The 60,948-nt window shown below is 40.1% G+C and overlaps 1 protein-coding gene across 5 annotated transcripts; it reads left to right on the top strand.

The window, feature by feature from the left end:
* Positions 1–9,090: 9,090 nt before the first annotated feature.
* Positions 9,091–59,697, top strand: prkx (protein kinase X-linked). 5 transcript variants are annotated; one of them, XM_081614376.1, is made up of 9 exons: positions 9,092–9,379; positions 9,642–9,918; positions 22,186–22,354; positions 23,329–23,592; positions 31,596–31,715; positions 44,898–44,993; positions 51,228–51,285; positions 52,899–52,976; positions 57,280–59,697. In XM_081614376.1, the coding sequence occupies exons 2-9, from the start codon at positions 9,726–9,728 to the stop codon at positions 57,403–57,405; spliced, it is 1,104 nt and encodes a 367-aa protein (XP_081470502.1). In that variant the 5' UTR covers positions 9,092–9,379; positions 9,642–9,725; the 3' UTR covers positions 57,406–59,697. The 5 variants fall into 5 exon arrangements, with proteins under 5 accessions (XP_081470503.1, XP_081470505.1, XP_081470502.1 ...); XM_081614371.1 differs by having other exon boundaries at positions 9,092–9,374; XM_081614377.1 differs by lacking the exon at positions 57,280–59,697 and adding an exon at positions 54,149–57,273 and having other exon boundaries at positions 9,091–9,918.
* The last annotated feature ends 1,251 nt before the right edge of the window (positions 59,698–60,948 follow it).

The following is a 60,948-nucleotide window of genomic DNA, read 5'->3' on the forward strand; positions in this document are numbered from 1 at the left end:
AGACGTTAGTTAAATGACCTTTTGTTAATCTATTTTGGAGTTTGGATAATTTCTTTTTGCTCATTTAATTACGTTAATTTGTGGCGCTGTTGGTCAGCCTATAAATAAATAGGCTGGCTTTCGGCATGTGGAGGAATCCCGCCATCTTCCCGCCTGAGCTCCGCCTTTCAACAACAATACAGAAATAAATACAGCAAACGGAAAAGGAGAAGTAATAACATCAAAACAAAGAATATATTTATTCTTTTATTTATATATTTCTACTTTTATTTTTATATTGATTCTTTTATTTATTATTATGTTGGATATATATTTATTCTTTTATTTATATATTTAGCGGGCTGCACAGTGGAGCAGTTGGTGGAGCTGTTGCCTTGCAGCAAGAAGGTTCTGGGTTCGATTCCCGGCCCCAGTCTTTCTGCATGGAGTCTCCATGTTCTTCCTGTGCATGGTGGGTTTTCTCCAGGTACTCCGGTTTCCTCCCACTGTCCAAAAACATGACTGTCAGGTTAATTGGCCTTTCCAAATTGTCCCTAGGTGTGAGTGTGTGTGTGCGTGGTTGTGTGTCCTGTGAGTCTCTGTGTTGCCCTGCGACAGACTGGCGACCTGTCCAGGGTGACCCCGCCTCTCGCCCGGAACGTTAGCTGCAGATGGGCACCAGCAACCCTCCCGACCCCACTGAGGGACAAGGGTGCAAGAAAATGGATGGATGGATTTATATATTTATTCTTTTATTTATTATTATGTCAGTTTTGGTCCTCCACACGCAACACCCTCAGTCAAGTTTGAAAACGGCAAAAAGATGAAATCTTCCCAAGTATGTTGGTCTTGTTTCTTGTGCAAATATATTTGTACATTTGAAATAAGACAATACCTTAAATTACTTTTCAGCAAGATACAGTAGCTTGTTTCAGGTCAGTAATTCATTAATATTGATGAAAAAGTTCTAGTTCCACTGGTAAATTATTTCACTTACAAGACATTTTTCCAATGTTATTAGAAAAATAATCTGCCAGTGGAACTAGCTCTTTATCACCAATATTATTACTGAATTAAAACAAGCTCCTACATGTTTCTGAAAAGCAAGTTAGTTTCAAATGTATTAATACATTTGCACTAGAAACTAAGCCAAAATACTTTGGAAGGTTTTTTGGTGTTAAAGTGATGTTGGTTTCAACTTAAAAATGCACCTGCAGAAGCAGTCATTTAGAAAGATAATCAGGATAACTTACGTAGCTGTCCCCATTAGAGTCACATCTCCCTCCAATAAAAGGAAAGAAGAATGAAATCACTTATAAAAGGTTAATGTAAATTTGTAATTAGTGTTCTCAAATACTTAACATTTCTGTTTCCAAGTTGATTCACACAATAAGTAAAATGTACTTAGGGAAATGTGCTACAAACAAAAATTTAGCACACCATATATTGCTTTTAAAATCTTGACATTTTTTATCCAACTTGGTTGGTTTACCTAACCCACTTGTAAATTCTCCTGGTATCTCATTGTACTGTGACGATCTTTTTATTGTATATAAAAAGACATATATGTCTTTTTGTAATTAGTGTTCTCAAATACTTAACATTTCTGTTAAATATAAAAAGACATATAAAAAGACATATATGTCAGTGAATCCATATATGTCTTTATATGGGTGCTGGTGCCTCTCCAGCTAACGTTCTGGGAGAGAGGTGGGGGTCACCCTGGACAGGTCACCAGTCTGCTGCAGGGCAACACAGAGACACACAACCATGCACACACACACCTAGGGAGAATTTAGAGAGACCAATTAACTGTCTGTCTGTCTGTCTGTCTGTCTGTCTGTCTGTCTGTCTGTCTGTCTGTCTGTCTGTCTGTCTGTCTGTCTGTCTGTCTGTCTGTCTGTCTGTCTGTCTGAACATCATGGCATGGAGTGCATCCCAGTTTTCCATGTCTGGAATATAACCATAAATTTTAGCTTTTAAACTGGTTCTACTGATTCTGTGTCCACACAGAGGGATAATCAGTAGCCCAGCATCATGACCTGTTTGTTCTGAAGATTCTGCAGCTTCCACTTCTCTACCTAACATGGCGCCTCCTCACCCTGACTCTCATACTGATAGGAGGAACCACAGAGCTCTGATAGGTTAAAGCTCATCTTCTGAAGTTGGGATGTTTTTTCTCCAACAGGTTCCAGAGAATCACCTCAAACCAGATGTTGGACTGGATTTTATTTCACTGTCATTTGTGAATGTTTCTCATTTTCAACAGTGGAGCTATAAAGGTTGAAAAAGGTTATTATTTTGGAGAAAATCTAATCAACATCAATATTTCCACTAAATAAGAAGCAAAAAAAAAAATAGTTTGATAAAGGAAAAACCTCTCAGACTCTGAGCTCAAAGCAAGATGCCAGAGAGCACCAAACAATTTTTTCTAAATATTAATTTAATTTCACATAATTATCGCGGTAGTAGTCATTTGTTTGTTAAATATTTAATGAAATATATTTACCGTGTGGTTATGCGTGGGTTCTCTCCGGGTACTCCGGTTTCCTCCCACATTCCAAAAACATGACTGTCAGGTTAATTGGCCTCTCCAAATTGTCCCTAGGTGTGAGTGTGTGTGTGCATGGTTGTGTGTCCTGTGAGTCTCTGTGTTGCCCTGCGACAGACTGGCGACCTGTCCAGGGTGACCCCGCCTCTCGCCTGGAACGTCAGCTGGAGAGGCACCAGCAACCCTCCTGACCCCACTGAGGGACAAGGGTGTTAGAAAATGGATGGATGGATGGATGGATGGATGGATGGATGGATGGATGGATGGATGGATGGATGGATGGATGGATGGATGGATGGATATTTACCGTGTTTGATGTTTGTTGTGAATGACGTATACTCGCAGACAAACGAGATAATTAGTCCATGTTTTGTCGTTCAAAAACTACAGCTGTTGTGATGAGCCACAGCAAATTGCAAATTTACACAAAGGTAAAATTTGTCCGTCTCTCTGTCGTTTAAGCACACACGTTGCCATGGCAACCGCCTGCGCTCCGCAAGCCGAGCAGAGATTAGTTAACAACATAACATTCAGTCTGCTACGATATTAGGTTTTCAGGCTTGATATTTATTTTGCGATTATTAATAAGCGCTCCCTGAACACAGTGGTTGATTAGTTAATTTTAAAATCCTGCTCTGCAAGTTATTTTGGTAATGGAACAGAATTGCGCAACACCTTGTTGAAACAATAATTATTGAGATTATTATTTTTGTTGGGTTATTAATTTGAACACTTATTTTGATTTGTTGTTGTTCTTTAATAAAGTTATGAACGTTTGATAAGGAGTCAGAGGAGGACGTGCTGGTCTCAGCGTCCTGATGGCGTTTAGTTTGTCACCTGATGCCGAGATCGACTCAAAACCTTCCGCGATCCACGTGTTGCACACCTGATCTAGCAAAGCAGAACAGTTCAGAAACAATATGAAATGGGAAAAAAGCTATTTATTAACTTATTAAGTCGTGTTTTAGATTGTTCTTGAAAACTAACAGTCAGTTAGAGGGTGCACTCACGGCTGCATAGTGAATCCATTGATTCTTTACAGCAGACAGCCGCTCCCTCTGTTGCAGGTGTTACGTCGATCTGCGTTAACCAATCAGATACTGTTTCCCCTGCGTCTTCTTGCCGCTCCGCACCGCCTGGGCGATGGGTAATATTGAGCATTAAAATGCTCAGATACTGTTCCCCCTGTGGTAAAGTGAGGGAACAGTATCTGATGACTGAAAATCACCCATCAGATACTGTTCCCCCTGTTTTAAAGGGTGGGGAACTGTATCTGATGGCCATAAATCAAACCATCAGATACCGTCAGATACCTATATATATATATATATATATATATATATATATATATATATATATATATATATATATTTTTTTTTTTTATTTATTTATTTATTTATTTTTTATTTATTTTTATTTTTTATTTTTATTTATTTTATTATTATTGGGGCCTCACAACGAAATTTCGCTTAATATGTAAATCAGTGATTCTTGAGAATAGGGACAAAACGGGTTTTAATTTTCCCATATTTTTTTGTTATTTCTCAACCTTACATATGACAAATAATGTTTTGGAAATGTAAAGATGCTAAGGTGCAGGCTCCCAGTTGCAACATTTTTTTTTTAAATTACATTTTTAACCCACCTGACCCAGAACTTTGTCATCACAATCTGAGAAAAATAAATATAAAATGATTTTTAATTACTCTATTAGTGATATTTTTACTCATTTTATAGACAAATGCTTCTCAAGAAACAAAATAAATATTATTTAAAACATAAAACAACAAAAAGTCCATCTGAAGGAGTTGACACAGAACTGAAGGAGGTGACAAACTAGTGAGTAAAATGAAAAACTTGATACATGTGAAGTAATGCAATTTATGTAAAATACATTTAACTGCCCGCTCAACCATTTGGTTGAGCACATTTTGGGTCTCTATATCTCAATATGAGGAGTGTCTAACTTAGCTTAACCTGATTGAGCCATCTCTGCCACTTGCTTGAAGGACGATATGCTAAAGAAATCCACTAGAGGGCACTGTTTCTTTAAATAGTAATAGTTCTTCTTCTCCTCTCCAACCACGAAGTCAGAACCCTGAAACTCTGTCACATATATCGACTGGTTGTGGTAAAACGTTGAAAGGTAGGAATCGTTTTCTGGCATATGATAGTATTATAGACATTAATAAACAGAATTATGTTACTTGATATCACCGAAAAAGCTAAATTAAAAGTCAAATAATTTTTTGAAAATATGCTCGACCAAACGGTTGAGATGTCACTTAATGGTAAATGTAGCTAATTAAGCTAACGTAGTTAACTTTTTTTTTTTTTTTGCTATAAAATCAAGTTATTTTCATCTATTGGTATAAATATGAAACAATAAGTGTTATTAAAGTCTTATACACAAAGAATAATTATAACATTATCTGACAAAATAATTTTTGCGACTTTCTGAGTTGATATTAGCAAATATGGTAACATCCATCCATCCATCTATTTTCTTCCTCTTATCCGGGGTCGGGTCGCGGGGGCAGCAGCTTCAGAAGGGAGGCCCAGACTTCCCTCTCCCCAGCCACTTCTTCCAGCTCCTCCGGGGGAATCCCAAGGCGTTCCCAGGCCAGCCGAGAGACGTAATCCCTCCAGCGTGTCCTGGGTCTTCCCCGAGGCCTCCTCCCGGTGGGACGTGCCCGGAACACCTCACCAGGGAGGCGTCCAGGAGGCATCCTTACCAGATGCCCGAGCCACCTCAACTGGCTCCTCTCGACGTGGAGGAGCAGCGGCTCTACTCTGAGTCCCTCCCGGATGACCGAGCTTCTCACCCTATCTCTAAGGGAGAGCCCAGCCACCCTGCGGAGGAAACCCATTTCGGCCGCTTGTACCCGTGATCTCGTTCTTTCGGTCATGACCCAAAGCTCATGACCATAGATGAGGGTGGGAACGTAGATCGACCGGTAAATCGAGAGCTTCGCTTTTTGGCTCAGCTCTCTCTTCACCACGACGGACCGGTACAGCGCCCGCTTCACAGTAGACGCTGCCCCAATCCGCCTGTCGATCTCCCGCTCCCTTCTTCCCTCATTCGTGAACAAGATCCCCAGATACTTAAACTCCTCCACTTGAGGCAGGACGACCCCCCTGACCCGGAGAAGGCACTCTACCCTTTTCCGGCTCAAGACCATGGCCTCGGATTTGGAGGCACTGAGCCTCATCCCGGCCGCTTCACACTCGGCTGCGAACCGCTCCAGTGAGAGCTGCAGATCACGTTCCGATGAAGCCAACAGGACCACATCATCCGCAAAAAGCAGAGATGCGATCCTAAGGCCACCAAACGGATCCCCTCAACACCTCGGCTGCGCCTAGAAATTCTGTCCATAAAAGTAATGAACAGAACCGGTGACAAAGGGCAGCCTTGGCGGAGTCCAACTCTCACCGGAAACGAGCCCGACTTACTGCCGGCAATGCGGACCAGACTCTGACACCGGTCATACAGGGACCTGACAGCCCGTATCAAAGGGCCCGGTACCCCATACTCCCGGAGTACCCCCCACAGGGCCCCCAGAGGGACACGGTCGAACGCCTTCTCCAAGTCCACAAAACACATGTAGACTGGTTGGGCGAACTCCCATGCACCCTCCAGGACCCCGCTGAGGGTGTAGAGCTGGTCCAGTGTTCCACGACCAGGACGAAAACCACACTGCTCTTCCTGAATCCGAGGTTCGACTATCCGACGAACCCTCCTCTCCAGGACCCCTGAATAGACCTTACCAGGGAGGCTTAAGAGTGTGATCCCCCTGTAATTGGAGCACACCCTCCGGTCCCCTTTTTAAACAGGGGACCACCACCCCAGTCTGCCAGTCCAGGGGAACTGCCCCCGATGTCCATGCGATATTGCAGAGTCGCGTTAGCCAACACAACCCCGCAACATCCAGAGCCTTAAGGAACTCCGGGCGGATCTCATCCACCCCCGGGGCCCTGCCACCGAGGAGCTTTTTGACCACCTCGGCGACCTCGTCCCCAGAGATTGGAGAGCCCAGCCCAGAGTCCCCATGCTCAGCTTCCTCAACAGAAGGCATGTTGGTGGGATTGAGGAGGTCTTCGAAGTATTCCGCCCACCGGCCCACAACGTCCCGAGTTGAGGTCAGCAGCGCACCATCCCCACTATAAACAGTGTTGGTGCTGCACTGCTTCCCCCTCCTGAGACGCCGGATGGTGGACCAGAATCGCCTCGAAGCCGTACGGAAGTCTGTCTCCATGGCCTCTCCAAACTCCTCCCACGCCCGAGTTTTTGCCTCGGCGACAACCCGAGCCGCATGCCGTTTCGCCTGCCGGTACCTATCAGCTGCTTCTGGAGTCCCACAGGCCAAAAAGGCCCGGTAGGACTCCTTCTTCAGCTTGACAGCATCCCTCACCGAAGGTGTCCACCAACGGGACAGGCACCGCCGCGACAGGCACCAACAACCTTGCGGCCGCAGCTCTGATAGGCCGCCTCGGCAATGGAGGTACGGAACATGGTCCACTCAGACTCAATGTCCCCCACCTCCCCCGGAACGTGTTCGAAGTTCTGCCGGAGATGAGAGTTGAAGCTCCGTCTCACAGGGGACTCCGCCAGACGTTCCCAGCAGACCCTCACTACACGTTTGGGCCTGCCAGGTCTGACCGGCTTCCTCCCCCACCACCGGAGCCAACTCGTCACCAGGTAGTGGTCAGTGGACAGCTCCGCACCTCTCTTCACCCGAGTGTCCAAGACATACGGCCGCAAATCCGATGAGACGATGACAAAGTCAATCATCGAACTGCGGCCTAGGGCGTCCTGGTGCCAAGTGCACATATGGACGCCCTTATGCCTGAATATGGTGTTCGTGATGGACAATCCGTGACGAGCACAGAAGTCCAACAACAGAACACCGCTTGGGTGAGTTGATATTAGCCTCTGGGAGCAAAAGTGGTGACAACGCTCTGCAAAACCATAAAAGAGCCCCAGATGTCTGTTGTCTTTTGTGACAACTTCTTCACAAGTTTCAACTTGGTTCAGAACCTCCACACTGCCCTTGGTGTCAAGTGCATCGGCACCGTACGACCAAACCGCACTGGTGGAGCTCCATTGATGACAGACAAAGACCTGATGAAAAAGGGGCGTGGGGGACATTTTTCAGACATTTTTTATTGCTTATTTCTTTATAAATTAACATTTTATTTTAATTTATCTATTGTACTTGGTATTTCTATTATGTCATGTACTTAAACCATTAGGTGACATCTCAACCGTTTGGTAGAGATGAACTTTAACCATAAAGGACATCTCAACCGTTTGGTAGAGATCAATATTTCCAAAACCACAGGGTCTGTTGAAAAAAAAAAATTGATTGTGTTTATAGATCACCCTGGGGTAAAAGAAATGCTAAGAAAAAAATTTTCACAGGTTTTTTTCTAGGTGCGGTAGTTAAAGGGTTAAAATAAATTAATGCCACATTTAAGTGAGATTTGACAACAATTTCACTGAAATAGTCACAAAAACTCTGACAGAGTTGACAAAAAGCCAAACTACCTCAATTTATATGATGTTATTCTGAAGGAGGCCATGTTGTAGCTCATCAGGTCCATGAAATCTTTACAGTATACCAAAATTAAGCTTTTATTTCACAAAAAACTAAAGAATATCTTAAGCTAACCAGAGCTAACTAGCCCTCTTAGCAAAGGAAGAGAAAGGAAGTGGTCATGGGGTCCTCAGAAGTTCTGGTGCCCCCCAATAATGCCTGATTTTTTTACATTCTTTTCATGTCTGATGGTGTTGACAAAAACTAGGGACAAATTTCAGTGGAGTTGGAAAATATATAAAAATGATTTTTAATTCAATTTATTGATACTTTTATAATTATTTATATGACTACTTATACTTAATTGTCATAATATATAATTTTAGTATTTCTTTAATTGTTTTAAACTATTATAATGTATTGAGTTCTGCTCCTGGACAAGGGCTTTTACAGGCATCATCCACCGACTACAATGTTTAAAATAAATAAATATTCAGCAAATACATGGAAAATATACATTGTTGTGCTCACATGACCCAGGTTAGTTTAGTCAGATATTTGAAAAAATTATATTTTGTGTATATTTTATTCAAATTTTCAAATTCAAATTTTGTGCTTTATCCATAGGACCTGTTTTGTCCCTACTCTCAAGTATCACTGAAATATTAAATGTACAACTGAGAAACTATAAAAAAGACAGACAGATATACAGACTTAATAAGTCTGTATATCTGTCTGTCTTTTTTATAGTTTCTCATTCAGTATGATCTACAAATGCAAAAAGGTCCTCGCTAAACACACAGGTCAGGTACAACTGAGTAGTTGAGCTAATAAAGGTTGGCTTAAGAGGAAGTATTGGAATACACAGAAATAAATACAGAAATCTGATATTTCTAGCATGACACTAAACCTGCTTGTTGTTGCTAAGCCACTCCTAACATCTGATTGGCCAATAGTCAGAGACATCTTGCTCGTTATTGGCTACTTTTTTGTCAACATTTGGAGTTTTTTGTGCTGTGTGTAAAGCTATTTAAACAATGACAGAAAACAGCGGACGTTTACCAGTTTAATGTCGGCCGTTTTTGTATTTTGTTTTTAGGCAATTGATCCAAGACTTTCAGTCGTAATGATTTGAGTTCAGATTTTCGTAAAAATTACTGATTTTATAAGAAAGTACCGTAAATACGTTGCTGACTGTGATTTATCAAATCAAAATACGAATGTTGACATTATTTTGGAAGTGCTAACCGGAAGTTAAGCAGCGGCTGTTCACCAAAGTTGACGTGGACACAGGGGAGAAGCGCAGGGTGAGGTCTGTTGTAGTCGAGAAAATAATGGAGAAAATGAGGGAAGTTAAATGAGTGAAGCTTGTGATTTCATACCGGTTAAAAGCTTTATCATACTGCTTTGACAGCTTCCTGTTGAGCTGCGGACCTTCAAGTCTTCCTGATGTGTTAGCTGTTAGCTTCATGCCGCTACACCTGTGTCCGGCCAGCCGGCTTCTTTGTCTCACTTCATTATCATGCTCTGTTTGTCTGCCTGAACTGCACTATTTTGACTTGCTGCTTCCACAGGGACAAATCTATCATAATAGAGCCGAACAAATCAGCACGGAGTGAGACCTCTTTCCTTCTAGAGATGCATTATATCCACGTTGGATGCGTCCCGTTCACTATTCCTTCATACAAATAGACGAGCTAGTCTTACAAATGGCAGCCCTGAGAGCTAAAGCTACATCCAGCGGGGACAGCTCCCTGTGGGATGGGAAGAGCAGCGCGGGCTGTCCCTCAGAAGCAGCAGCGAACAGTCGGATATACAGCCTGGATGACCTGGAGACCATGGCCACTGTGGGTAAGTTTACACGTAGACTCAACAGGGGAGGGAGGGCACGGAAATCCCACTCTGGACAAGTTATTTTATTTAAAAAGGCAGTAAAATTCCATTTAGACGATCAACATCATGTCATGATGTCAGGAAATCAGAAAGTTACAATTGGCATTGGAGGAAAAATGTATTCAAACGAGACATTTTGATTCAGAATTCTAGTATAAATAAATTGAAAAATGTGCAATTTTTTAAAAGATATTGCCATGAAACTTTCACTAAATGTTTTGCTAGTGTTACACCTGCCCGCTATTTGCATCCAAAGACACATAACCTTTCTCCCAATGCATGAAATTAAATTAGACTAAAATTGTACTGTTTTAGGTCAGTGAGGATTACCAAAATGATACCGAAGTTTACATTCATCTCCTCAGTATTTGGTAGAATAAATCTTTAAATTTTATTTTGGAATTTCTTCCATGAGCTTCTCGCAATAGTTTTCTAGAATTTTGGCCCATTCCTCTTGATGGAACTGGTGGAACTGGGTCATGTATTCCTCCTTGCTCAAACACTTTTTCATCTCTTTTTCCCATTTTCCTCTTAATATTAACATTATCTTTATGTCCAAACAGTTTGATTTTAGTTGACCACAGGATGTATCTTCAAAACTATTACTATCCATTTGTAAATGGCTGTTTATGTTGCTTTTGGAGAAATGGCCTCTTGTTCTCTGAGCAGCCTTTAGCCTATATGTTGGTTAAGGACTTGTTTCACTGCAAATAACACCGTTATCTTACAAGTTTCCACAGCATCTTAACAAAATGTTGAGCTTTTGTTCAAGGGTTAAATCGCTCATGTCCCACCAGAACCTGTCCATCATTTTTATAGAGAATCAAAATTCTTGGTCCTGGGAATTCAAAATGCTCAAAAATCTATTTTAGTCTGCTTATATTTTGGTAAAATTAGAATTGGAATAATTATTTGATGTTTGTTTTGTTTAAGAAAGGGCCAGTCATCTAAGCACAGCTAATACTGGTAATTTAAGTTACAGAACTTAAACCTATTTTTGCTTAAATATAAACCGATGGAATTTGACACAGTAAGGAACTTTATAAAATAATTTTATTTTCTTACATAGATGCAAATTGAAAGATTTGCATCTGTAGTGAGTGGGCATCCCCATGCTGTTAATAGCTGCAGATAACTGGACAGATGAATGTGGAATGATCGCATGCCAGGACATTTCAGGTGGTCTTTCCATAAATTTTAGCTGACTTAAACTTGAAAAGTTTAGTCTGATTGAATTTTTTTTTTAAATTGCATTTTTTAAAAGTTTATGTAACTGTCAGGGATTGTGTTTCTGTAATCTGGATTCATGTTCATGTTTTACCTCTCAGGAATAGGAAGTACAAGATGCACACTGAAAAAAACTGCAGAAACTGGTGACCTTTGTACAATGAAACTTTGGCTGTTTCAGTCAGAAGTTCTATATTTCAGACCTACATGGTGGGATTTAACCTTTGAAGTTGGAGCGGGTCTGTAAATTGGACTAATCTGACCTTTAAATGCTGCGTTTGAGACATAATTAACAGAATGGAACAGGAAGAGGTTTAAATGCATTTACATTTAAAATGAAGGCTGCATATCATGTTTACAGTGCATATTTTTTCACAATTTGGTTCTTATGAAATAGATTAAGTTAAAACGGCTTTCTGAATGCAGAAACAGCTTTCAGTATTTACTGAACATGAAACATAATAATCAAAATAATCTGGCAAATCCTCATCCTGCAACCCATATCTAAGTAGATTCGTTGATAACACCTCATCCTTGATATATTATCCATGTCTATTATATCAGAAGTGAGAAGCGTGCTTGTCTTATATCTGCTCCTTTATCAATGTCGCCTGGTTCCATCTGACCTACTTTGTTTTTTCCTTATTTTCCTTTTAGTACATTTGTCTGGATAAACCTTGAAGCTGGCCGAGGTTGTTTAGGAGTAATCTGTGCAATACGTCCTCAGATCTGTTGTCTAAAATGCTGCTGGAGACCATGCTTTCTGCCTGCTTTCTGCTGCTTTCTGCCTGCTTTCTGCTGCTTTCTGCTGCTTTCTGCCTGCTTTCTGCTGCTTTCTGCTGCTTTCTGCCTGCTTTCTGCTGCTTTCTGCTGCTTTCTGCTGCTTTTTGCTGCTTTCTGCTGCTTTCTGCTGCTTTCTGCTGCTTTCTGCCTGCTTTCTGCTGCTTTCTGCTGCTTTCTGCCTGCTTTCTGCTGCTTTCTGCTGCTTTCTGCCTGCTTTCTGCTGCTTTCTGCTGCTTTCTGCTGCTGCTGCTTTCTGCTGCTTTTTGCTGCTTTCTGCCTGCTTTCTGCTGCTTTCTGCCTGCTTTCTGCTGCTTTCTGCCTGCTTTCTGCTGCTTTCTGCCTGCTTTCTGCTGCTTTTTGCTGCTTTCTGCCTGCTTTCTGCTGCTTTCTGCCTGCTTTCTGCCTGCTTTCTGCTGCTTTCTGCTGCTTTCTGCCTGCTTTCTGCTGCTTTCTGCTGCTTTCTGCCTGCTTTCTGCCTGCTTTCTGCTGCTTTCTGCCTGCTTTCTGCTGCTTTCTGCCTGCTTTCTGCTGCTTTCTGCCTGCTTTCTGCTGCTTTCTGCCGGCTTTCTGCTGCTTTCTGCCTGCTTTCTGCCTGCTTTCTGCTGATTTCTGCCTGCTTTCTGCTGCTTTCTGCCTGCTTTCTGCTGCTTTCTGCCGGCTTTCTGCTGCTTTCTGCCTGCTTTCTGCTGCTTTCTGCCTGCTTTCTGCTGCTTTCTGCCTGCTTTCTGCTGCTTTTTGCTGCTTTCTGCCTGCTTTCTGCTGCTTTCTGCCTGCTTTCTGCTGCTTTCTGCCTGCTTTCTGCTGCTTTTTGCTGCTTTCTGCCTGCTTTCTGCTGCTTTCTGCCTGCTTTCTGCTGCTTTCTGCTGCTTTCTGCCGGCTTTCTGCTGCTTTCTGCCGGCTTTCTGCCGGCTTTCTGCTGCTTTCTGCCTGCTTTCTGCCTGCTTTCTGCTGCTTTCTGCCGGCTTTCTGCTGCTTTCTGCCTGCTTTCTGCTGCTTTCTGCCGGCTTTCTGCCGGCTTTCTGCCGGCTTTCTGCCTGCTTTCTGCCTGCTTTCTGCTGCTTTCTGCCTGCTTTCTGCTGCTTTCTGCTGCTTTCTGCCTGCTTTCTGCTGCTTTCTGCCTGCTTTCTGCTGCTTTCTGCCTGCTTTCTGCTGCTTTCTGCCTGCTTTCTGCTGCTTTCTGCTGCTTTCTGCTGCTTTCTGCTGTCACAGCAGAGGGACAGATGGTAGAGTTCTGTTGTGGAAAGGTTTATATCAAAACTTGCTTCTTTCTACAGCGTAAGCTGGAATATGTCTGCCGTAGTAATTTCTCTCTGAAGGACTGATAAACTTTCATTTTCTATGGAATACTCAACATTGAACTAGAAAACATTTAAAACACAACCAAAAATAAGAAATAAAAACTACAAACAACTGAAACCATAAATAAGTTTCTGAAAACATAATTGCCCTTCAAAAAAATGCTAATTTCACATTAAAAATTCTGACTTAAAGGCTAAAAAAAACCAAACCAAAACATACACCGAATAAAGACACAAATGACTTTCTCACTATCTGAAGGGTTCAGTTAGAATTACCAATTTTTTTCCTATTTTCTAAACACGACAATAATGGAAGAAAGAATATGTCAGATTTATTTTTTATGTCTTCAGCATCAGAAGTTTACATACAGAATGATTGTCTCTTTAAACAATAAGGGAAACCTATTGTTTAACAGCTGCTACAGCTATTAAACAAGTACTTGTGACACATCAGAGACACACCTGTGGATGTATTTTAAGGTTACACCTGGAAGACACTGCCTTCTTGTTTCACACAATGGAGAAAGTCAGAAGACATCAGGAAGAGAAATGTGAAAATGAACGGGGCAGAATTTCAGCAAAAACATTGTGAGAAGCCTGCAGAAGGAAATCCAAATGGTCAGACCCAAGTCAAAGGAAATGCTTTGTAATATTAAGGAAATGTAGGTAAACCTCTGATTTTGAAGATATTATAAAGATATTTCTGACATACTATTTCTTTCTTTGTTGTGTCATTTTGCAATTAGAAATAATTGTGGTAAATCTACCTGACCTAATACATGATTTAACTTCAGACAATGTGAGAAAAAAATGAATTTTTATTTGGTGTCTGTAAACTGGTTTCAACAGTATTTACCTGCAAACAGCTGATGTAGGAAGTCTAACACACACATAGTCATACACACACATATAAATCCCATGTTACAGTTCCAGCATTTATATATTCCTGCATTATGCAACCCTATTAAAGGATTTTTAGGACTTCAGGATCAGTAAAATATGAGACAGAGGAAACAGATTTAAAGAAAAAAAGCAATAATTTAATCTATTAGGGGAAAAAGTTATCCAAAACAACCAATGAAAAAGTAATCCCTCCCTAAACTAGACATCATTTTGTACTATGGATCATTTTCTTGCTATAGAACTCAGATGTGTTTGATCTTAACGCAACAAACTGATTTCTGGACATTTGCCTTTCAGGATTATTTTGATTCAAACTAGTTGAAACAGGGGAACATTTAAATCATACGACTGCAGACGTTGAGGACTCACTGTGGACATTACTGATTCAGACAAATGATAGAATTATTCAGTCTCCACTATCTTCAGATATGAAGATGATCCATTTTGACCACAAAGATCGTAGTATCAAAGGAATACCTCCAAGCATGTTTTAGGTCACACTTTAGGGATAGTTTTAGTTTTTCAAACACCACTGCTAGCTCACAGAGGTGTTTACGTAATTTACTGAACAAGCCATCCAAGTAATCCTGGGAACTTTAAGTCTCAGGAATGCATGAATTGAATATCAATAAGCCTTTTTCAGAAGTGAAAACATATGGTTGGGTCTCTGAATTCGATGGGTTTAAAATGAAAGTAGTTTTTGAAGGCCTAGCATACTGTGTGTTCATTAGTTGATAGCATGTTCGGACTTGCCTTTGGTGAGTGCTTATTGCTCGACTCAGTTCAGTAATTACAGCTTTGGTTTCCAGAGAATCCAGAAAAACTTGCCATGTGAAAACTTTTTCTGACTCATTATCATAACTGTAAGAGTGATCCGGTAATTATTGAGCTGTGACTCATTCTATGTTTGCTGTTGCACAATTTAAACATGGAACATCACACTTGATAAGATTTCATGAAATGTACAAGGTCAGATTTCTTCAACAAAGAAAAACAATACACAGTTCTACCAATTTTGGAACGAAGAGATTAGAAATTGATTTCCAGAGGTAGGCCTGTCGCGATAAACGATAAATCAATTAATCGGACGATAAATTAAACCTATCGACCTCATTTTAATTATCGTCTTTATCGTCTCTTCCGGCCTTTTTTCTTTCTGTTGATGACACTGAATGAAAAAAGGCTCAGCTCCTGCTCTCCACTGACCCTCCCTTCCTCATTTCCTTAGTCTAATGTTCAGCGCACATTACACTAGTTGTCGGCCCATTTTCAAAACCTGAGACACATTAGCCGACAGAAATTCTAGGTATAACGGTTCAATCGGGTTCGTCGTGCCGTGTGGTGTCCAGCCATATGGGCACAAAATAATGGCTACAAGTCCAGTTAACTAAATTTAAAATCAGGCATTAATCAATGCTTTACTAGAATCTACCTGTGATGCATGTGGCTAGAGTCAGCGTAAAGTCCTGACTGAATAAAAAACTATGTCAAAAAATAATGTCATTTCTATATTCTTTGCACGAAATGTTGAATAAACATTAATGATACCACACATCATCTCCAATGTCCTCTGGACTTCATGTTGCGCCGTGTCAGCTGTTTGGGATTCCCCTTCACAATTTCCCCTCAGAAAGCATGGAGGAGAATCCGCGCTTTCTGATTGGCTATCTGTCACATTCAGCGTTAAACTCCCAGTCGGGGAAAACCCCTGATTTAGATCGGAGCGGCCACGACGATCTGCCGTAACACACCACACACTGCAGGATGATCGGTTAGATCAGCCATCGATCTAAGATTGTCATAAGGGGAAAATAGGGGCAAAAAATGGTGTAGAGTGATGAACTATTGCATCAGGTGGTCAGATGTGCCCGTTTTCTCTATTGATTACTGAAGGGCAATATAGTATACAGACTTCATAATCTGCACTCTCTTGGTTGAATGTGGTATTTATTTCCACTTTGGTTTTATGTTGTTTAGTTTTTATTCAAGTACATTTTATGTTAATGGAGACTGAGAATCCATTTTATTTTTGTTTTTGGTTGTTTTGTTTTAGTTTATCAGTTCCAGTGTTATGTGTTCTTTTGAAAATAAGGTGTATCTATCAGGAAATTGCATGTATTATTACATCATTTCCATTAAATCAGTGTCAAAAGGTCTTGAAACAATATTATCGTTTATCGCAATATTTGTTTAGACAATTAATCGTCCAGCAAAATTTGTTATTGTGACAGTCCTACCAGAGTGTATTTGCAATCTGGCTTTTTACTGTTGTAGTATTGGCTTCTTCCTCTCTGACTGGCCTTTCAGCCTCTGTTGCTACCTGACATCTCTTTGGATATGGACACTCTGAACTCTCAAGCTGTTATTAGATCAGCTTCTATCTGAATCCATATTACAAAACCAAAACCTCATCATCTGGGCTTCCCAAATTGTTTAAAAGAAAAGTAATCTTAGTTAATGAAAACTTTCTTCAACTTGAAGAAAGTTTTTCTGGAGTGATATAAGAGTTTGGAATGTATATAATTTAAAGTGTATTAAGGCAAAAATAGTCTGATGAATTACAAGATTTATTTTTTTTTATTGTCACATTAAAAGTCCAAAAATGTATATATATAATTTTTTTATATATATAAAAAAAATATGTATTTTTTAAGGTTTTGTTGGCTCTAGTGGCCTTTATTTGAAAGTAGTTTGACAGGAAAGAGGGTTATGAGAGAAGGGGAAGACATGCGGCAAATGTCACCAGGCCGGGAATCGAACCAGCGACCACCGGCATGAAGACCAAGGCCTAAATACATTGCCTCAATACATGACCCCTGCGCCACCACAGCACCCCAAAAGTCCAAAAATAATTTTGATAAAACTTTAAATCCATATCTGTCACATTTCTCCAAGGACTTATATAGACAATCTATTAAGAACCTGAAAATTCGTGTGTCTTTGGTTATACAGTGACCTTTATTCTCAAAGGAAAATAGCTGAAGCTGCACTGTGACTCTTATGCAGACAGATCATAAAAAGGCTATGGAGTTATGATACCACTGAGTAATAACACAGCATCCCCCCCAAGCCTTTAGTGTCGCTACAAATGGTAATACTCTGCAGGTACATTTAACATTGTAATTTATGATCTCAGCCTGGAAAAATCTCCATATATGCATCAAACTACTTGGGTCACAAAACCTGAGCCTAGTACGTAATAGGAAGATGTATATATATATAAGCAACATCCACACTGTGCTTATGATCCTCTAAAAATTAATTATCCAAAGTATTTTGTGTGATGAGGAGGATTTGCTGCCTAAAACTGAATAGAGCTCTTTATTTGAACACTGTTGGTAAATTCTCATGGAAATCAGGACATTGCTTTATTTATTCAGGATGGGATGACTGGATTTCTATAACATCACTTACACACTGATGGTATTTATGGATACCATCAGTACCATTCCTACTGGCACCTTGGAGGAGCTACAGAAATGCACAACTTAGGTGGCAGACAAATTTGATTTTTATGAGGAAACACAAGAAAACCAAAGTGGACAACAAAACACGAAACATGTGAAACACTATGCTCTGCTTAGAGGAGACTGAAACTCAACTGTTTCATGCAAAATGAGCACATCATGGTGGTGGCAGCATCACGGAAAAGTCTGAGTTCATGGGAAATGGATGAAGCCCAATTACCTGCCTCGAAGCTTCGTTAAATTATATTTTATTATTTAGCGCACCGTGTTCCGGCCGTATTATTACTTGCGTTGCTCAGCGCTCTCGCTTCCGCCTGAGTTGTTGACGAAAGCCAAGTATTAGCAGCTTTCAAGTTCGGCCTGGGAGGATTTTATTGATTCATGATTATGTCCGGGGTTTTCTCGTTTTTCGGGGGACCAATAAGCTCCTTAAAATGACTGGAGCGGGGACGAGCGCTGAAAGTGTATTTATACAGGTGAGCGGGTATTAACACTGCGCATTAGATGATTAACGCAAGTGTAGCTTTATTTCATTTCACATCATCCCGGTAGCAACAAATGGGTGGCGGAGCTCATCGTGGCGTCACGTAGCTGGTAGATGAGTGTCTGTGTGCAATTAACTAAAAAGTCAAATCCCTTCGCTAACATCAACACATGAGCTATAAATGTCTGGGCAAGGTGAGGGTTCATCTTCTGACTGGAGATGAATACATAAACGCAAAGCTGGAATGTTGACATTTTTTAATACGTGTATTTGTGAGCCTGCCTCTTTATTATTGAATTGAATATAATTTCAGATTTTTGTATAACTTTTCTTCAGGTAGGCTTAGAAAGTGAGCTATTATTGTTACAAGTTAATTTTCTAAACTACAAAAAAGTAATTGTTAAAGAAGCTCAAATGTGAAAAATTGGATTGATGTTGATATGCGATATTAACTCTGCTGTTATGTTAGATTTACCAATGTTTTATTTTAGCTTTTTATTTTACTCGATTAATCGTAAGAATAAGCGATTACTCGACTACTAAAATATTCGTTTACAACAGTCCTACAGCCTAGCATACCGAAAACTAGTTTGGGCTGAACAACGAGAAGTGATCTCAAAGTCCAGTCCTCAAGGGCCAGTGTCCTGCAACTTTTAGATTTCTCTCTGCTTCAGCACACCTGGCTCCAATATTACTAGCTCATTAGAAGAGCTGTGTAGAGCGTGACTGCATGTTATTGAGGCAGTTTCACTCATTTAACTAAAGCGGGCTGGTTAAGGGAGTCATCTAAAGTTGGAGGAATCTGGCCCTTGAGGAAAGCATTTTCAGGCCACTGCTATCCAGGTTCATATCTCTTAGGCACCTTCTCTGTGAAGAGGCTTTTAGATGAGGAAGTGGCTGTGTGATTTCTAACCTCACAAAGAGGATGGCGGTACTTCATGTTTTCCTTTCTGTCATCAAACACATTGTTGACCTTGTTAAACACACTCTCCGATGTGAACTGGTTTGTTGCTATGCATTACATGGGTATGTAGGGTTAGCTAGTACACTTCACTGCTCTCCATTAGAGAGAAGAGTTCCTCTCCAGTGTACCTCTTTTGGTGAATCTAGTATTGGGTTCCTTTGGTATCGTTCCACCCGCAGAGTTTCTTTCACCTACCTACATGTCCACAGAAACTGTGCATCATGCCTACTACAAATGTCAGCCAAAGAAGAACGGTGTCCTTTCATTCCTAAAAGCTGTCATATTAAGGATTCACCTAACTGTAGCTTTAGACTGCTGATGTTGTTGCTGTGGCAACAGTAGACCTGAGACAAAGGTTGATTGTTAGTATATAAGAAGACAGGCAGCATATTTGGGATTGAGTGTAGCTGTTATGTCACACGTTGTCGTCGGCCGTTAATGCTTCTCTCGGTGCTTATCAGCTCCACAGGATCGAAATGCCAGATGCCTCTCTCCATCTTTGGAAGGAAAACAACAAGAAGCAGAGGCCGAGGCGAGGCAGCAAAAATTGTAGTGATTGTACTTTGGGAGGACACTTGTTTCTGTGCCTGCTGAATGTGCAGCCATTACTGCCCACTCTCCCTGCTTCACCATTTCACGGTGACCCGACACCACTCAGTCTGCTCACTCACGCTGTCTGAAAACGCTATCTTCCATTGTCTTCCCCGTCCCTACTGACACATGAATGTTATTTCTTATTACAAGAACAACAGCAACCCTGCAGAGCACATTTAGCATCAGTGAAATCTGAGCTCGGAGTTACATCCTCATATTTAGTGTTACTTCTTCTTTTTCTCCTATGATAGGTGTTCAAAACTTGATGTCAGCATCATCTGTGATACTATTATTGTCCCCACTTCGTACGAAACAATGAAAGGCTATATTACTGAGATGTACACCAAGAGAAGGGTGCCATCAGTCTGTAAGTAATATAGACAGAGATTACAGTGAAATTGTGCCCTGCAGGCAGATTGTGTCTGCATTCATAAAGAAGCTGCTTATCATTTCAGCAGAGAATGGATGATTCCTTAGTCTTCACAGTGACATCACAAAGAGGAACAACGCTCATCAAGTACTTTCTGTGTTAAACATTAACACAGTCACTGGCGAATGCTTAAGATGCATTCACCTTGTACTAGATCTGAGTACTGGCACTGACATGTAGGGACAGATCATACAGGCTTAATATTTTAATACCATATAGGGCATAATTTATTTCAAAAATGATAAAAGTGAAAATAAAAAGGCTTATATCGGTCCATCCATTTTCTATTACTGCTTGTAAAGTGAAAAAACATTTGATTATATTATTTTTAGGTGCTACTTTTTCTTTTTGATGAATAATTTATGAAATTATAGCTAAATATACCAAGATTCAGTGAAATGAGGTCTTTCATCTGGAATTCTGACTTCACCAAGAACTTTTTGGCATTTAGGACCAAAATGTTCAGCTTCGGTCTCATGTTTGCGGTTTTCCCTCTTTGCTCTATTTATTTTGTAGCAGTATTTATACTGAACTGAAATCACTCATGTAAGTGCATTCTTATTTGCTGAGCCATTTGGTTTCGTTGGGAGAATCAGGAACTGAAAATGATTTTTTTGTCTTTCACACTTTTCAGATTTTTCTTTTTACTGTACTGTTTTACCAGATCCAATATTGGATCTGGAGAGAACCGTTTTAAATATTTTTTTTGTTTCCACCCACTTCAAAATTTTAAATCTAATTTTTAAGTAGATGGTACACTGAGACATGGAAGGTGTAAAATAACTTGGTGTTTTGTTGTTTTAAACTGCTGTGTATGTAGTCTAGGTTGTTTACTTTTTTCCTTTAGCTGTTTATATGTATTTTGTGTGTATTTATTGTCTATTTCGGCAGCTGCTCCTATGCACTCATATCTCGAAGTATGGAGCCCTCCAGGGGACATTGGGATTTTTTTTTCTTTTGCGTTCCCTCGCAGACGAACACAATAGACACAATCAGTCGATGTATTACCCCGCGATAATAACTCAATAGTTCATGGAAAAACCTTACATAAGCTTGTATTAAAGCAGAAATTATGGCGGCCACCGTAAGAAAGGCTTACGGTATTCAGTTATGCCGCATGAACTGATCAATAGATTATTGCGAGGGAACGCAAAAGTTTCCCTCCCCTCAGGTTAAGAGTCTGGGTGTCATCCTCGATAGCACCCTCTCTTTTGCCTCCCAGGTCAATATTATCACTCGCTCAGCTTATTTTCATCTCAGAAATATTCGCCGTCTCCGTCCTTCTCTCACTCCGCACTCCACTGCTGTTCTGGTCCAGTTTGGTCACATCTCGTTTAGACTATTGTAATTCTATACTTTTTGGTCTGCCACAGAAAACTCTGCATAAATTACAATTGGTTCAGAATTCAGCTGCTCGTATCATTACACAGACCCCTTAAATTCATCACATCCCACCTATTTTACAACAGCTCCATTGGCTTCCAATCACATATCGCATCAACTATAAAATACTTGTTCTAACTTTTAAAGTAGTTCACAACCTCACACCTTCATATCTCTCGGACCTCCTTCACATTGCCACACCCACCCGTCCCCTCAGATCCTCTTCTTCTGTCCGTCTCACCGTCCCCCCTGCTCGTCTTGTCACTATGGAGAGCAGAGCATTCAGCCGCTCTGCTCCCAAACTCTGGAACTCACTCCCACCTGATCTCTGGAACATCGAGTCTTTGCAATATTTTAAGTCCAAACTCAAAACCCATTTGTTTGAACTAGCATACAACCTTTAATTATCTTTGTACTGTCTTATAAATCTTGTTTGTGTTTTTATGTTTTTTTTTATTACCGGTATGTATTTTATAATTTGCTTGTTTTTATGTCAAGGTGAGCTTGGGTGTCCAGAAAGGCGCCTACAAATAAAATGTATTATTATTATTATTATTATTATTATTATTATTATTATTATGTCCCCTGGAGGGCTCCGTACCGAAGACCCCTAGGGGGCAATAAAGTAATTTTTTTCCTATTCTATTCTGTAAAGCTCCAATGTAATAATCTTCTCTCCCTCTCCACCTCAGGAACTGGGACTTTTGGTCGAGTCTTCCTTGTCAAGGACAAGAAAAGCAAGGCCTTCTTTGCACTAAAACAGATGAAGATTTCTGACGTGATCCGGCTGAAGCAGGAGCAGCACGTCCACAACGAGAAGGAGGTGCTGACAGAAATCAGCCACCCTTTTCTCATCAGGCTGTGAGTCCACTCCCAGCACATCACATCGCAGGCAAACTGCTTCATGAACAAAGCAGCAGCTGGAGTACAGTCCGATGGGACCCATAATGAAGAATTCTAAAACATTTTTGCACCAATACAAAATCAGCTGCGATCATAACTATTGATACACTAATCCACTTTTTAAATGTATGATACAGATACAGATATCTGAGGTTCAGTGTCGGCCGACAGCACTTCAATATTTTTATTTGATATGATGTATTTTTTTAAAGTCAGATATAAATGTACAGGACTACACATTTATTTAACTCTGCACCAGTACAACACACTTAAATACATCAATAGCTTCAGAAGCTAACAAAGTAGAAACAACACAACTTTAATTAGTTCAGTCAGTGCAATTAGGAGTATAACAGCCAATATCAATTAAATAATAAAGAAACTGACTGAAACTGCCTACCTCAGTCAAACATGTAAACATAAACCAACACACTGTCTTTCAAATGGCTCAAAAAGTGCAGTTAGGAATTCTAAATGTAATGTAAAATAAATAACAAAATCATGATGTCAGACAGAATACGAAGCATAGAATTAGACTGAATAGATTTGCCCTTATGTTGGATGGGGCACATTGTCACGATACCCCATCTAGACTGTTTTCAGTTATCGGGACCAATACAGTTATTAATATCAGGTCGCTGCATCTCTACTTTAGTCAGACCATGGGCAATTTTTACTGCAGATGACAGGTTGTGTCCTTATGAACAAATTTATTTGGTGTGTTCTGTGTTACCTGGTGCTAAGATGACTTATCTGCATCAGACATTTCAGTTTGTCAGAAGTTTTTTTTTTTTTTAGGATTTGAGTTAGCATTTGGTTAGGTCATTTTATGCTGCATAGAGTAGAGCTGTTGGGATCTAATCTGATTTCATCTCTCATCAGACAGCACTTTACCCCCTAACTGCATAATCAGCCATGACATTTTCCGACAGCTTCTGGACTCACCATGACGATCGCTTCCTCTACATGCTGATGGATTACGTCCCAGGTGGAGAGCTCTTCAGCTACCTACGCAGTCGCGGGCGATTCAGCAATGCCACAGGCCTCTTCTACACCTCTGAGATCGTATGCGCCATTGAGTACCTTCACTCCAAAGAAATAGTCTACAGAGACCTGAAGCCTGAGAACATCCTGCTGGACAGTGAGGGACATATCCGCCTTACTGACTTTGGCTTTGCTAAGAAGCTGTCTGATAGGTAAGAGACATAAAGAATCCATATATGCATAAAATAATAAAGAATGTCATCAGCAGGTGGTGATTTTTGGTTTGGAAGACGGTCTCACGTGGGTTAACTGGGTAAATTATCTAATTTTTCACTCCTTCTGATGATATTCTTATATAAAAAAACTTTACAGAACGGTAAGCTAAGGTCAACCTGCCTCCTCTGTGTTTTAACAGGACTTATTAAAAGTTCTATTAAAACACAGAGCACAACTGAAAGTTTTGATACGTTTGAAACTTGGTTTCAATATTTCATAAGTCTGGATGAGAAAACTAAAAATTAAGTTATGAAAACTCATAACATCTAAATATCTGACTTTGTTTCAGTTGTTGACTATTTTGGTTTTTTAATTAGATTCTAAACCAGACAGGGGCATTTCATTGCTTTTATGATCTCTCGATTCCTTATATTTCAGTTTTTTAAATACACAGCTTTTTGACTTGGGTTTGGTCCCCCATACATGTTCTTTCAATCCGTGTTGTTTTATGTTTATTAAAGGCATTTATGATCATAAACTGGTTTACACTGGGTGAGTTAGAGGCTGGGAAACATAACTATCTTATTAGTGAAACCCCTGATTTGTTTGATCAGCAAAATGTTGTGCTTGACAAACAACCCAGTCTTTGCAGGCTATCTGGTGCATTTACAAATGCACCAGATAGGACAAACTTTTGTGGCATTATTATGATAACAATAAGTGACTAAGAAGCAGCTACTTCTTTTTCAGGCATGGCTGTGACTGCAATCATAGCCCCACAAACACTAATAATGCTCTTGAACAGCACAAGCCACAGAAGTGACAAGTTATGTGCTTCTTTCCTAAAGAAGTGTCATTTGTATCACTAAACTGCACACAGGCAAATCAGTGTTTATTGATGCTCTCATTGAACAAACAGTGGAGAAAATAGTAAAACTAACAATCCCAACAGAATCCCAAAACATCATTAATTGGAACTTATAAGGAAAAATTTAAATTTTTACCATAAGAAATTTATCAAGAGAAGTGATAAAAAGATATGATAGGATAATCAATATTTTTCTGTTTGCTAAATGGTAGAGATTTATTTTTACGTTTTCAAAAATGTTGCCAGTATTTGGTACAATTGTTGGATTTTGTCGCCCTAATCTGGTTGTATGCTGAAGGACATTATCCACTTGAAAGTCACATTTATGTTCAGAGTTTTGCTTCCTGGCTGATGAAGTGTACCAGTCCCTCGTGCAGTATGAGGATACCACCTCCATTCTTCATCGTTAGGTTGGCGTTTTGAGGCGACAGAAGCTTATTAAGTCATGAAATCATCACCTGGGTTGTCCTGGAAAGTGAGAAAAAAATTGTGTGTTATTTCATCTTGCATGTAAAAAGACTGGGCTTTGGAGGCTGAAGTCTTCTGTCAGACTGGACGGCATCACTGCAGTTGTCAGAGTAGTTGAGTCAAGGTTGTTACCAGCAACAAGACGGCATGTGAAAGCTTCCTTTGTTGCTGCTTTTCATACATCACTTCTGAATATAGTGTCCTCACAGAATGGCTCTATTCACTCTGAATGCTTGGTCGACATCGTCACTCTGTCTTTAACACCGAACATAGTTCTGTATGTAACCCTTCATCCACTGTCAGTTTACATCACCACTCAGACACGGCAGGGCTTGCAAAGGGTAACTGGGAGGATCTGTAGGTGGAACAAAAGGTATAAGGAGGAGTGTGTGGTGTTTACTGGCTGTGTGTAGGGTGATGACAGATGCCTGACTGCTTTAGTACACAGAGATGTTACTGGATTGTGACACAGCCTTTCTCAGCTCTCCATCAGCAGTGTGTGGGGCAGCTGATGAATGCCAACTGAGGTTACTCAGTTCTCGGCTCAAGCTGTTGGAAGTCTGATTGATTGTTAGTAGAAAGCAGCAGCAGCAGCAGCTGTCATCGTTACCCATTTTGTTCTCATTCTTTACATTTTTCTCAAGTTGTGCTAGCCAGAATGTCTTCAGTCATGAATGCTGTGGAGACACTAAAAAGGAAGGCAGTGAACTTAAAAGAAGTGCATATGGAAGGCTGTGTGTTTTAGGCTCTAGGTTGCCAAGTACAATCAGCAGTTTCCTGCTATTATTTAAAGGGCAAGTACCATTATAGGACCAGAAAAGGTAAAAATCTTGAAAATATAAAATATTCACTGACCTGACATTTAATCAAACTAAACCTTCCTGTTTTAGATCATTTAGGAAAATCAATTATGTCCGATGAATAACATAATTCATCAGACTGATGAATTAGTCCGATAATATTATATATTATATAATATTCTTTCTCACAATGAGAAAGAATATTATATAACTTTCTAGAAATATGTAAGTTTACATATGCTATAATAAATATTCCTTTAAGCATGTTGGGGAAGCTCATGTCTTTGTGACCTGTTTAATTCACAACATTTGAGTTAAATGGAGGTCAACCTGTGACTGTATTTTGTGGCAGAAACTCAAATAAAGTTAAAACTGTGTTATGTTGTGTTCAGGCATATTGACGATTGTTACATTTGGAGCAAAAACGTTGAAGCTTGCAAGCCTCAAGACACCATTCCAACTGTTAAACACGGTGGTGGCAGCAGCATGTTTTGAGACGTTATTCTGCCAGTGACTGTTTCCCTTTATAAAGAAAATGGCATCATGAGAAAAGATAATTGAATGGAAATATAAAAACAACTTCTCAAGACATCAGCCACAATTTAAAAGCTTAGACAATGATTCTTCTTCCAAACGGACAATAAGCATCAGCATCAGTTTCTTGCAAATATTGTATTTGTTTGGACTGTTTCTTTTAATATCTTTTACTTTTAAATGTGAGCAGCATTTCATACCGTGTTTCCCCGAAAGTAATCTTACTTTCGGGGTACTGCTTATATTAGCCGACCCCCCTGAGACCCCTGATACGTCTTACAATCGGGGAAACACGGTAGCTTTTTAAGATTCACTGTCTGCTGACTTAATTAGGATTTTACCAACATGCAAAAAGAATATTTATTTTAATTATATTTTGTACAATTTGACTCTATTGTTGGTGTTTAAGTATTATCAATAATGTGTTCCAATAACATAAATGTTATCAAGCTAAGAAGAGAAACAACAGAGCCCTTTGAAAATGTGGATTTATTTAATCATGGATTAATTTCAGATTCTCATCAGCTGCGTTCTTGAAACACTGAATGTGTTGAGTTGTCATTATAAAATAGATGCCATCAGACTTGCTGTCTCAGCCAACTTCCACTCCATCAATATCAGTTATAAGTTCCCTTGAAATACAGCCAAAGTTTCAGCTCAAAGTGATTTATGGGGCTTTTCTACTATTTGTCACGTTTAACAGAACAGTGAATATCTGTCTCTGCTTCTGCTTCAGTTCCAAGCATCTTGTGTCTTCTCTTCAAACAAGTTCCCTCAGAATGTGGAGCAGATGTTATTGGGAGTGATGGTAGCTTAGGAGGGAGGAGTTCATCCTGTAACCAGTGGATTGGGCCTTGGACACGACATTTAAAAAAGGCAGCCTCTAGTTTTTAAGTATTTACTGCAGAAAATTGTTGTCCTTTCAATGAACCAACATCTTGTCTTTGTTGTTAGATTTTATATTAAAACAACACAAAACTTTTGCCAGAAAGATGGATACATTTTCTTTCATGGGATGTTATAGTACATAGTTCCTAATCTGATGTTTTTGAACAACTCTACAAGTTTGTATGGAATAAACCAAAATACCTGCTGAGAGCTGCAGAAGTCTCATTGACAGTTACCAGAATTGCTTGATTGCAGTGATTCCCTCAAAAGGCCGTGCAACAAAATATTAAGTTAAGGGTACCATCATTTTTGTTCAGGCCTGTTTCATGAGTTTATTTTTTTAAATAATTTTGTTGAAGCCTGCTAGAAAAGCGATGCAAGTGTCTTGTGTTCACTATCATAAAATTTGTATTATTTTTATTATTATCTTTGTCAGATTCAAGTTATTTCTGTGACCGTTGTAGGTTTTTCTTTCATTAACTGAGGGGTACCAACAATATTGTCCACGTCTGTAATACTGGTAAAGTAAGTGACAGGATTTTATGCACAAATTATTCTTGCTTTAATATAAATTGATGGACTTTGAAACGGTTTGGAACCTAATAGAATTGTATTAAGTAGATGTGCTATTTGTTTACACTGTTTTTCTCTTGTCAGTCAAATAATCTAAACGGAATCTCTAAACTGTTTGAATAGAAAAATTGATTCTGAATTGAATCGTGACTAAACTCATAATCTAATTGCTAGACACTTAAAGATTCAGATCTGTGAGAGGAGATATTGGTACACAGCTCCACCAGTTGCAGAAAAAAGGCGTCTTCAGGATTCCATCTGCTGCAGGTCGACTTGATCTACAAGATTCTGTAGCTGTGGATCAACTGGTGACAGGATGAAAGCTCCTCCAGCACTATGACTATTTTAATTAATCTTCTCAAGACATGATTCAGGTTGGAATCATAATATGTTTTTAAATTGGAGTGCTGTGATGGTCGGTAGTTTGTGTTCAGTATCCTTGAAAACGATCCTCTCCAGCAAACACTCAGCCATGCCACTTCAGGACAAACTCATGTCATTAGGTAAATTAGAGGAAGAATGAGTGTGGCCTCATCACAGGAGAAAAGATTCACAGGGGAGCAGATGAGACGGTGCACTGACCCCAGCTGACATGTAAACATAATGGAGTAAGATTACATTTTCCACCAGACCGGGGGAGCAAACAGATGGGGAGTAGATAACTTTCTGATGTTCAAGTGACCCACTTATATAAATGGAGGGCAGCAGAAGAGCCATAGAGAGGAGGACAACCTAGAGGAGGTGATTCGATGCTGCCACAGTGACCCCTGCTGGCAGACAGACTCCGTGACACAACAGGGCACCATGCTAAACAGCCTCAGCTCATTCGTGTCTCATTTCTGCCCAGCCCACACCCACGCTTTATTCCCCATGACATCAGCAGCCCCCCTCATCCTTCACCAGGACCAGCATTATTTCCATGCAAATTACCGTCACCATGGCAACTAGCCAAAAGAGGTCATTACCCAGGTGATATTGGTGGCAGACGATGAAGGGCTGGCACAAGGCCAAGTGCTCTTCATCAGAGGAACAGCCGCTTTCACAGAGAGCCCTGCATGTTTTTTCTGCATGCACAGCTCCTGTGAGCAGCACATCATCCGCTTCAGATTTCCCTGTTTTCCTCCCTCCTCACGCCTGCCAGACATGCTTCAGTTGTTGTTCACTACTTGTTTTGCCTCCTGCATTCATTTGTGTTTCATTGTGAGCAGCCCCAGACCTGTTTACTCCCACCATGGTTGAGGTCATACTGGTCTCATGGTGTTGGATCATGTGGTGGAGCCAGGTCACACGGAACAGTGTTCGCAAAGGGCCGAGTCTTTAAATAAATCTGCTATGCAGTGTGTTGTCACACTGCATAGCAGATTTGTTTAAAAAAATCAAGCATCAACCAGCCTTTGCACTTTATTGCCCTTTTTTTAGTTTAATGAAACTTTGATAACAATTAGGGAACATTGTTCTAAAATTGCGCTGCTCATAGTGGCAGCATGTTGGAGTATCGCTTACATTTAATCTGATTTCTATCTTTTAGTTATAAGTTCATGTTTGGTTTTGGATACTCTCCGTGCAGCTAAAAATAATGTTTGCTCTGTTTTGTTTTATTTTATTATTTTTTGTTTCAGGCAGTTTTTATATGAAAACTCGGGGCAACAAAAACAGTGTTGCTGTATCCAATACCTACTGTTATATCCATCCATTTTCTTGACACCCTTGTCCCTCAGTGGGGTCGGGAGCCGTGCTGGTGCCTCTCCAGCTAGCGTTTCGGGCGAGAGGCGGGGTCACCCTGGACAGGTCGCCAGTCTGTCGCAGGGCAACACAGAGACACACAGGACAAACAACCATGCACTGGGAGAACCATGCAAACTCCATGCAGAAAGACCGGGGCCGGGAATCGAACCCAGAACCTTCTTGCTGCAAGGCAACAGCTCTACCAACTGTGCCACTGTGCAGCCACTGTTATATCTATTTTCTTAAAATTTCTACACCTTGTAAAAGCAGTCATAGTTGTTATGATGCGTTCTCATGGCAACAAATAATTGCTTTTACTACTGGGAGCAGCTGATTTGTCTTATTTAAGTCAAAAACTTAAATAATACCTGAACTGTGATGCCGAATCCCACAAGAGTTAGAAAGTTTCAAGGTTACAGAGCAGGACCATAGAGAGAGCTTCCATTGACAAGGATCTCTTATATTCTTGACAATATGGTCAGACAGAGAGTTAAAGTGGAGCAGCAAGAGCAAATGAGATTGATTAGCAGTGCTTGCCAACAACTGTTTCTGTCATCCAGGACAAAATATTTTAATATTGTTTCTGGATATTGAGGTGTTGAGATGTTACAACAGGGTCATGGAGCAACAGTGTTTAGTCAAAGGTCTCTTCAGATTTGTTGCAAGTCTAGCTGCATTTCCATTGTGCCCAAAACTTTGTTGATATTCTGCTATTGTCAAAAAAAACGTAATTTCGCAATTGCGATGTTTCCATTAAATAAAACCAATTAAAATTACATGTGAATAAGTTTGTTCACGTGATCTGTTATTAAAAAGCATGCCGAGCCATCGTCCAAAACAACTCTGTTTATGAATTGATTTGTTTTTTGTACATATTACTACCTCTATCAAGCAGCACTGTTTGCTTTTGTTTGTGTTGTGGCTCTGAATAAATCATAGCTGTCAGCATCTGAATCAACTAGTCAGACTTCAAAGAAAACTGAAAATCTTTGTCTATACAGAAAACCTTTTGAAATGTGCAGGCATTAATTTCCAGTGTAAGAGTAAAATTTCTATATTTTCTACCTAAAATGTGATACAGCTCGCCCACTCACATTCTGAATCCTGCTTGTCTACAGATACACTCAGTTCTGTGATCATATGGAATCACTCTCTCACAGAAACATCATTTTGAAGGATAGCAGAGAATATCTGCAAACTAGCTGGGGTTTTCTGAGCGACAGCACAGCTTTCAAAACAAGCAGTAAAAAAGTATGCTTCTAAATTTTAAAGGAATATTTCCCCCATCTCTTATTGTTTTTACACAGACGAGGGTGGAGACCCCAAGATGATAGATCATTATGAGTAGAGAGAAACTTAGAAGAATTTTTATTTATTATTTTCACAATGAATTCCAAAACTCCCCAAAATCATCATCATCATCATCATCATCATCATCATCATCGGAAAATTTCTTCTAAGCATTTCAGTTCAGGGTTGTCACAATAAATTTCTTTTATTGGTGGTAAATAAAAAAAACTAAACTTACAGTATGATTACAAATGTTATTTTTACTTTTTTCTATACTTTGTTCTGTGAGACTTTCAATACTCCAGTATATTCAAAAATATAATGAAATGCAGCAGTTCAATGATATAAATCACACTCTTTTTAAGTAAATAGTATCTTGAAGGAGCTAACTTTATGGGAATGTTTTTTAAGAATATTTGTTTGTGGTGCTATGAATTCTTTGCCATATAGTCACAGCCTACCTAAAAAAATAAGTAATAAATTTAAATATTTAATCTTAATCTTTATTGTTATCACAATAGTCCCTCAAGATATTGCAATAAATTTCTGAGTCCATATTGCCCACCACTAGAGAGCAACTTTGAACAGCAATATTTGAGTCCTGTATCACATCCTCAGTTGGATTCCAGTCTGGACTTTTACTGGGCCGTTTTATACCACATCAATATTCTACATTCCAGGATGGTGTACCTTGGTCATTTTGTTTCACATGTAGCAGATAACATGACACCCCAAATTGTCAGTGACTGTAGATACTTCACATTGGACTTTACAAAGTAGAAACCACTATAGTGTCAGTTTGTTTACCTTGTAACATACTTTGTTGTGTTATTTTGTCTCCCCTGGCCCCCAGGACCTGGACTCTGTGTGGAACCCCTGAGTACTTGGCTCCTGAAGTGATCCAAAGCAAAGGCCACGGCCGGGCTGTGGACTGGTGGGCTCTGGGCATCCTCGTCTTTGAGATGCTGGCTGGGTAAGTGCTGGAATGTCCAGGGAAAGGGTCTGAAGTGGGACAGAAGGGGGCGCTCTTGTTCCCCAGTGTACTGACGTTACAACAGTGCTGAATTAAAGTGATGCTAGCTGCTTTTCCATTGACCTTAAAATGTGTTTAATGGCAACACGCCAAAGTCACAGAAAAAAACAATTTTTTTTATAAAAAGTTTTTGCTCACGATGAGCCTTTTAAGCTCTATCAAAACTGCAGTGGAAACAGTTTTTTAGCATCACACGAGTAATGTGATCAAGAACTGGATGTTACTGCTAGCAAAAAAGAAGACTACAGGAAGTAGAATGCAGATAATGGTTCATCATATTTTTATCGACATTGTGTAAACAAATTTATTAACATGATTTTAACTGAATTTCTTATTTAATCTAAATAACACATTTGCAAAATTTGTCTTTTCGACATTAGTGGAATATGAAATGAGCTCTGGTCACTGGTGCTCACAATTGGACACCAATGATTCAATGCAACACAAAAGTTCTGCTCTGCACTATTAGAGCTGTGCTGAAGGAGCAGAGGGATTATTCAATTAATCCTGAGGTTGTAATTGTCTCAGTGTGTTCCTGCATTCTGCAACAAATGAATGTGTGAATGGTAATCATTGTAGCAGATGAAGAACAACGATGCTGATCCCCATTAGAAGGCACCGGGGTTCTTTCTGACGTTCCCAGTGAATAACACCTGAGCTCGTTGGCATTCTCAGTGAACAGACTTGAAGGTTCAGATTGTCTGAAACATTGATTAGAGTTTTGTTTCAGAACACACCAGGTGACTCATTAGTCTGGCTCCTAATTGATTTGATTTCAGCAGTGCAGGAGCAGAGGCCTGCCCTTCTCCACTCTGCTCTTTAATGGCCTTTATGACTCATCTCAAACTCTTTTCATTTCTAACATCCATCCATCCATCCATCCATCCATTTTCTTTACACCCTTGTCCCTTAGTGGGCTTGGGAGGGTTCTGGTTGGGCTCCGTGTTTGCCTCCCCGGATTTTAACTTTAAAGCCTATTTACCCAGTATAATCCTAATTAAGGATTCAATTGATGGACCAACGCAGCAACAATGCAGAGATGCACGTCAACAATGGATTTCCGGTCATTTTTACACCGCACTGACACACAGACAAGGAAGGCAGCCTCACTTTCTGAAAATCTTTCTGGCTCGACTGTTTCTACTGTTTGTTGTCGGATCCCTGCTATGCCGCCTTCCTCAAACCGAGCAAAGACGGGACTCACAAGGTGAAATCACCGTTCATCTGAACTATTTTGGACATGGTCATTTTGCAGTATATTATGCTATCCACAGACTAACTTCAAGGCAAATTAAAACGCTTAAAATATCAAGCCGCTCGAAGGAGATATTGACATTGATACACATGGCCTTCCTGCTCTTGTTAGCGGGTGATGTACAGCTTAATCCGCTGATGCCGGTATCGAAGGGCTACTTACCAACGAGCCAGGGATGGTTGCTGGAGATCGGGGCTCTAGTAGCACGGGCGGTGATGTGTCGAAGCACATGTTTTACACCCAGGAACATATCGGACAGCAGTTTGATCAGACTGTTTTGTGTGGCGAACGCGGCATGACTGGTGGGAAAGCTGTGGCTTTCTACCATGCTATGGCGTCTGATGTTTCAACTCAGAAAACCTATGGTGTCAGTACACTGTCAACAAATGTTTGTACTAACCATTTTCCTCATGGAGATCTTTGGATCGCCCCACCTGTCACACTGGATACCAGCTCTGGGATTATCAACAACGGTCTGCTACGAAGAAGTGAAAGTAAGAACTTGATGGCTAATCCCAACAAGACAAAGAGACATGGACCGGCCCGACGTAAGCCAAAGACATTACATACGGAGGCAATAAACAGACAAAGACGGTATCTATTTTTTTCAAACTGTTAATCATGCTAGAGTGGTCTGGGACCCTGCACTTAAACCTAAAGGTTTCTTTGGAGGACATTTAAATATAAGAAGTCTCATACCCAGGGGTGAAAGTAGTTTTAAATTCTTGGGGGTACTATGACAAAAAAAAATAAATAAATATATATATATATATATATATATATATATATATATATATATATATATTTCGGTATCGGCAGTAAAAAACCTGATCGGCACATCTCTGATATATAATGTGTGTGTGTGTGTGCCAATATTAGAGATCGGCACATCTCTAATATATATATATATATATATATATATATATATATATATATTTTAGAGATGTGCCGATCAGGTTTTTTCCTGCCGATACCGATCACTCATGAGGGCCGATCACCGATACCGATCACATAATTATTATTATTTTTTTATCATAAACACTACCGGTTACATTAGCGGTTCTCAACGTGGGCGGTACCGCCCCCCAGGGGGCGTTCAGAGGACGGCAGGGGGCGCTGGCGGACATTTTTACAAAAGGGGGGCGCTGGGATGCTTTTGGGGGGCGTTTGGTCAAAGGTAAACTTTACACCTTAAATCCACAACAATGCCAGTTTAGACTTTGAGCAACTTGGCAAAACTGTATTGTGTAACATTAAACCATGCTTGGCTGCAACTGTATCGATGGCAGCTCTTCTTCTATTCAGTGTTTGTAGCTTCATGGCTCCGCTCCGCATCAGTTCAGCGTTACACCAGCTGATGACGCTGCTGTGATTCACTTTGTCTGGTATTTATGTAGGCTACATATGTTTTGGCAGTTCTGTGATTATGTCAAAGCAGCAACTTATATTAAAACATGTTTTATTTCCCTTTGAAAGCTGGCCGCTTCCATGGAAGGACAACAGAAGATTGCTCTTATAAACATGTAATTACTAAAATCACGACTTTGTATCCCTCTGAAAAATAAACCCATTTAAATAAAGAAATCCCTCCATGGTGATACCACGATAGAGAGCGTTCATTTTATAGCGTTAACTCGGTGCTGTAAGTGGTCCGGTATGAAACGGGGGTGACGGAACAACACAGCACTTTTAATTTTCAATAACCAGAATGCAGAAATTGTTTCCGCTGTTTTAAAAGGTTTATGTCAGTCTGCCTTTTTCCCATCGATGTTTCCCGACCGCCCTGCACCTTAGGGAGTAAAAAAAAAAAAAAAACGCCGAGCACATTGCGCAAAACTCTGAAACATGAGAAGCGGGCAAAACGGAGCGAAGAACTAGATGTGAATTATAGAATCCGACGCTGAACAGTGAAAAATCAACACATGATGTGAAACACATGACGATTAGGAGGCGCAGCAGTGATGAGTGAAAATTACTGATGGTCAATAAACGATAAAATAAATCTAGCAACAGGAAAGAAACTAAAGTGGACATAGCAATAAACCAAGAGAGGATAAAACTAATCAAATAAAACTAAATGGAAATGAATGAAGAACAAAATGCAAGAATAAACTAAGAAACTAAAGTAAATACAGAGGAATAAACTGGTATGGCAAGACCTTTCGAGCAATAATTAATACAGAGACTGTATGGCAAGAATAAACAGACACTATTTCCAGACAAAAGGTAAAATAATATTGCTGAAGTGCCATGGGCAGGGGTGCAACTACACATTATTCAGATGGATGCGAAAAGATAAATCGGCGCCCACCCCCGAAGGAGCGTAGAAACATACGTCCCCCCCCCCCAAACCTCCTCCTCCAGACGCCACTACGTTTAGCGCAAAACTCGCTACATTTACCCCGTGTGTGCGAGGTGAAGGAGCGTAAGGCGCGCTGAAATGTACAGGAAAACATAATCGGTGCGCCGATTCAAAACATCTACAATAATGATAGTAACATTAATAATAAAATAATTCAGTGCAAGTAGCCTACAAATTCTTTGGTGGGGGGCGGTGAGAGACCTGGATAAAGGCTAGGGGGGCGCTGACCCGAAAAAGGTTGAGAAACACTGGGTTACATTATGTGGAAAAAGGAACCATGAATTCACCTTAATTTAGACAAAAACTTGTTTTTAGTAACTTTAATAACTCCAAGAAGAAAACTAAACAAAACAGGCATTGTGCAAATTGTACTGCTATTGATAATACTATCTTTAACAGACTGAAAACGTATGAAGGCTCTGAAGAGGCTAAATAATGCAAAGACCCAAAATAAAACCTCTCAACATTGCCAAAAAATTCAAGTCAGTGATTCTTGAGAATAGGGACAAAAGGGGTTTTAATTTTCCCACAATTGTTTTTTTGTTATTTCTCAACCTTATGTATGCCATCCATCCATCCATCCATTTTCTTCCGCTTATCCGGGGTCGGGTCGCGGGGGCAGCAGCTTCAGAAGGGAGGCCCAGACTTCCCTCTCCCCAGCCACTTCTTCCAGCTCCTCCGGGGGAATCCCAAGGCGTTCCCAGGCCAGCCGAGAGACGTAATCCCTCCAGCGTGTCCTGGGTCTTCCCCGAGGCCTCCTCCCGGTGGGACGTGCCCGGAACACCTCACCAGGGAGGCGTCCAGGAGGCATCCTTACCAGATGCCCGAGCCACCTCAACTGGCTCCTCTCGACGTGGAGGAGCAGCGGCTCTACTCTGAGTCCCTCCCGGATGACCGAGCTTCTCACCCTATCTCTAAGGGAGAGCCCAGCCACCCTGCGGAGGAAACCCATTTCGGCCGCTTGTACCCGTGATCTTGTTCTTTCGGTCATGACCCAAAGCTCATGACCATAGATGAGGGTGGGAACGTAGATCGACCGGTAAATCGAGAGCTTCGCTTTTTGGCTCAGCTCTCTCTTCACCACGACGGACCGGTACAGCACCCGCTTCACGGCAGACGCTGCCCCAATCCGCCTGTCGATCTCCCGCTCCCTTCTTCCCTCATTCGTGAACAAGATCCCCAGATACTTAAACTCCTCCACTTGAGGCAGGACGACCCCCCTGACCCGGAGAAGGCACTCTACCCTTTTCCGGCTCAAGACCATGGCCTCGGATTTGGAGGCACTGAGCCTCATCCCGGCCGCTTCACACTCGGCTGCGAACCGCTCCAGTGAGAGCTGCAGATCACGTTCCGATGAAGCCAACAGGACCACATCATCCGCAAAAAGCAGAGATGCGATCCTAAGGCCACCAAAACGGATCCCCTCAACACCTCGGCTGCGCCTAGAAATTCTGTCCATGAAAGTAATGAACAGAATCGGTGACAAAGGGCAGCCTTGGCGGAGTCCAACTCTCACCGGAAACGAGCCCGACTTACTGCCGGCAATGCGGACCAGACTCTGACACCGGTCATACAGGGACCTGACAGCCCGTATCAAAGGGCCCGGTACCCCATACTCCCGGAGTACCCCCCACAGGGCCCCCGAGGGACACGGTCGAACGCCTTCTCCAAGTCCACAAAACACATGTAGACTGGTTGGGCGAACTCCCATGCACCCTCCAGGACCCCGCTGAGGGTGTAGAGCTGGTCCAGTGTTCCACGACCAGGACGAAAACCACACTGCTCTTCCTGAATCCGAGGTTCGACTATCCGACGGACCCTCCTCTCCAGGACCCCTGAATAGACCTTACCAGGGAGGCTTAAGAGTGTGATCCCCCTGTAATTGGAGCACACCCTCCGGTCCCCCTTTTTAAACAGGGGGACCACCACCCCAGTCTGCCAGTCCAGGGGAACTGCCCCCGATGTCCATGCGATATTGCAGAGTCGCGTTAGCCAACACAACCCCGCAACATCCAGAGCCTTAAGGAACTCCGGGCGGATCTCATCCACCCCCGGGGCCCTGCCACCGAGGGTGCCTTATGTATGCAAATATGACAAATAATGTTTTGGAAATGTAAAGATGCTAAGGTGCAGGTTCCCAGTTGCAACCAGTTAAATTACATTTTTAATCGACCTGACCTAGAACGTTGTCATCACCATCTGACAAAAATAAATAAAAAATAATTTTTAATGACCCTAATAGTGATATTTTTACTCATTTTACAGACAAATGTTTCTCAAGAAACAAAAAAACTATTATTTAAAACAAAAAACAAAAAGTCCATCTGACGGAGTTGACACAGAACTGAAGGTGGTGACTACTTATACTTAATTGTCATAATATATAATTTTAGTATTTCTTTAATTGTTTTAAACTATTATAATGTATTGAGTTCTGCTCCTGGACAAGGGCTTTTACAGGCATCATCCACCGACTACAATGTTTAAAATAAAAAAATATTCAGCAAATACCTGGAAAATATACATTGTTGTGCTCACATGACCCAGATTAGTTTAGTCAGATATTTGAAAAAAATATATTTTGTGTATATTTTATTCAAATTTTGTGCTTTATCCATAGGACCTGTTTTGTCCCTATTCTCAAGAATCACTGATATATATATATATATATATATATATATATATATATATATATATATATATATATATATATATAGCTATATAGCTTCTTTGTGTGCTATAGAGTTTCTGTGCTGATGGATTTTTTTGTGAAGCAATAAAAGCTGGTAGCTCTTGAATTGCTACAAAGTAAAGCTGTATTTCCTCCTTCAGCCCACTGGCTGCAATATTGACACCTAGAGATGCCATGAGACCTAAATCCTGAACATCATGGCATGGAGTGCATCCCAGTTTTCCACATCTTGCATATCACCATTTATTTTAGCTTTTAAACTGGTTCTATTGATCCTGTGTCCAGACAGAGGGATAATCAGTAGCCTAGCATCATGACCTGTTTGTTCTGAAGATCCTGCAGCTTCCACTTCTCTTCCTAACATGGCGCCTCCTCACCCTGACTCTCAGACTGATAGGATGAACCAGGGGCGGATCTACTGGGGTGGCATGGGGTGGCAGTTGCCACCCCAAATGAGAGCCTTGCCACCCCTGTTGCCACCCCAGCTGGCGACTATAAATTCAATAAATAGTTATGGGAAATCGGACGTTAAGTGCACAAATCTCTTTTTTCCGATGACATTGAATGCAACACAATGTAACCTGACACCTACTGCTGAGTAGCGGGAAGTGCGAGAGAAGAACAGAGTGCGAGGCAGCAGCATTGATAGGATGGATATAAATTACTGGACTGAACATTGCATGACTTATTGCATGACTTAAGTCATGCGCCATGCTGTCCATTGAGTCAACATTATGGGTGGTCAGAAAATACCACAGTCACGCAAAGAATCTGAAAAATGCACGTAATATTTAGTGGTTAATTCAACCCTATGAATTGGATAACAAGGGCTTCAGATTTAACAGGTGAGGAAAAAGTTTTAACTTAAAGAAAACATTGAAGAAGTGAGCAGTGGGTCAGTTATGCTAGCCTAACTGTTGCTAACCTTCTATGGACTTTGATAACCTTAACATGTTGTCAAAGTCCGGTGTGTTTTGGTTCCGTTGGCACTAAAACAGGTCAACCCGCCCACCAAGTCATCAGTAGAGCAGCTGTTTATTAAATCAGCTAATCAACCGCCGCTGTGCTCAGGCTAAAACTTATTAATAATCTAAATATAGACATCAAGCCTGACAGCATAATGTAACAGACTGGATGTTCTGTTTTAGTGTTTTTGCTAGTTTTTTGTGTGGGAAATGTTTGTTTTTTGGTGTTGATTCCCCTGATCAGTAATCTCTGCTCTATGTGCTCGTTGAGCTGTTGTCTGTCGGACACAGAGAGACTTTACGCTCTGTGTGTCACGTAAAGTCGACACACAGAGCGAGTAAAGGCAGAATAGAAGTGGTGTTTGGTTCTTCACCTGTTTTATCAGCTTTATTGTACCTTTATTGTGGCGCACTGTCTGCATCCGCTGCAATTCATAAAAGTTAAACAAGCGACAAAAACCAAACTAACCATCAGCATATTTAAAATAAAACGATTGACCAATATGAGAGAAATTTGCCTCTTCTTGCATCTTGACAGAACTAACAGAAACAAAATTGTTTATAAATTTGTATCAGAGAATTGATCAAACATCAGTTTTCTCCTCTTTATTTTAAGTCGTATTTAATAGATATATCTGATGACAAATGATGGCGCTACAAATATTTTTGGGACAGATTTCTGCTCGTCCTGCATTGGGATAAAATGGTTTTCTGGACATAACTCAATGAATCACATAGTGACTAATAGCTGCTGTCCAATCCAATAATACATATCAATTAGCAGGAGTATGAAAGACATAAAAATAATTAACTTTTCCTCCAACAGGTTCCAGAGGAATCACCTCAAACCAGACTGGATTTTATTTCAATGTCCTTTGAGTGGAGTGGAGCTATAAAGGTTGAAAAAGGTTATCATTTTGGAGAAAGTCTCATCAACATCAATATTTCCACTAAAAAAGAGGCAAAAAAATTTGTTTGATAAAGAAAAAGCCTTTCAGACTCTGAGCCCAACAGAACCAAACTATTTTTTATATTAGACAATTAATTTAATTTCACATAATTATCGCGGTAGAAGTCATTTGTTTGTTAAATACTTAATGAAACATATTTACCGTGTTTGTTGTAAATGACGTATAGTCACAAAGAACGAGGTAATTAGTCCAAGTTTGTCGTTTATTGAACGTTCAGAAACTACAGCGGCTGTAAAGCACCACAACAAATGTAAACAACCTGAACAGGTGATCAACTCTAAACCACTCGCACATTTTTACTCTCCGTCTCTCTCTGTCATTTAAGCACACCCGTTGCCATGGCAACCGCCTGCGCTCCACAAATCGACCAGAGATTACGTTAAAAACATTCAGTCCGTTAGATATTATGTTCACAGGCTTGATATTTATTTTGCGATCATTAATAAGCCTCTCTGAACACAGTGGTGGTTGATTAGTTCATTTTAAACTCCTGCTCTGCTAGTTATTTTGGTAATGGAACCGAAACGCACAGAATTGCGCAACACCTTGTTGAAACAATAATCACTGAGATTATTATTGTTGTTGAGTCATTATTTTGAACATGTTTTATTGATTTTTGTTGTTGTTCTTTAATAAAGTTACGAACGTTTTCAGCCAGTCAGAGGACGACGTGCTGCTCTCAGAGTCCTGCTGTGTTCAGTTTGTCACCTAATGCTGAGACTCAAAACCTTCCGTGATCGACATGTTGCACCGCTGCTCTAGCAAAGAACAGTTCAGAAACAATATGAAATGAGAAAAAAGCTATTTATTAACTGATTAAGTCTGTTTTAGATTGTTCTTGAAAAACTAATCAGTCACGGCTGCACAGTGAACCCATTAATTTTTAATTTTTTTTTACAGCAGACAGCCGCCCCCCTCTCTTGCTGGTACTGCGTGCCCCCGCGAAATCTTTTTGGGGTACGCAGTACCCTGCCGTACCCCCTTACTTTCACCCCTGCTCATACCCAAATGTGAGGAAATAAGAACATTGCTAATGGGATCTAATTTGGATTTTCTATGTCTAAGTGAAACTTGGCTAAATGATAACATTCCAACTAATATGATTGATGTACCAGGATATCCATGTTTCAGAAAGGATAGAGTTGTGGGGCGAGGAGGGCGAGTATTCATTTACATAAAAGACTTATTTAACATCAATGAGATAGTCATAGATGAGCATATCAATAGAATCGGTATGTTTAAATGTTTGTCTTTCCCCTCGTATGAATTTTAATATTGTGGTGTTGTACAATCCACCATCAAGTTGCAGCACAACTTTTTTATCATAACTTAAAGGAATTGTTAACAGGATTTAGAAACAACAGTGAAGTAATCATTTTGGGGGATTTTAATATAAATTGGATGGACAATAAATTGAAAGAACCACTTGGAGAACTGACAGCAAAATTAGATTTTCACCAGTTAATCAGTAGTCCCTCTCGTATCACTATAAACAATCAAACTTTAATAGATTTAGTTTTTTCAAATAAACCTGGCCGAATCATAAAATCCTATAACTTGGTGTGCGGCTTATCTGACCACAATATTACTCTCATTGCAAGAAAATTATCTCAAAATCGTTTTGTCAGTCGCTATAATACATAGAAACAGACTGTAATACAAATTCCAAGACAGGATGTACACAAATTTGAGGCCAATTTAACTAAGGTTAATTGGGATGACGTTTCCAGCCAGAATCAGATAAATGATTGCTGCAATACATGTATTCTCAATGTTTGTTTACTATGAATAAGTTTCTTAAAACCCATACGAAGGGACGAAGAAAAATACAGCTAACTTGGGTATCGGATGATATTCGGCTATTAATAAAAAAGAGAGACTATGCTCTAAAATCTTTTCTTAAAAATATAAAGGACCACAAGTTGGCTGCTTTTTAAAAGTTTGAGGACCAGAGTAGTTCAATAAATGTACAAATCTAAAGCTAAATATTATGCAAATGTCTCATCAGAAACTGGAGGGAATGGTAAGACGATCTGGAAACAAGTAAACAGTTCACTGAATCCCAATGCAAACACTAAACATAAATATGAACTTGCAAAAGCAGGAAAAACCATAACTGATCCTGCTAAGTTAGCAATAATGTTTAATTATTCTGGAACAACTACTACTGCATTTAGAAAGTAACAATCTTCTGCATCCGCTTCAGTTTGGTTTCAGAGCCATGGTTTTAGGAGCCATGTTGATAAAAATCTGCAAAACTGTTAGATCGAATATAAATTGTTTTAAAATTATTAGACATTGTTTGACACTTGACTGTGCAGAGATATTTTTGAACTCACTGATCCTCACATTTTACCTACGGAGCTCCTGTCTGGTCTCAGTCTAGTCAAACTACTCAAACCATTAGCAAGTCTCTATAATCGGGCCTTAAAGGTTTTATATCAAAAGCCGATTAGATTCCATCACTGTCACATTTTGGTTAAATTTGGCATTTTGGATTTTCCAAATTTTCTAAATTATAATGTATTAAAATTGATTTTTAAGTGTTTAAATTGACTTGCACCTGCACCATTAAGCGACTGCATACAGAGACTGCAGGGCAACAGCAGATCTACCAGAGCAGCTTTAGATTCAAATTGTAAGGTTCTCTTTCGAAGAACCACTTTTTGCTCAAAGTGCTCAGTCTGTGAGAGGATCTGCAGCTTTAACTCACTTCCTGTTCATTTAAAGTCTGTAACCAGTTTTAGTACGTTCAAAAATCTAACAAAACTCTGGTTATGTCAAAAACAGACCTGTACCCATTTTCATTCAAACGAATATGAGCTATCATACCACAAGCTTTAAAGATACGGTTACCAAACCGCAAACAGCATGTCCATAAGCTGCAGGCGTTACCAGTATAGATAGCACAACTATTTAATCAGCTAACAACAACTTGTTTTACTTGTGTTGAGAGATACGGCAAGAAATCGCCCAACGTTCACCTGAACCTGCCCTGACCAATACGTTGCCGGTCAGAAATAGTCAAAAACTGCTTCTTTTTTTATGTCTTATCACTCTGACACCTTGTTTCTCCTGCAACACTCTTTATTGTAGAAGTTGCTGTTGAGTGAAGACTCAACATGAGCCACTTTTTGCATCTATGATGACTTTAAAATAAGACTAAGACATGTAGGAACAGTTTGTCTGCTGTTTGTTACAGCTCCAAAGGAAAGCGGTGCATCTGCTGAAGGCTGAACGGAGCTCACTGAGGTTCATTTGCTCTATTCGTCTGATCTCTCCACCTCTGTCTGTAGTGGAACATCCTAGGTTTGGAGTTAGTTGAGTTAAGGAATTAGGTTTAGAGCCAAAATTATCTAGGATATACTCATGAAGACGATGTAATGCTAACTGTGATGTCTTTTTAGAATACCAGTTCAGTAATCATCCTGACTTTATTTTTTAATTGGTAAACTGCTGCTTTAAAGAGACTTGTCTCTTCCAGGCAGTATGACATCACCTCTTTTTCCAAAATAAAGATTTAATGATCAGTGGCAGCAAGAAGGCTGAAATCTGACAGTAAACAAATGGCATTGCTAGCATAAATATGACTGTAATGTTCTAAATGTTGTTTTTATCAGTAAAACAAGTTATTGTTCCCTTAGGGTTTCTACTAGAAAAATTTAATTATCATAATTATCATGATCTATTAGAAACTTTCCAGTAAAACCAATTAGATCATGTTAATTAACATTTTTTGTTTAACTTTGTGTGCAGCTGCACTGATGATGTCTTTTTATTGTAGCTCCAATACCATGTCACATAGAGCAACAGCCTTTGGCCAGAGGCCTCTTCAGATTCATCTCAGAATCACCATCCTCAGCTTTTTGAAGACACTTGGATGATATCAGTCGCAACATTTAATTTTCCTCTGGAATAAGGCATTTTTGAATTAAATTTTAATTGAATTTTCAATGAGATATTTGTTGTCCCAGCTTTCCCTTGAAGCTAATTTAGCGTACAAAACAGCTCTCAAAAAAGTTTTGATAAAAATTGTATCTTGTCCCATATCTAAGCTATGTTCATTTAACACAACCAGCATGATTTGAAAATATAAAACGGATTGTATGCAGGTTTTCTGACACATTAGTAAGACTGAAGGACTGTTGTTGACATTTACCATCTTTTTCTATTTTTTTTGTGGTACTTTGACAACGTGTTAAACCGTCAGTTTAAGACTTTTTTTTTCTTTTCGTTTTTTAATTCTGTCACACTTTATTCAATTGTTCGCACTTTCACAGATTCCTGAGCAATTACAGCATCAGAAAAACACACACACCAACACTTAGACACACGCTCTCTCTCTCACAAGCGGAGTCCGCGGCTCGTAGCCAGATCCCAGATGCCCTCACGCCTGCACCGCAGACTCTGGAGTTCTTTACAGGCAACGCAAGCACCGTGTGACAAGCTGTTGCGATTATGCGCCTGTCTGCTCCATGTGTAATGTGTTTAGAGGCTGGTGCCATTATGTAATTTGTGGGTAATGACTTGTCCAGACTGGAGCAGAGGAAAGCACAGGAGAGCTGGGAAAGCGTTGAGTGGAGTGCAGCAGCAGGAGGCGCGTGGGTGTTTGAAGCACACACACACAGAAGACGGTCAGAAAAGCTGTGAACAAAGGCGACTCAGCCTCCAGCTGAGATTTATCACTTCTTATCTCCACCTCCACTCTAAATATTGACCTGTTCATGTGTCACACTAAAGCAGCACAAAATCTTCTGTCTGCTCTGTTACCTGATCTTGCATCATGCAAATTTTTTGCAGGCTGAGTTTGTACAATATGGCAGTGTGTGCACAGCCTCCCAGAGTGTGCTTCAGTAATGTTTTCTTCCTGTCCACAGGTATCCACCTTTCTTTGATGACAATCCATTTGGAATCTACCAGAAGATTTTGTCTGGAAAACTGGAATTCCCACGCCATCTGGATTTCTACGTCAAGTAAGCACTAGTCACAGAGCCACTGAAATGTTTGCTCCCCACTGCAATCTGTTTACAGTATCAGTGAATGCTCAGAAAGCATGACTGTGTTCTGCTTCAAGATCTTCAAATAAAACAGTTGAGAAAACAGAGACACAGTAAAAGAAAGACAAAAATCCAAAGAAAGGCAGGAAGAAATGTGGGTTGAAAAAAGAAAACTCAAAGGGAAAGCGGTGAAGACAGACAGAAATACAGACAGAGAGAACAACAGACAGAAAGAGTCAAGAGAAAGATGAAGAAAGACTGACAAACCTTTAACTCATATCTATTCATCCCAATTCTACAAAATACAATTACTCAGATGTCAAAGGAATAAAAGAAAATCTCAAATATTAAAATCAGCTCACACCTAAATCCATGGAGGTAAAAAAAAAAACCTGTACTCAAAGAACAAACATTTGTTTAGGATTTTGTAGGACTGGGTGGAAAGAAAAAAAAAGGGACAAATCTGTTCTTTTCCACGGTGGAGGGTGTTTTGCTGCACCGCCTTCATTCAGTTTATGATTATATTGAAGCTATAAGTGAGGAACAATTAAAGAAATCTGGATAATTTAGTTCTTTGTACCACTGTAGTGTGGCATCTGTAGCCCTTGGATACCATCTATAGATAAAAAGCCAGGCAAGATAAGCACATATTGCACTACAGATAAACCAAACTGCACATTACTGTCTTGAACATTTCAACACAACTTGTCTGTCTCGAGTTCTTCAGCCACACAGCTAACATATTCTTTTGATAACTAATGTAGTATATCCTCATCTTTATTCCTCCTGTGAAGCTGTGCTGCCCTCCATGGAGAGCCAACTCTCACTTTGAGAATCTCTGATTTAAAGCTTTATGTGCCTGGAAATAACACAAATCACATCAAAGCGGCTTGGAGAAGAATACAATTTTCTGTTCGATGGAGGGGAAGTTCGTGTCTGGGATTTTCAGTGATATTTTTTTTTACATTTAGGAATCGGCCACATGGACTCATGTTTGTTACATTAAGGCAGGGGTCCCCAAACTTTTTCCTGTGAGGTCCACATAACTTTTCCCTTCTCTGCTGGGGGCCGGAGTCAGTTTGTAACAGAAAAAGTGTGACGATTGTAGGAGTGCCTAAATGTAAAAATATATTGTTTTCCAGAAAGCACAATCAAATAACCCTCTCTGGGTTCTTCACAGAACAAGTCAGGAAATAAATAATAACCAAATAACCCTATCACATTTATTAGGGTTGAAAAAGAAAAAGTTACCAAGTTTAGATTTAACTGAACTGATTACGGTAGTTCCCGAACTGTAACTGTAACAGTAAAAGTGCTGATCCTTCGTGTTGCTACTAGCATGTGCTAAATCAGTCAGTGGCCCCAACCTGTTTATTACCGCGGACCAGTCAAATTTAACATTTTGTTGCGGCCTGGGGGGCAGAGGGGGAGGGGGGATGAACAGTCAGATAAGGCTTCTGCATGTTGGTGTTCCCACTAAATACTGAATAATATGCCCTATTTGGGTTGTCTTGGCCCTTTTATCACAGCCTGTGGGGTTTTTCCTGACTTGGAACGAGAATACAACCTGCTGAATGAGACAGGTAGCCAATCAGAAAGCGCGGTGACGTCAGAACAGAGGAGAATCCTAAACAGCTGACGTGTCGCGCAACTGGTGGATATCGGAGATGATATGTGGCAATGTTTATTATTGAATCTAAAGGTCATTATTATGTTTATTCAGTTAAAAATGTTAACTATGAAAATCATAGTGCAGCAAATAGAGCGGCTGCTCCCGTCGTCTTTTATCCACTGCCTTTTCTTTTTGTTACGTCTTTTATCTCTTAAAATGACTCCACAAACTATCACTATTGCTTCTACGTTGCCATTTGGTTATTCTAAATTCCCGCTATGCTGGGGGTTTTACTGGATTATCCTCTGGAATCGGGATGTTTGTGACTGGAATCGGTTCGTGTTGCTCCTGCCTTGGACACACGAACCGATCGAACCTGTTGGACTTTTATCAGCTCTGTGGTCACAGAGGTTTGGAGAATCGGCCGACATTTTTAAATCTTTCCGTCTAAACCAGACTTAAGACTCACAAGCTCTACTCATCTCCTCTCGACCGCAGCCCAAACGCTCTGACTCTGGTTGCTATGGTAACATTTACCTGTTCCTTCAAAATAACAGAAGCGCCACAAAAACGAACATTTTACTTTTGTGAAAATTTTAACTCACGATAACGACTAATGGGAGCCCTGAGCTTGTTTCTCTGTAACGAGACGGTTCCATCTGGGAGTGATGAGAGACGATGACACCCGAGGTGTTGTTTGAGCACAGCCTGCTTGGTCTCTACGTGGCAAAGCAGCTTGAAGCTTCATTGCCTCATAGCAGCTGGTCGCCGCATGTTACGCAGAGCGGCTTGTAATGTGGGACTCACCTACCGGTCAGGGATAAATCCATTCTCCTGTCTCTTCTCTGGGCATTTTCCCCTTTGCAAGGAAACTTTAAAAATACATCTGATCTGTTTCTTACTCATTTTGCTGCTTGTGGGCTCAATGTAACCGAGACTTCCAATGATTCACCTCCTGCTAAAGAGCCCCCTGGTGGTTGAAGAAAAATCCACATATAAACGGCTTATAATCCGGAAAATACGGTAAAAAAATAAATAAAATCTGAACGCTCTCTGGGATTGTTCAGGGGGCCGGACCAAATGTGGAGGCAGGCCGGATCCGGCCCACGGGCCATAGTTTGGGGACCCCTGCATTAAGGGGATGCCGCAGCAAATGATCTGCTACAATTGCTGATGGTCTCAGTTCTAATCTGATCTACTTTAGTCACGTTCAGCAAAGAGTCAGAGCGAAGTGTTCCTTCAGGCACTGCTGAAACTCACCAACAGGTGTAGCTGTTCTGTATCTGTCCCTACTGAAGTCACCTCTGACCTCCCGTCATGTTTGAGTGTTTCTAATTGTCCCAGCAACCCTTTGCACATGCTCAGTAAGAACCCTACAGCTAAAGCAGCTTTGGGTGGAGCTAATGACACACCTGACTTGTTCAGAGCTGCTGCTCTATCTCAAAGACACACACACACACACACACACACACACACACACACACACACACACACACACACACGGACTAATTTTGAGTTGCAGGAATGTACAAGATTACAGGACGGGGATCTTGCTGTGAGTGTATGTGCTGTATCTCTGTTACTGTGGAGTAGCCAGACACACACACACACAGCTCCCCTGATAATTGAAGCAGCTCACAGCCGTCCCTAGTAAAGCCATCTATCTTACAGCCTGCAGAGGGATTTTTTATATTTCCAACATTTTTATCACATTTCCACAGTTCCACGTCACACACTCCCATCCATCAAGCATTAAGAGGCCTTCCAGAGGCTGCAGGCAGCACACTGCCTCTGCTGCAGCACAGCATAATCACAGAGACAGGAAAAAGCCAGCAGGACTGGGCATTAATCAGGAAGTCAGCTTCTATTAGCAGCATTGTTATGAACTTGTGGACTCTGCATTGAGCCGAAGCTTTAAGCTCCTCCAGCTCGTCATGTGTGTGTGCTGGAGTTTAGCTCAGGTCTATGGATGGAGGAGCTGCACCTCAGTTTGTGGCATTGGTAAAATATGAAACATTCAGGTGTTTCATTACACAAGAACAGTTTACTTTAAAGAGTTTTAATATTCAGTCGTCCTGCATGTTCTGGGAAAGTTAATTATATTTTGCAGACATTACTTGTCTTTCTTTCTTTGCTAGATTTCTTCTTTCTTTGTTTCTGTTTTTCTGTCTTTGTATTTCTTTCTCTCTGTATCTTTCTTTCCATTTATTTTTTCTGTCATTCTTTATTTCTGTCTCTTTCCATCTTTGTCTTTCTTTCTGTCTTTGACTCCCTGCCTTTCCTTCGGTCTTAATTTCTGTCTATCTTTGTTTCTGTCTCTTTTAATCTTTTTGTTTTTCTGCATCTACATTTCTTACTCTCTTTCCATCTTTAGCTGTCTGTCTTTCTGTTGGAGTTGGGAGTAGAGATGTGCCGATCAGGTATTTTCCTGCCGCTATCGATACCGATCACCCATGAGGGCCGATCACAGATACCGATCACCGATACCGATCACATAATTGTTATTATTATTATTTTTTATTATAAACACTACCGGTTACATTATGTGGAAAAAGGAACCATGAATTCACCTTAATTTAGACAAAAACTTGTTTTTAATAACTTTTTCCAATCCAAGAAGAAAACTAAACAAAACAGGCATTGTGCAAATTGTACTGCTATCAGTAATACTATCTTTAACAGACTGATAACATATGGAGGCTCTGAAGAGGCTAAATAATGCAAAGAGCCAAAATAAAACCTCTCAACATTGCCAAAAATATTCAAGTATAAAACTTAACATTCAAAGGCAAATACAGGATCCATTACAATAAACAATCCTGAGTTACTGAATGAAAACTTCCTGTTAGCATGGCGGCTAGCTGATTACTGCTAGTTCTGAGTGGCTGTTTCTGACTGAGCGGAGTAATTATGCAGAGCAGGGAGGAGATCAATTATTTTTTCAGAGATTATCTGTCTCATGTTAGGACAGCGAAAGTTTTAATACGTATGTAAAATGTATTTTTTAGGTTAGATGCTGCAGCTTTAAGCAGAGGTTCGGTGTGAGAGTCACTACCAGGTGGAGCAGAAGCGGCGCTCCGTCTGTGAAATATTACTACCTGTAGCATAGCAGCGGTTCAACAGCGAGAGCAGAACCAGCGTCTTACATCGCAGCTCCAAGACTTAAATAATTTTGCGGGTTATTTGTTTAGCTTTTTGACCGTCATGCTAATAATCCGGGTGAGTGTTTGTAGCTGTGCGCTGCTTTACCTGCTATCTGATCCTCCATGTCTTTTTTACTGCAGTGAGCCTCGATGTAGCCAAACTCCGTCAAGTATGGCATTGTTTTTATGTCGTATTAGATTCGTCGTGTTGATGCATTTTGACCTGCTTCAATTTTCCGCCACAACACGCATTCACAACTTCCCCATTCACTCAGTGCGTTATAGTTCCACATCGCTTAGGATTTGTTGCTGCGCGTTTGCGCAGAGTGAAGGAAAGAGGAGACCAGCTGCACAGGCAGGCTGAGAAATGAGATGCAGGTGATCGATATCAGCAACAAGAACCAATAATCACCGATCATGCACTTTTTCACGAAAATCGGCCCGATTATGATCAGTGACCAATCGATCGGCACACCTCTAGTTTGGAGTCTGGATATGTTATTTTCCTGCAGGATGTTTTGATTCCACCTTTGCAGTCCTGAGCCAACCTGCCAAGAAAAGCAGGAACATGAATGACCCTCGATAACCTTTCAAGCCACTCATACAAGAGAGTGTCAGCTACTTGGTGTGAGAGCTCCAAGATTATATGCATCAAACTGAGACTGAACCAGCTCTAAGTGACGGAAATAACAAAACATGTCATTTGGAGTTTGGCGCTGATTCTTTGTTTAGGCCGTCTCATCCCAAGCAGCAATAAACTGAGCCGTGCTGGGAGAACTGCAACATTCTGCATCGTCTGCAAACTGGGACTTAGTGAATAACTCACAGCAAACGCAACTCCAACAGTAAACACCCAAATATCTGAGCGAAATTACATGTTCCATCTGCTCCTGTGTTAGAACCACCGTAAACAAAAGGAGCGATAAAAGGCGTAAAATGAACTGCGTTTCTCGTTTTCTTCTTTTTCTTTTAGTATCTTAACAATGTTCTGATGAATTTCAGCGGGAGACAAAAACACAAATATTTTCCTTTTGGAATAGATGAAAATGTAACACCTGCCTCAGATTGAGACAAACACTCAGAAACAGCTGATGTGTCAACATCTGTATTTATGAGCGTTCCTGTATCTCATTGGATGTGAGATACACACCTTCATCTAGAGCTCGCCGCTCAACAGCAGCAATTACATTTCATTCCTAAACTTCATTCTTCCTTTTCTGTGAATTAATATTCATTTCACCACCTTTTAATGCCTCCGCAAGTCTTCATTGGAGTTTTTTTATTTTGGAAGCAACCCTTCATGCTCTTTCACAAGCTGTCAAACTTCTTTAAAAAAGGACCCATTTGTCGTTTTGATAGTGCAGCGAGGACATCAGGACAGTCTGAGAGGGAACGGTCCTTCAGATACACACTTTGCACTGTAGATTCACTGACTTGTTTCTCTTCTCCCTCCAGAGACCTCATCAAGAAATTTCTGGTCATTGACCGAGCCAGACGGCTAGGCAACATGAAGGTGAGCTGGTTAGACTTCCCGTCTCCCCGAACCACGTGGCAGCTCGCTATGTTTCATACCTTCGCTAGACGGCGTGACGTCAACAGTCTGAGGACCAGGACAGTAAAGGAAGGGCTGCGCCACATGGTTCCAATTACTCGCAAATGAGAGGAAGTGTACCAAAAAGGCTGACTTGTGTTTTTGCAATTTTAAAAGGCTGGACGACTGAATTAAATGCAAATGATGACATTTCCTGAGAGAAACATCATTTCATTCATTCAAACTCTCAGGCCTGATGGCCAAAAATCAATTTTAGAGAACGTACAGCCAGTATGAAGAAGGAACTGCTGCTGTCAGCAATCTGGGAAGGCTTGCAAGAACATAAGGATGTAAAGTGTTGCCCTCCTTTCAGATTTCTTATGTTTTTATTTTGTAATGCCTTTGTTCATCAAACACATTTACATTTTAAGCAAAAATAACCCACTTGAATACAAGAATAAGTTCCCAAATAATGAGTGCATTTATTATATGCAAAAAAAATAAGTTAATTATTCATAATTTAACTATGGTTAAATTATTTATAATTGTATTTAAATTATTAACTGTTACAACTGAAGGGTAACATGGGTAACTTTATTTTGCTATTAAATGGCACTATGTCCCTGGAAATCGCATAATATTGCCTCTTTCAAATTCAAAAATACTTTATTAATCCCAAAGGGAAGTTAAATTAAAGAAGTGAAAAGAACAGATGACAGACAAGTTGAGTCTAGAAAGGGTTACAGTTATTCCTAAGGCTTTTTCACTCCAGTGTTTCCCAGTGGATCCATATTGGACCTTAACTTTGAAATAATTGAGAAAAAAATTCACTGAAAGAGTCTGTGGATGTTGGGATTTCCTTTAATAACAGGATCATATTTAGGTCAGTGTTAATGTACATGAAAAATAAAGCCAAGATCAAAGGTACACACAGACGTCCAGATGCCTGAAGTCGTCCTTACAGACAATTAGCTGTAGAAATTGTCTGATTTCAGTCTATTTCTGCTGCATTCATTCAACTCTGGCAAAAATGGAAGTGTGTAGATTTCCATTCCAGATGGATATGTTGAGTATTTTAATGAAAGTTAGTGAGAGGAGGTGCTCTTAAAAAACTAATAGCTGACTGAAGCCACAGATTAACTCCACATAATCCCAGACAGCAAGATATTGATTTGAGAATGGTAGGATGCCTCTGGAGAAGTCACAGCCCTCATTAACACCGCTCACTTATTGATGCATAGAAGCTCAACAATGCTGCCAGACTTTTACAATCTGCTTTGCTTTGTTATTAAATTGTTGCTTTAGTACAGAGAAGATTAAACGGTTCACTAAATTTCTCAGTTCAGTTGTCATATTTTAAATAATGTCTATTAGGAAAAGCATGAGGACAGTTAAAGAATTTCTGTTCTGATTCTATGTTTCATATGACCTGTGGTATCACCTGGTGTGTCAGCTCCTTCAACTTGATATATGACTATGTTATGCCTTTCTTCTGGCTCTTGGATTAACCCATCAGCAGCTGTTAGATGTCAACTCGTACATTACAGATGTGAGCACAGTGTCATGGTTATGAACCTCCCTGTTTCCTGTTTCAGAATGGAGCAGATGATGTGAAAAAGCACCGATGGTTCAAGACTGTGGACTGGGAAGCTGTTCCTCTGAGGAAACTGAAGGTAGGTTTGCTCCCAGAAAATATATTCTTAAGAACCTTTAGGTTAAAACCAACTTGTCCAGGGGAGTAGTTTGGAATTTGCATGATGACTATCATCAAATTCAATGTCTTCTTTTCTTAATGTCTTCTTTTCTTGTTTGTATTTTTGTGCTAGGTTCTGCTTAGAGACTTCTTAAAATGACATTGTGTATTTTCAGTTTGCTAGTCAGTGTTTCTTGTGTATCTTCTTGGTCTGGTTCTGTGTAAACCAGCCAGGCTCATAGCCACAAAGGACTGGAAAGTAAACCAAGTAAAAGTTAAACATGACAGTACTTGATGGTTAGGAAAAAATGAAAACTTCAAACCTTATTAATATATTTTAAAATTTTAATTTAGGGGTGAAACTCAACATCAATGGGCAGCTATTACTAGCTAACCTAAAGCTAACTAATTAAGGCTTTGCTACCTACCTTGAGATTAAGCACTTTTATCCTTTAAAAATCACTATTAATTATACAACATAAATGTAAAATATAACTTTATAAATATAACTTTATAAAACATGTTTTATAAAGTTAAAACAGTCAAATAGATATGACTGTTTTAACTGGTAGTTGTGATGTCTTTCACAATTAGTAGCTCTAAGTTAGCTGGAATTGCAGCTTCCAGATCTACAGGTTGGATATACTAGGTCTAGAAGCTAATCTGTAGCTACAAGACTGTAGATCAGTGTTTCTCAACCTTTTTTGGCCCAGCGCCCCCCCAGCCTCTATCCAGGTCCCTCACCGCCCCCACCAAAGAATTTGTAGGCTACTTTGCACTGACTATTATTATATCATTAATATTACTATCACTATTGTAGATGTTTTAATTCTTATGCTTGTTTCTGTATTTATCATCAAAATAATTTCCCAGACAACATAAAAGCCATGTGAATAGAAATTATTTTCACAGGCGTCTGAAAAATGCAACGAACATTCAAATTAAAATTTGTAGGTCTAACAGCCAATCAGAGTGGAGAAATATTCTTATTTTGTGCCATTTTCTAGTTGTTAAATATTCCACAAAATGACCAGATAAAAGATGTTCAACATGCCAGTTTAAACTTTGAACTATTTGCAAACCGACTGAGCTGCAACATTAAAACATGGATAGAACTGTAACTACATTAATCATAACTCTTCTTCTCTTCAGTGTTTGTCAGTTTCTGGTGGTGCAGCTCTGTGCTGCCTTCAGGAGAATGGGACATCAGAGTATCATCCATAAAACTTCACCCACATGGCATTTATTGTTCAAACCAGAGCTTTCAGTGGAAAAACTAAAGTTCCAGATCCTTTTAATGCCATAGAAATATGAGACAGAAACATGGATTATATCTTTATATAGACCTGTCTATTGATTATAGATTAATAGTTTTACTGGACAGAAATTACAAAGAACAAATCTGGTTCTTAATCAAATCCTAATGAGTCAAATTGAAAGTGTCATGGAGTCATCAGCCTCATGACATTAACACTGACATGAAAAATGATATTGAAGAAATAAATATATCAAATCTAATTAAAAACATAAATAAGTGATCAGTTCTTTACTGTTATGGTCTGTAAGATATATTTATTCTCAGTACTAGATGTGGTCTCAACAAACCCATGACATTTCAACAATATTATTTTACCTTTTATCTGGAAATATTGTCTGTTTATTCTTGCCATACAGTCTCTGTATTAATTATTGCTCTAAAGGTCTTGCCATACCAGTTTATTCCTCTGTATTTACTTTAGTTTCTTAGTTTATTCTTGCATTTTGTTCTTCATTCATTTCCATTTAGTTTAATTTGATTAGTTTTATCCTCTCTTGGTTTATTGCTATGTCCACTTTAGTTTCTTTCCTGTTCCATCCATCCATACATTTTCTTCCACTTATCCGGGGTCGGGTCGCGGGGGCAGCAGTTTCAGAAGGGAGGCCCAGACTTCCCTCTCCCCAGTCACTTCTTCCAGCTCCTCCGGGGGAATCCCAAGGCGTTCCCAGGCCAGTAGAGAGACATAGTCCCTCCAGCGTGTCCTGGGTCTGTCTTCCCCGAGGCCTCCTCCCGGTGGGACGTGCCCGAAACACCTCACCAGGGAGGCGTCCATGAGGCATTCTTTCCTGTTGCTAGATTTATTTTATCATTTATTGACCATCAGTAATCTTCACTCATCAGCTGCTGCGCCGCCTAATCGTCATGTGTTTCACATCATGTGTTGATTTTTTTCACTGTTCAGCTTCGGATTCTCTGTTTTTATGCCATAATTCACATCTAGTTCGTCGCTCCGTTTTATGTCCCGCTTCTCCTGTTTCAGAGTTTTGCGCAATGTGAACGTCTTTTTTTTTAACCCCTAAGGTGCAGGGCGGTCGGGAAACGTATCGATGGGCAAAAGGCAGACTGACATAAACCTTTTAAAACAACGGAAACAATTTCTGCATTCTGATAATTGAAATTTAAAAGTGCTGTGTTGTTCTATCACCCCGTTTCATACCGGACCACTTACAGCTCCGTGTTAACGCTATAAAATGAACGCTCTCTATTGTGGTATCACCCATGGAGGGATTTCTTTATTTAAATGGGTTCATTTTTCAGAGGGATACTCAGTGAGGGTATCGTGATTTTAGCTACCAGTAGCAGGAGAACGGAGCTGCACCACGAAGCTAACAGAAGCTACAAACACTGAAGAGAAGAAGAGCTGCCATCGATACAGTTGCAGCCAAGCATGATTTAATGTTACACAAGACAGTTTTACCAAGTTGCTCAAAGTCTAAACTGGCATTGTTGCGCATTTAAGGTGTAAAGTTTACCTTCGACCAAACGCCCCCCAAAGGAATCCCATCGCCCCCCTTTTGTAAAAATGTCCGCCAGCGCCCCCTGGGGGGGCGGTACCGCTACTGTAGACGTAGATTACTACAGTCTAGTAAGCTGTAGCTCTGACAAACAGCAAGGCCAAGTTTTTGTCAACTTCTGAATACAGCAGTGTGCTGCTTGAAGATATGTCTGTCCTGTTAAAAAAATAAATGAAATAAAATTCAAAACCGAAAATATCAGTCGACTTCAGTTTTTTATTGACAGCAAAACAATTTGAACAGGTTTTCTTTGCAGTCTAGTGCAAAGTGAAATCTAGTGAAATTTGAAGCATTTATGCATATTTCAAGTCTAAGTATTAAAAAATGGATTGGGGACACACAAACGTCCATCTCTCAGTTCAATGTTTAATTAAAATCTGACGTCTGCAGAAACTTTGTATTTTGAAAACTCAGGAACGGAGGGTTTGAAAATGTGTAGAAACCCTAAGAGAGTCTCTTATTGCAATGAATGGGGATTGTTGCATGTAATGGATTCAGATCAGTACAGAGCACAGTAATAAGGACATTTTATTCAAATATTTTATTTCATATCTTATCTTACACACATGTAGCACTTTCCTCCTGCTCTCTGTGGTATGTGGAAGTCGCTCAGCATTAATACAAACTCAGCCTCTTCCTGGAAACAGGACTGAAGATCTTTCCTCTCCTTTGTAGCTGTATGAAAGACTCCCTGCTGCTCTGACAACATCAGATCTGATTCTGCTACAACTTCCACCAAAGTAGGCCGTGTAGAGGGACAGCCTTAGGTTCAAGATGACTTAGCTGTAACCTCTCTTTCTGGGTGGATTACAGGCTTTGCAGCAATGTTTGCTCTGGCTGCCTGATAAGAGGGCAGAGATGGCCTGAAGGTCTGCAGCACCTAACCCAATCTCTGAGCCCCATTGTTGGCCTGAGTGAGTGCATTTCTGTCACAGAAATGGAACACAATCATTTATTGGGAAATTTTATAGCTTTTCCGCCTCATTGTGCTGTTCCTCTGAAAGAACCTGATGGCTAGTGAGGCTCCAGTTCAGCCGACTCTTACTGGACTTGGTTACTGACATTCATAGAGCCTCACTTTGGTGTTTAGAACTGAATCATTCTCATGTCTTCATGTTGCTTTTCAATACAGTTTGTAAATCGAGGTATTTTGACGTTTTCAGTTCACAAACAAAAATCAGACAAAGACGACCTGAATAAATACAAAAAGCTAACTTCACACCTGCCTCTATATGAAACAGTAATTGCCCCCAAATCATATTTGTCACACTGGAAGGCCCTTCAGATATAATTCCAGACTTTAACTAGGCCATTTTCTTTAGTTAGTTTTTTTTCTACCCATGGACTAGCTGTTGTGCCTCAGATCACTGTCCTGCTGTAGTGAGCCTGAGTTGGAAGGTCACTAACCATTAAACCCAGCTTGTTCTCATTCTGTTCTCCTGCATCCTCAGCCTCCAATAATTCCTAAAGTGTCTCATGAGGGCGATACATCCAACTTTGATATGTATCCAGATGACGACTGGAAGAAAGACCCTCCTGTGCCTCCGAAGGACCTGGAGATCTTCAGGAACTTCTAAGGACGACTGATGGACGAACTCATTGAGTTGTAAAGCTGCTGCTCCTGCTACTATCATGGAAATTTCATCACTTTATCAAAAGCAGGAGAGTCCCATCTTTTCCCTTAACATTGAACCCTAAAATAAGAACTACAGATGACAAATGCCGTGACGTATGAAACCACTCAAATTTATAGTTTTTTCCATTTTTATTTATCAGAATTCAGTCACATCGTTACTGTTTGAACTTTATATATATATATATATATATATATATATATATATATATATATATATTTTTTTATTTTTTTTTTTTTTTTGGAGTGTTTTTTTTCTCTGAGCCTGTTCATATGCAAAAAATGTTTCTTTTAAAACCAAAAGACTGTTACTTTCTAGAATATTCAGGTCTTTTTTATATCGTCATGTTTTCTAGTTTGTCTCTTTTTAAAATGTCCATGAAGTCCTGTTGAAGATGACTCCAGACTGGTGCTGGCTGACTTCTCGTACTGTACGTGCTCAGACACTTTACTGGAAAACGCGTGACAGGTAGCTCTCAGGAAGGTGCCTTACATCAGTGTGATGCAGACGATGTCAGTCATGTAGACTTCCCTTGACGTCCATCCTCATGGTCGGCCTAATCCAAGTACATGTGAGGATGTGTTAAGAGCAGATTGCTGAACATCCTTGGCTCTTGTCTGTTATTTGCCCTCATACCTCTGCAGCAGCTTCCATTACAGCCAAAGGACTTGGATATGGTGAAAACCTCATCTCTACATCTTCTGTACAAAAACACATGACTGTTTTTATCTCTGTGGAACTTTAGATCTGACTAATCTTTTCCTGTTTTATATCACCTAAATTATTTCTATTTGCTAGGTGCCACAATAATGAGAAATTTTTTTGTAGCTTTCTTGAAATTCATAGGTTTACACACACTAAGAATAATATTACTTTAGTCAAACAGGAATCTTAAAATCCAGGCAAGAAGGTCTGGCATCCTGCAACTTTTTGATGTTTTCCTGGTCCAACACACCTTAATGAAATGACTGAATTTCCTTCCCAGTGTGCAGTCAAGTTTTCCACAGTCCTGGTAACAACCTCATTATTTGACTCAGATGTGTTGAAGCAGAGACACATCTGAAAGTTGCAGGACACCGGCCCTCAAGGCCTGGATTTGACAACCCCTGACCCAGAAGATGATGTAAGCCTCTAATTTAATTTAACAAAGGCACAACTGTGAGTGTATTTTAAGGAATTTTTGCATCCGAATCCAGATGAAGGTTCCAAGTTCATCGGCTCAGTTATCTGCAGGTATGAACTGCACTGGGAACTCTGGAACCAAAGCCAGACCTTGTTAAGATGACCCTGAGGCTGGTTATCCACAGCGATGTCTGGACCGACATGGGCTGAAAGGCCACTCAGAGAGGAAGAAGTCATCAGTCAACATTAAATGCCAGATAGTTTGCAAATGTGCCTGGTAACAAAGATGCTCATTTCTGTGTTATGATGGAACTTAAATTGTAGTGTTTGGACATAATGACAAGGATTACACTTGGAAGAATACACCATCCCAACTGTGTAGTTGGGGGTGTTTTGCTGCAGGAGGAACTGGTGCACTTCACAAAATAGATGACATAACGAGGAAAGAACGTTATATGAAAATATTGAAGCAACATCTTTAGAGATTAACGAGGAAGTTACAGCTTTGACACAAATGGCTCTCCCAGACGGACAGTAACCCTCAGTATACCATCAGATTGGCTACAATGCGACTTGAGGACAACAAAGTCCTGATCTCAATCCCAGAGGATGTCAGACATAAAACAGTTTGTTTGAGCAAGAAGGCTTTCAAACCTGATCCAGTTCTGTCAGAAGGAATGGGTCCAGTTTCCAGCAAACCGCTGTGACAAGCTTGTGAAAGGAAATTCAAACGTTTAACAAGGCAAGTCTACCAAATGTAAAGTAAGTATTGCTTTGGTCTATGGAAACCTCCAAATTCGAATAAAGTCATGAAGGTTGATCTAAACACATATTTCTCATTATTCTGGCATTTACAATGACTATTTTAATTAAACTTAACTAATGTGAAATAGAAAACGTTTGGTCTGATTTCATGTGAGTCACAGAGGACAGGTTATGTGTTTTTATGCAGTGGATGGAAGTATCTGGTTTCCACTGTATATCCTACACATATTTCACATTTTACCACCAACTTTCATTTATTTCATTAGGGTTTTATGCAAAAGACAAACACAGTGTCATGCATCATTGTGAAGTGGAAAGATTTTGTAAATAAAAAATCTGCAAAATGTATGCGTTTTTATTCTTGTATCCATGTCTACCTGTAGTTCCAGCTGCAGGCCTGCAGGGGGATCTCTGCATTTTTTGTGGAACTTCTTCACCAAGCAACTCTCAGATTGGATGGAGGTTGCCATGGAGACAACAGTTCCCCACAGCAGCATACTGCCACCACCTTGTTTCATGGATGAATACAAACAACTTTTCAGAGCACTTTAGAAACCGTTTAGTCTTTGAATCACTTCATGACAGTGGTCTACTTTGTGTTGGTCTATTGTCCCAATAAAATGCATTGCAGCTTGTCAAAAAGTATTAACATGGAGATGAACACTTATGACCAGGTGCTGTTACCTCGCAGTCCCAGCTGCTCTGTATGGACCTTCACTCACTTATGTCATGTTGGTCCTCTGGTATTTCAGTATAATAATGGTGCTTTGTTCTGTAGTCAATAAACCACATTAATGTGTAGATTATTGGAAAATGCTGACTTTTTGGTCCTTTACGTATAACTTGAAAAAGAAAACCACTTTCCCTTTGAGATTTTTCCACTTCAGATAATGATACATCAGATGTATCACATGCTCACTATTAGTTTCTGCACAAAGAGCTTCATTCCAACAGCCTGATTCTGTTTAACTGAATCCATTAAAAAGTTATTTACTATAAGAAAACTGGGTCAAAGGAACCAGGAACTAAAAATGTTTTTGGATAATCTTTGGCCTCACCCCAGATCATGTTTATTGCTTATTATTATGATGGGCTTGTGAGAAAATGGGAAATAAAAGTATACAGAACTGTTCTTGATTAATCTTTTTTAGTTGCTGAGCTTTCCAAGCATCTCATGTTTGTGTGAAATGTTTCATGAATGGAAATGAGAAGTAGACTCGTCTTTTTTCATCGTCTCCTGTCCATCCTCTTCCTTTTGTTTTCTCATCTCAGCGTCTCTGTGAAGGCCAGCCACTCTGCCTCACATTCAAGCAAAGCATTTTTATAAAATGAAAGTAGCACATTTGGGAAATAAAGCTTTCACAGACGTTTAAAAGCCTCTGTGGCTGAGGTTTTTATGGTGTAGTGCAGCTAATCCCCAAGCTCAGATTTCAGCATGAATACACAGCGAGGCAGACAGAACAGAGTCATCGAGTTCTTTTCAGATAACGTACTATTCATCTGCACACAAAGAAGCAACAATATATGGTGACTAATGCTATAATCTGCCGTTATCCATTTCCAGATTCAACTTGTTTATATGAAACAGTAAAACTAGAG

This window comes from Poecilia reticulata, chromosome 2 (assembly GCF_904066995.2).
Source record: "Poecilia reticulata chromosome 2, P_reticulata-male-v2, whole genome shotgun sequence".
In the NCBI taxonomy this organism is placed as follows: domain Eukaryota; kingdom Metazoa; phylum Chordata; class Actinopteri; order Cyprinodontiformes; family Poeciliidae; genus Poecilia; species Poecilia reticulata.

Coding starts and splice junctions, on each gene's coding strand:
- prkx (XM_081614376.1), top strand. CDS start 9,726: ATGCGTCCCGTTCACTATTCCTTCATACAAATAGACGAGCTAGTCTTA. Junction 9,919..22,185: donor GGAGACCATGGCCACTGTGG/GTAAGTTTACAC, acceptor TCTCCACCTCAG/GAACTGGGACTTTTGGTCGA. Junction 52,977..57,279: donor TTCCTCTGAGGAAACTGAAG/GTAGGTTTGCTC, acceptor CTGCATCCTCAG/CCTCCAATAATTCCTAAAGT.